The 72,089-nt window shown below is 44.2% G+C and overlaps 1 pseudogene; it reads left to right on the forward strand.

Moving 5' to 3' along the window:
* Positions 1–13,129: 13,129 nt before the first annotated feature.
* LOC112308777 (multidrug and toxin extrusion protein 2-like) lies at positions 13,130–37,958 on the forward strand (annotated as a pseudogene).
* Positions 37,959–72,089: the final 34,131 nt, after the last annotated feature.

A 72,089-nucleotide genomic window follows, 5' to 3' on the forward strand; every position in this document is an offset into this window, starting at 1 on the left:
AGGAGTTGACAAGGTCTGGGACTGGTAGAAACTGGAACACCTGCTTTTCTACCCTGGGAAAACAAAGGGAAAGGACCAGAAGGAACTAGCCCCAGCTCGACACCCTGGCAAGAGGAGTGATTGGGCCTTCCTGAGTGTCCCAATGTTCAGTCCTTTTCAGAGAATTGGCCAACAACTGCTAGATAGACAGAGATAAAAGTTTTCTTCCTATTTCTGCTCCAAACTTGTGATCAGTATGGTGTAGGTGGGAGAGGCACCTACAGAGCACATGGTTCTGTGACCCCTCTGCCCTAGGCCTGCAGCTGGTCACTCAGTTTTTTCTGCTGAACTGTCTGAGGTCCAGAGCACCACAGTGATGGCAGCCTGCTGGGTGGGGCAGGGCAGAAAGGCGGGGCAAAAGCTCTTTGCCATTCCAGATGCAGTAAAACAATAGACTTTGGGGGTGAAACTGACCCAGCCTCATATTCTGGCTTCATCACTTTAGTTGGGCAAGCACTTAATGTCTGATTTGGTTCTCTCATTTGTAAAATGAAGATGAGCATATCTATCTACCTGAAAAGGTTGGTATAAGGTCAAACAAGAAAACGTGTGTAATGCTGCTGGTCCAATTAGCACATAATGGAGAGACACCCCTACCCACACCTGCTGTTACATTAACACAAGCACTTCCACACTCAACACAGACATGTTTCACGGGAGACCTGCAGGAATGGAAACTCCACAAGCCACACTCAAGATTTCTTTCGAGTCTTCTCCTCTTTCTTCTCTTTCTCCTTCTTTTTCAAAAAGATTTGTTATGCAGCAAAGTTTGCTATGTAGGTCACTTAGCTTATTCGGGAAAAGAACCCTGAGAAGTTTTGCAATGCTTACTGATGTGAAATCTGGGCTATTTCGAAATTAGTCTCCTCTAGTCTGTGTCAGCGATTCTCAACCTCTTTCATTTCAAAGCACACAAAAAACTAATCTCTAAAACTCTGTGGTGCACCAAAAAATATATTATATATTTTTTGCCGATCTGACAAAAAAAATCATCTGGTGTAATTCATTCACACCAGATGGCTATTGTTCTGTGGCTGTTTTCATTTTTTTGATTGACAATCTAAGGGAAAAGAGGCCAGTGCCCCTGACTAAATAGTTAGGGAGGGCATATTTTAAAAATTCTTGTGGCACACCAGTTGAAAATCAATGGTCTATACCTTTAAAACATCAGGAGTCAAGAAACAGAATTTAAAGAAGAAAGGAGAACCAAGATGGCGGTGTAGGTAGACACACTGCGCCTCCTCGCACAACCAGAACTGACAGAAAATCGAATGGCAAGGAAGTCCGACACCAAGGAAATAAAAAATAAACATTCATCCAGACCGGTAGGAGGGGCGGAGACAGGCAGCCGGGGCGGAGAGGACTCACGTGGCTGTGGCGGGACCCAGACTGGCGGAGTGTGGGACAAATGGCGCAGGCAGTCTGACCACTAGCAGACCCTGCGGCCGCACGTTTGCACAGATATGCCGAGAGGGCCGGACTCAGAGTGGCGGAGAATGGGGCAGGCAGAGCGGCGGGTAGCACCCCTCAGCCCCACATTCACGCACAGATAAACTGGGATGAACGGCCGGGAGCGAGGCAGACCACTTAACCCAGGGCTCCAGCACGGGGAAATAAAGCCTCAAACCTCTGATTGAAAACGCCCGTGGGGGCTGGGGCAGCAGCAGAAGAGACTCCCAGACTCACAGGAGAGGTCATTGGAGAGACCCACAGGGGCCTAGAATGTGCACAAGCCCACCCACTCGGGAACCAGCACCAGAGGGGCCCAGTTTGATTGTGGGTAGCAGAGTGAAAGTTTGGAGTCCGGTGGAGAGTGGAGCGGGCTCCATTGCTCCCTCTCAGCCCCTCCCTCACGTACAGCGTCACAGCACAGCAACCAGCATTACCCCTCCCTGGTGAACACCTAAGGCTCCGCCCCTTAAAGTAACAGACGCGCCAAGACAAAAAAAAAAAAAAAAATGGCCCAAATGACAGAACACTTCAAAGCTCCAGAAAAAAAATACAACTAAGCGAAGAAGAGATAGCCAACCTATCGGATGCACAGTTCAAAACACTGGTTATCAAGATGCTCACAGAATTGGTTGAATCTGTTCGAAAACCAGATGAAAAAATGAAGCCTATGCTAAGAGAAACAAAGGAAAATGTACAGAGAACCAATAGTGATGCGAAGGAAACTGGGACTCACATCAACGGTGTGGACCAGAAGGAAGAAAGAAACATCCAACCAGAAAAGAATGAAGAAACAAGAACTCAGAAAAATGAGGAGAGGCTTAGAAACCTCCAGGAGGTCTTGAAACGTTCCAACATCCGAATTATAGGGGTGCCAGAAGGAGAAGAGGAAGAACAAAAAATTGAAAACTTATTTGAACAAATAATGAAGGAGAACTTCCCCAGTCTGGCAAAGGAAATAGACTTCCAGGAAGTCCAGGAAACTCAGAGAGTCCCAAAGAAGCTGGACCCAAGGAGGAACACACCAAGGCACATCATCATTACATTATCCAAGATTAAAGAGAAGGAGAGAATCTTAGAAGCAGCAAGAGAAAAGGACACAGTTACCTACAAAGGGGTTCCCATAAGACTGTCAGCTGATTTCTCCAAAGAGACCTTACAGGCAAGAAGGGGCTGGCAAGAAGTATTCCAAGTCATGAAAGGCAAGGCCCTACATCCAAGATTACTGTATCCAGCAAAGATATCATTTAGAATGGAAGGGAAGATAAAGTGCTTCTCAGATAAGGTCAAGTTAAAGAAGTTCATCATCACCAAGCCCTTATTATATGAAATGTTAAAGGGAGTTACCTAAGAAAAAGAAGATCAAAAATATGAACAGTAAAAATGACAGCAAACTCACAGTTATTAACGACACACCTAAAACAAAAACTAGAGCAAACTAGGCAAACAACTAGAACAGGAACAGAACCATAGAGATGGAGATCACATGGAGGGTTGTCAATAGGGGAGTGTGGTGGGGGGGAAGGTACAGAGAATAAGTAGCATAGATGATTGGTGGAAAATAGATAGGGGGAGGTTAAGAATAGTGTAGGAAATGTAGAAGCCAAAGAACTTATAAGTATGACCCATGGACATGAACTATAGGGGGGGAATGTGGGAGGGAGGGTGTGGGCAGGATGGAGTGGAGTGGGGGGGAATGGGACAACTGTAATAGCATAATCAATAAATATATTTAAAAAAATGAAAAAAAGAAAAAAAAAGAAGGAAAGAAAAAGGACCCTAACATCTGTTAAATGTCTACTATGTTCCAGGTGCTTCCATATGTATTAACTCATTTACTTCTTGTATCAATACTTTTTGCAAGGTTTTGATTTTTAAAAAATATTTTTAATTGTGGTAAAATACAAATAACATAAAATTAATCATCTTAAGAATTTTAAAGTTCAGTAATATTTAGTTGTCACATTGTTGTCCAATCTCCAGAACTCTTCATGTTGCAAAACGGAAACTCGATCCTCGTTAAATAACAATTCCCATTCCCTTCCACCATTGACAACCAGCATTCTACTGTCTACATTAAAGGTAGAATGAATGTGATTATCTCTATGAATGTGATTGCCTTAGGGTCCTCATAGACAGATTCATATAATTGGAATCATAAAGTATTTGTCTTTTTTTGTGACTGGCCTATTTCACTGAACATAATGTGGGTTTTTTTTTTTTTTGCTGGTTTTATTTAATTATTTAAGCATGTTTTACTGATTATGCTATTGCAGTTGTCCCATTTTTTCTCCCCTTTATCCCCCTCCACCCTGCATTCCCCTTCCTTCCAGAATTCTATTCTCCCCTTAGGTCATGTCCATGGGTTGTACATATAAGTTCTTTGGCTTCTCCATTTCCTACACTATTCTTAACCTCCTCCTGTCTATTTTGTGCCTACAATTTATACTTCTTATTCCCTGTATCTTTTCCCCTCATTCTCCCACTTCTCCTCCCTGTTGATAACCCTCCAAATGATCTCCATTTCTGTGGTTCTATTCCTGTTCCAGTTGTTTGCTTAGTTTTTGTTTTTGTTTTTAGGTTCACTTGTTGATAGTTGTGAGTTTGTTGTCATTTTACCATTCATAGTTTTGATGTTCTTCTTTTTCTTATATAAGTCCCTTTAACATTTCATATAATAAGGGCTTGGTGATGATGAACTCCTTTAACTTGACCTTATCTGGGAAGCACTTTATCTGCCCTTCCATTCTAAATGATAGCTTTGCTAGATACAGTATTCTTTGATATAGGTCCTTGCCTCTCATGACTTCAAATGTTTCTTTCCAGCCCCTTCTTGCATGTAAGGTTTCTTTTGAGAAATCAGCTGATAGTCTTATGGACACTCCTTTGTAGGCAACTCTTTCCTTTCCTCTTGCTGCTTTTAAGATTCTCTCTTTATCTTTAATCTTGGGTAACTTAATTATGATGTGCCTTGGCGTGTTCCTCTTTGGGTCCAACTTCTTTGGGACTCTCTGAGCTTCCTGGATTTCCTGGAAGTCTATTTCCTTTGCCAGATTGGGGAAGTTTTCCTTCATTATTTGTTCAAATAAGTTTTCAATTTCTTGCTGTTTTTCTCCTTCTGGCACCCCTCTAATTTGGATATGGGAATGTTTCAGGTTGTCCCAGAGGTTTGTAAGACTCTCTTTACTTTTTTGAATTCTTGTTTCTTCATTCTGTTCCAGTTAAATGTTTATTTCTCCCTTTTGTTCCAAATCGTTGATTTGAATCCTGGTTTCCTTCCTGTCTCTGTTGGTTCCATGAATATTTTGCTTTATTTCATTTTGGGCATCTTTCATTTTTCAACCAAGCTCAATCGGATCTGTGAGCATTTTGATTACCAGGGCTTTATATTCTCCATCAGATAGGTTGGCTATCTCCTCATTGCTCAGCTGTCTTTCTGAGGTTTTGCTCTGTTCTTTCATTTTGGCCCTATTTCTTTGTTCCGGGCTCCTGTTAAGTTGTAAGGGAGCAGGGCCTTAGGTATTCACTGGGGCAGGGCAACCCTCCTTGCTGCGCTGTAGTGCTGCTTGTGGGGGAGGGGCCAGAGAAAGAAGAATACAGATGGCCTGCTCGTCTCTAGCCCACTTTTCAATGAATTCTCATGTGAGACTGGGAGTTTCTCCCACTGAGATAACCTCTAGTTCACAGCAAGCTCTGAGTCTCAGTTTCCCCTTAAGTCAGCCCTTCCCATGCAGCCTGCTGCCTCACTGCAGCCTCGCTGTGGGTTCTCTCTGTCCGCTGCCTTACTGGTCTGGTTGTTCTGTTTGACTGTTTCCTTAATTCCGTGGTTGTTGGAGTTCCATGCAGTTTGATTTTCTGGCACTTCTGGTTGTTTATTGATTTTAGATTGGTTGTTATCCTCCTTTTGGTTGTGTGAGGACGTGAAGGGTTTCTACCTATGCCTCCATCTTGGCTGGAACTCTGTACACCTGAAATTAATACAAAATAATATTGAATGTAAACTGTCACTGAAATATAAAAATTTTAAACAAAAACAAAAAATAAAGAAGCAGATGATCAGGCCACACCCAGAAATTTTGAAAAAAATCTTTCCAAGTGATTCTAATGTGCAGTCTGCTTTACTGAGGTGGAATCATCCATAACTACTGTGTGGGTCTCGGACTTCCTCACTAGTACAGTACATGAAGCCTACACTTCCCAGTATGTTCTGTCACTTGGATCTTCCTTCTGTCCCCAGGTACACTGCATTTTTTTCCATGGAGGGCTTACCTCCCACAGTGGATTTACATACTATAGGCCCCCTTCCACTTCCTGCCCAGGACTCCCTTGGTGAGTGCGTCCTTGAATGAAGGTGGAAACACAGTCTGGATGGGCTGATAACACAACTTAGGCTGCCTCACAGTGGGGTAGGGCTGCCCAGACTCGGGTTGTCACAAGCTTTGGGTCTCTGAGTAATGAGGGGTTCCCCACTGCCTTTTCTGGACTGCTTTAAAATGTGGGTTTTGATATTATTCAGGTATGGCAAGGCCAATAGATGAGGAGACAGCTGCTATTGAAAAAGGGCAGCTTCTTGCACAAAGTTCCCAAGAGGAAGGGTCCTCCATGCCACTGGGGGATCACATGGGGAAGCCCCAGGTCAGTCAGGGGGTATGTGGGCCAGAGCCTGAGTGTGCCTTCCAGGGAAGGAACAGGTGAGGCAGGCAGGCAGGTTTCAGATGGATCAGTTTGACTAATTTCAGCTGGCTCTGGGCACAGGGCTGTCCCTAGCTGTCAGGTGGGTGGCTCTGGGGTAGTCTGGGCCAAGGGACGATGGCCTGAGTCAGAGAGCTCAGAGTTGAGGTGTTGGGGTGTGAACACCCCAGATGGCTGGTTTGCATGTGATCCGTGCAATGCTGCTTGTATCTCTAGGAATTTGCTAATCCTGCGAGGGGCTGTCCCTCCAGGGTCAGCAAGGGCTCCAAGATGTCAGAATGTAAAAAATACAGAATAAAAAGACAAGATTAACACTGACTACCTCTCTCTTAAAAAAAAAAAAATTTCCTAGAGACTTACTGGGTTGGCCAAAAAGTCTGTTTAGTTTTTTTTGGTAAAAATAAAAGACACATTTTACATTTTCACCAATAACCTTATTGATTTGGATATTTTGAGCACGTCAGCTATCTCCCACATGGAATAACATTGATTGTTCTGAATTAATGTCTCGATTTGATCACTATCAACTTCAACTGGTCTACCCGACCATGGAGCATAGTCCAGTGAGAAATCTCCAACAGAAAACTTCACAAACTGCTTTTGACACATTCAGTTGGTCACAGTTCCTTCTCCATACACTGCACAAATCTTTCTTTGCATTTCAGTTGCTTTTTTACTTTGAAATAAAAAAGCATAATATGCGAAAAATGTTGCATATTTATTTCATCTTCAATATTAAAATGGGTATACAAAGACACCAATTTTGATTTTTTAAAAAATGCATGCTGATATGACAGCTGTCGCAATATGATCTAACAAGATTGTTTTGAATGAAATTGAAGACAATTAAGTGCTACTAGAGCCATCATGTGGAAAAAACTGAACGAACTTGTTGGCCAATCCCATAGAAACAAACTAAGTAGACAGTATTTATGACAAGTTGGTAGCCATAGTCAGCAAATTAAACTCTCCAGCAAGATGATTGTGGCATCTTGGGGAGATTATTCTGGAAATTGGGATGCAGAGAAGGTAAACATACTTCAGCATGGAAATCTCAAGGCCAGCAGTAGAGGGTCACACTGATGTGGCCCTATGTCCACCTCTGGCCACAGTGCAGGGCAACTGTGAAGGTTTATTGAGGTGTCTTGCTCAGGTGCAAGCCATCCCCAGGAGGATGGGAGAGTGGACTGAATGCTGAGAATGCCCACCATACAGGAGGCTGGTGACACCACTCACCCTTGAGAAGGCCATTTGGATTCTAAGGCTAGAGTCACTTTTTCCTACTCTCACAGCATGCTTTCTCATGTGGAAGTCCAGAAATCAGCAGACCTGGGGGTGCAAAGCTCAGAGGCCAAAGGCAAACTCAGTGGCTTCGGGACGGTGATGTGTAACCAAGTGTACAGAGTGAACAGAATTAACAAGTAACCAGGTTACCAGAGGCCCGGGCTCCCACAGTGCCTGGCAGGACCCTGGGCAACGTTACCTGAGGGCAGAGCCCAAGCGCCAGGCCCTCCCCGCAGTAAAACTGTCCTAGTGCTGCAGGACTTGCAGCTGGGGACAACGTGCTCTTGGGCTGGCTCTGAGCTGGTGGGGAGCCAGAGGCAGCCTCGTGGTTGTGGGGCTGCTGAATTTGCCTAAGCCAGGGGCTTCTGGCCCAGTTCCCTGCTTCCTTACCTCATGGTTACTGAGCCCCACCCAGCACATCAAATGTCTCATGGCACAGTGAGGTTGCCAGATGTGGGGATCCAGCTACCTAGGAAGGCTCCCTCTTTTTCATTGGAAACTTCCAAGATGTGTTGGGAGCCTTGCAATGACTCTCTGTTCCCCCTTTCCCCTCACCACACCTCCTCCTGCCTCAGATAGAGATGGGGTCCAGGTGCTCAGTGGTTGCGAACAAAGAATATTGTAAAGCAAAGCAACTGGGACATTTATTATTGGCCAAGGTGGAGGTGTAAGTAGACATGCTTTGCTTCCTTGCACAACCAAAAGAAGGACAACAACCAATATAAAAACAAAAACCAACCAGAACTGCCATAAAATTGAACTGTATGGAAGTCCGACAACTGAGGAGTTAAAGAAGAAACATTCCTCCAGACCAGTAGTAGGGGCGGAGATGGGAAGCTAGGGTGGAGATGGGAAGCTGGGGCAGAAAGGACCCACAGCAAGGCACCAGATCGGGCGAGGCAGCAGCTGGCAGACCTGCTGATCCCACATTCACGTGTGGATAAGTCAAGAGGAACAACTGGGGAGCAAGACAGACAACACAACCCAGGGTTCCAGCGTGGGAAACTAAAGTCTCAAAACTTTTGGCTGTAAAAATCTGTGGGGGCTGTCGCAGTGGGTGAAACTCCCTGCCTCACAGGAGAGTTTGTTGGAGAGACCCACAGGATCCTAGAACGTACACAAACCCACATACCTGGGAATCAGCACCAGAAGGGCCCAATTTGCTTGTGGGTACAGGGGGAAGTAACTGAAAGTGGGGCAAGAGCCTAGCAAGCAGCTCTGTTTCCTCTCTGACCCCCCCTCCCCACACACAGTGCCACAACACAGTGAAGTGAGTTGCCCCACCCTGGTGAATACCTAAGGCTTTGCTCCTTAAAACATACCAGGTGAGCCAAGACAGAGAAATATGGCCCAAATGAGAGAATGGATTAAAACTCCAAAAAGAGAACTAAGCCACAAGGAGGTAGACAACATATCAGATGCAGAGTTAAAACACTGGTAATCAGGATGCTCACAGAAATGATTGATTACCAATGCAAAATGAAGGAAGAAGTGACGGCTATACAAAGTGAAATAAAGGAAAATGTACAGGGAAGCAGCAGTGAAAGGAAGGAAACTGGGACTCAAATCAACAATTTGGAACAAAAGAAAGAAATAAACATTTAACTGGAACAGAATGAAGAAATAAGAATTCGAAAAAATGAGGAGAGGCTTAGGAACTTCTGGGACAATTTTAAATGTTCCAACATTTAAATCATTGTGGTGCCAGAAGGAGAAGGGGAAGAGCAAGAAATTGAAAACTTATTTGCAAAAATAAAGAAGGAAAACTTCCCCAATCTGGCAAAGGAAATAGACTTCCAGGAAGTCCAGGAAGCTCAGAGAGTCCCAAAGAAGTTGGACCCAAAGAGGAACACACCAAGACACATCAGGATTAAATTATCCAAAATATAAGATAAGGAGACAATTTTTTTTAAATAAAGATTTTATTTTATTCATTTTTAGAGAGAAGGGAAGGGAGGAAGGGAAACATTAATGTATGGTTGCCTCTTGCACACTGCCTACCAGTGACCTGGCTTACAATCCAGGATTCCCAACTGGGAATTGAACTAGTGACCCTTTGGTCATAGGCTTGTGCTCAATCCACTGAGCCACACCAGTCAGGGAGGAGAGAATCTTAAAAGCAGCAAAAGAAAAGGAGACAGCTACCTATAAAAGAGTTCCCATAAGAGTATCAACTGATTTCTCAAAAGAAACCTTACATGCAAGAAGGGGCTGGAAAGAAATATTCAAAGTAATAAAAGGCAAGGACCTACATCCAATATTACTCTATCCAGCAAAGCTATCCTTTAGAATGTGAGGAGAGATAAAGTGCTTCCCAGATAAGGTCAAGTTAAAGGAGTTCATCATCACCAAGCCCTTATTATATGAAATGTTAAAGGGTCTTATCTAAGAAAAAGAAGAACATCAAAACTATGAATGGTAAAATGACAACAAACTCACAACTATCAACAAGTGAACCTAAAAACAAAGACAAAAACGAAAACAAAACCAAACTAAGCAAACAACTAGAATAGGAACAGGACCACAGAAATGGAGATCACATGGAGGGTTATCAGCAGGGAAGGGGTGGGAGGAGAATGGGGAAAAAGGTACAGGGAATAAGAAGCATAATTGGTAGGTACAAAATAGACAGGGGGAGATTAAGAATAGTGTAGGAAATGGAGAAGCCAAAGAACTTAATATGTATGACCCATGGACATGAACTAAGGGGGTGGGGAATGTGCATGGGAGGGGAGTGCAGGGTGGAGGAGGATAAAGGGGAGAAAAGCATGGGACAACTTTAATAGCATAAACAATAAAATATACTAAAAAAAAAGTGGGACACTTATTAAGGAAAGTACACTTCCCAAGACAGGGGAATGGGCCATCCCTGGCCAGGGAATGGCCCTCTTCTATTGAACGACTACTGACTTACAGGGTTTTTACTTAAGCTTCTATACATGCAATTTCCCACAATCGCCCTCGATTGCCCACCCAGAGAGGAAACCACAGTGCTAATTATTCTCAGATGTCACAAGGATTCTCAGAAACCAGAATGCTTACCTACGACAGCTGCAGTGTCTCAGAATTTCCTGTTCTAGCTCCTGCCTCACTACTCTTCCCCAGACTTGGTAGCTTTGGGTCCTTCTTCCCCATGAGGGTCCTGAGCGCCCTCGCCAGTAGGGCCAGAGACTTTATCGCTTGCCCTTGTCCAGGGCTGGGCACTGGGAATGAACTGGACAGGAGACAAGGGAATGGAGCTGGGGCGAAAGTGGAGACTGTGCAGGTGTCTGTGCCGGACAGGGGGACTGCAGAATCTCTGCCATGTGTCCCTTTGGAAACGGAGCTGAGATTCCTCTTCCGTCAAGTCTCGGCCAGCTTGCATTGAGCTCTGGCCAACAGAAGAAGGCAGAAGTGACTTCTGTCATCTTCTAGGCAGGGCCCCAACGTGGACGTAGCTCCCCCCTGAGCTCCTGGGATGGCTCCTCTTCAGGCCAGTTCCACACTCGGAGAAGCCCATGCAGCACAGAGAGGCCCTGTGAAGGAGGGGCAAGTGCACATGTGCGGGTTTCAGCAGAGCGGCAGCCGACAGGTGGTGCCCCTGCTGGCCACCGCAGACCACCGGGTGAGACTTCGGATGCCCTCACCACACACTTCACCAAGGGGGAGCAGCAGGGTCCACACAACAGACAACCCCAGGCTCAAGCCCTGGGAGCAAAGGAAGGTTTTTCAGTTACCCTTTTGGAAGAGGAAGCCAACCCAGCTGAGAACCAGCCAGAGATGACAAGGACATGGAAGAGGCACTGGAGGACGACATAGTGAATACTGGCAACGACCTTGTAACCAGAGTGTTGTGGCTTTTAATCTGGATCCCTCCATTTTTGTGTCCTATACTAGTGATAGTTACAGTGGTAATAAAATGCCTTCCCCTTTTCCTTCCTCGGTGGTAAAGTTACTAAGAGAGCATGGGCTGTGGAATACTCCGGTGGGAGCTTGGCAGGACGAGGGAACAGACATTGCCCAGGTAACCCAGATGCCCAAGCCAGGGGAGCGCTTTGGCATTGGGCGTGAAGGAAGGAGGTTGTGTGTGAACGTGGGGAAGGGCGTGGTGTGAGGCAGCCCTGGAGGGGGCTGGAAAGAGCACCTTCTGCTCGTTTTTTGTCCCGACACTCTCCCTCCATGCAGCTCTGGGGGCTGTGCCAGTGGATCTTCTGGCCACCCCCTCACTGCAGGGGTGGGGTGGGAACCAGCTGGGTGTATGGGAGAAATTGGAGCCTAGCCCTCCCAGGGCAGGGTTCTTCAGGCAGCCCCTCTGCATGGAACCTAAAATCTGCTGCCTGGCTGAGACTCCATTTCTTTGTCTGTGAAATGGGAGACATCTGGGCACCATCCTGCCGAGGTGTAAGACTCCCAGTGTCCCAGCCCACCCCCAGGCCCCACCCCCTCTGCACAGCTCCCACCCTCCCCCTCCTGGGGCTGTGCTGCTGACCCTTGGGGAAAGTAGGCACAAGGCACCCACAAGCATCAGCCTGGGTAACTTCCATGTGTCCAGGGCTCTGTCCTGGCTCCCCCTGTGACCGGGGCCAGCAGGCTGCCCAGGGAGGCAAGGTGGATCCTGCAGGTCTCTGAGGCAGACCCTCCGCCCCTGCCCCTCACACTTACTCATTATCCAGGGCACTGGGCAACTCGGGCTGTGGCCAGCCAAGGCTGCCTGTGGGAGTGCTCAGGTGTGCAGGTGGCTAGCAAGCAGGAGGCTTGGAATGGACAGTCTCCAGGACACAGTTACCCTGGACCAAGGGGGCCGTGGCCATGCCCTCTTCAGGCTGGTCCCCGTGGGCTTTAGGGCTGAGGCATGGAAGCTCTTTGTCCTGTCCGGACCCCTGGTAAGGAGGCAGAGGTGAGGGGTCATGAGGCTGGGCGCCAGCGGCTGTGCAGGCACCATTTGGGGTGTGCAGGGCTGGCTCAGAGTCCTGCCCCAGGAACTTCCCACGTTGACTGTGTTCAGGCTGCACCTGGGGCTGCTGCCCAGAGCAGGTGACAGCAAGATGACTGTCCCTGGACAGCGCTGGGGGGGAGAGGCAGGGGGGGTGGCTGTGGGCCCTGGCCATGCTCAGCAGGGACCGGTGTGTCCTCCTTCAGAATCCCACAGGAAGGTGGGGTTGAAACATCTCATGAGGACAGATGAGATCCATTGTTGCGGGAGCCTACAGATCTCCCCAAAGAGGTGTTTGCAGGGAAGAATGGGCCCTCTGCCCTTTTTATTGCCAAAGAAAAATGGCTTTAGGTACATTTTGCTCTGACCAGAAAAGCTAATAGATACGTGCTCCCTGTAAAGGTTTCAGACAAAACTAAAAGTTATAAAGAAGAAAGAAATTCATCTCCAATCTCACCACCTGGACATACCCATTGCTAAGCTTTTGATGGATTTTATCCCTACTCTTCTCTATTTATACGTGGCCTGGCCAACTGGTTATAGTAACGACCTCAACAGCAGGATTGGATGCCTGGGCTGGGCTCCGGGTCCCAGGTTCGGAGCAGGTGTCCCTTGTGCATTCCTGCACGGTCAGGCAGGGGAACGGCTGCCTGGGGTTAACAGTCTGCTGCCGGCACAGGAAGAGCAGAACTCAGGTCTCCTGATCTCCCAGCCCTGGCTGCTGTGTCAGCCTCCGCCACATTCTTGGGCAACATGCCTGGTGGCTTTGAGTGGCTGTTGCAGATCACCGGTGCGAATGCGGGGCAGCAGGCTGAGGCGTGGTGGAGCAGTGCCCCTGACCCAGGCTGCCCCCTCCAGGTTCTGTTCCAGGTGCTGTCCTTCATGATCTATGTCGTGAGCTCAGCATTCTGCGGGCACCTGGGCAAAGTGGAGCTGGCGTCGGCGACCCTGGCAGTGGCTGTGAGTACAGCCAGGACGTGTAGGGCTGTCCCTTCCGGGCTCCTCCCCCAGGGTTCCAGGGAGAAAATTCAGACTGAGGGCTGACAGCTGCATTCACAGCTGGGACCTGAGGCTGTCACAAGGTGGGACACAGCAGGTGCGGGCAGGACCCCAGCAGAAGGGGGTGTCTGGCTCAGCTGCACATTAGAACTGTTGCTGGGTGGCCTCGCCCCACATGCAGGGTCCCCTCCTTGGGCTCCGCCTGACGACCCCTGTGTTCTCTCCTGTGTGGCTTCAGTTTGTCAATGTTTGCGGAGTTTCTGTAGGATTCAGCTTTTCCTCAGCATGTGACACCTTGATGTCCCAGGTAGGTGAGTCTCCTAGAGCTGGGCAAGGCCAGAGCCAATCCCTCAATTGCTGCAGAAATGGTGGGGGTTGGGGACCCCCTTCCCAAGCCTCTCAGTACTCCCTGAACCCGATGGGGCAGCTACCTTCTTCTGTCCACGCAGCCCCTGAGGATCAGGTGCTGCCAGGAGATTGGACCCTCCCCTTTGAAAGAGTCTGGATAGGCAGACAAGAGAATCCTGGAAGGGAAAGGGCGGAGACAGTACCCTGCCCTGCTCAAATGCTGAGGGTGCATACATGGGACCCCCTGCCCTCGGGGACCCAGAGTTCTTGGCTTACGGTGGACCTGGGAACCTGAGTCGGCCCTGGCTGCCACTTCCTAGCAGGGTGACCTGGCAATGCTCTCGGAGCGCCGCTCGCCTCTGCTGCGAAGTGGGGAAATAACGCTTCCCTCACCAGGCGCTTTGGAGAACTGGGGAGAATGGGTGGACAGAGGTTGGTACTCAGTAAATAGCCCCTGCTGTAATCCTGTGAGCTGGCTGAACCCCTGCAGAGGCTGCCAGACCTCTGCTCCTGAGGGCACTGCTTGGTGCGTAGTGCGTGTGCAGGGGCCATCACCCCGCTTCCGGGGACCGAAGAGGCGCTCAGCGTGGGGCTGCTGTCTTGCAGAGCTTCGGCAGCCCCAACAAGACGCAGGTGGGCGTCTTCCTGCAGAGAGGCGCGCTCCTCCTGCTTCTTCCCCTGCTGGGCGCTCCTCCTCAACACCCAGCACATCCTACCGCTCCTCCGGCAGGACCCGCACGTGTCCAGGTACCACTTGGCTCCTGCTGGGAAGCCAGGGAAGGAGCCCCGAAAGAAGCCCCCCTGCAGGCCCCGCAAGCAGTCGGAAGCGCGGGGAAGTTTCAGCTTAGGTTTGGGGATTCCTCCGCGCAGCGTGGTGCTCCAGCTGTGACCAGCAGGGGGCAGACGAACAGCCTGTTTTAATTCACAGCAAAGAGAAAGATGAGGATTTGCTTGGTATTTGCGTTTGTGTCCCAGCACTAGTTGGAACTTCACCGATGCTTTTTAAGAAATGTCAGGCGCACTACCCCACATTCCAAAAAGGAGAAAGAGAACCGAACCAATTTCTGATGAATTACACGGTTTACTATTAACTTTAGAAAGGTTCCATGTGCACTTCATTTGGTTATTTCTTGATAAGAGAGAACCATTTTTACCCCCTTACAATCCACGTTTTACTCCAAGTTTAAGTTCCCTAAGTTACGAGGCCCCTGCAGTTGGGTCCTTGCTGCCTCCTCCTGCCACCTTCCCTACTACTTACTGAAGCTCCCGGGTCTGGTCCGAGACCTGCCCAGGGCCTGGGGAAGCCCCTCCTCAAACCTGGGTTCCCAAGACGTGCCCCCTGACAAGGGCACAGCGGGTCAGCTTCTGCTCCTCTTGCAGGCTGACCCAGGAATACGTGCTGATCGCCATACCATCACTTCCGGTAAGCGCGCTGTCAGCCAGCCCGGCAGCGGGTGCAGGCACCCTCCCCGGATTCCGGCTTTCTGCCTTTGCACCCTACCCGCTGGCGAGGCTCCTAGCCCTGCAGGACTTCCTCTGTGCAGTGAGGATGCTTGAAGGGGTGGGAGAGAAGTTCCCCTTCCAGCGGGTGCAGACTGGGCTTTTAAAAAGTAACAGAATGTGTTTTTCTGGTTAGAAAACCGTTTATTGGAGAAACTGTAGAAAGCCTGGGGAATAAAAATTCCAAATCACCCATAATCCTACCACCCAGAGAGAACATAGGTTCTCTTTCCAGGTTATTTCTATTCGTGAGTTGTGGTTTCAAGCGCAGATACACACATCGTTTGAAATGAGATCAGTGTGTCTATATTGCATTAATATCTGCTTTTTCCCTTTCAAATATGTCATTAGTCTCTTGATATGATTAAATAGTCTCACACAACAGCCATTTCAAAGGCTACATAGTATCCTATAGTGCCATGATTTATTAATGAAACTTTACATGTTAGATATTCAGGTTGTTTCCAATAGTAGCTATTATAAATAAGCATTCTTATAGAAAAACTTTGTGAACATTTGTGATGATTTCCTTAAGATGCGTTATTGGAATTAGAGTCATTCTGTCAGTGGCTTTTGATACCAATTTGTACCAGTTGTACTTCCACTAGCGACGCCCTCATCCGCAGAGCATTATTAATTTTTTCCAATTAGAAGTAGTTTTAACATGTATTTTATTGCCAATGAAGTTGAACATTTTTTCATGTATTTACCGATCATTTGTTTTTCTTTTGTGAATTGTTTATATAGCCTTTGCTTATTTTAGCGGGTTAATCTTTCTCTAATTATAATAACTTGTTAAATAATAGCTTAACCCTTTGTCATATATGTTGCAAACACTTTTCAGTTTGTCACTTGCCTTTTAATTTTTTGATATATTTGACTTAAAGAATTTTTAACGTATATTAACAGATCCATAAACCTTATTCTTTATATCTGTCTTTGATGAGCTTAAAAACACTTAACCCAAATTAAGATTATCTAAAATTTGCTATATTCTCTTTGGATCCTTTTATGGTTTCCATTTTTATATCTAAGACTTTAATCCATTTAATGAACTCTTTCTAAGACTAATTATTGACTATTCCCTTCTTTCTTTTCTCCATGAGTTTATGGAGTACTAAATAAGCCGTGTGTCTACTTGGGGCAGTTCCTGAGATTTCCGCCTGACCCAGCGGCCTGTACATCTACTCTGGAATCCACCGCCCACTATTAGATTTGTCGAAGCTCGGTGACACCTTACTTACTCCCTGGCAGTTCTGAATCAGGCATGGTCTTGCTGGCTGGAGTTGTCTTGTCTCTGGAACCTCAGCGCCCCTTTATCCTCCACAGCACCAGGGGGCGAAGTTCTGGAGGAGAGACCTCAAAGGGAATAGGTCATGTGACTTCAGATTGTGCTAAAACATGCCTAGGTCGGAACCCTGGCCACACCCACACTGAAAGCCCAGTGCCCTGACCTCTTTGGGGTCCAGCCAGCTCCATGGAAACCATGTTTTGGCTCTTCAGACAGAGATGGTGGTACCTTGTCCAACAGGGCCATTGTGCCAGGGCAGGAAAACACTATAAAGTTATCACTGTGGCAACTCCTTTATCAAATGTAGCAAGTCCCTCCCACAAAATGCAGCTGCAAAATTTAACAATAAAAATACTTACACAATGCTTACCTAACATTTGGAATGGTTAAATATGCCAAATGCTGTTTTGTGAGCACTTTGCACATATGTATATATAAATAATAAGTATACACACATTATTACACTCATTACAGATGAGGAAACAGGCAAGAGAGGTTATGTAATTTGCCTGGAATCACACAGCCCCTCAGAGGTAGAACAAGTATTTAAACTCAAGCAGTATAGTTCTAGCTTTGTTCTCTTAACCTCTGTGCTATGCTAAAAAAGAAGCAGAGGGCTAAAGGGAAGGGGACAAGAAGGCTTTGACAGAGGACAGAAGGGCAGCAGCCAGACACCGGAGTGGTCACAACCTGTGGGTTTGGGCTCTGGCGTGTCCTGTGCACAGGCCCCTGGGCAGCTCTCCAAGCTGATGGAAGGCTGGGGTTGGCAGCGGGAAACCCTGTCAGGCCCTGCCTCCTGCACAGGCCTCTGAAGTGCTTGCTCTCAGAGTCAGTGCTCCCTGCCTGCTTACCTCCCCCTGTGGCCCAGTGGGGCCCTTAGAGCTCTCTCCCATAGGTAGGGCTGAACACGTACGCAGGTGAAGCCTACCTGCTCGGTCTCAGACATACTTTGATGAAGTAATTGCCCCCAAACTCAGATATCTAAGAAATATCTGTTAATGTTCATCTGGTTGTTTTTTGGTAGTCGATGTTTATTTGTGTGTGTATATATTTTATTTTATACAGGTGATTTTTCTTTATAAACTACTGGCAAAATATTTGCAAAATCAGGTACAGGGCCCTGGCTGGGGGGAGGGGTGGCCAGCACACCTGCCCTGTTCCAGTGGGGAGAGGGGCCTGGGGCTGTCTCCCCTCTGCACCACCTGTGAATCCGCAATGCCATGTCCTGGCCCCTGGTACAGGGGCCACTGAGGAACTGCATGTCCCTAGATGTGCCCATGCTTGTCCACACACCCCTGGTCCTGTCCACCCCTTAGCAAGGCCAGTTTTCATTTATTTCAGAGAATCATCTGGCCCCAAGTCCTCAGTGGCATCGTGGGCAACGGCATCAACGGCTTGGCCAACTACATCCTAGTTTTGTGTTGAGCCTGGGGGTCAGGTGAGGCCCGTGGGCTGCGGAGGCCTGGACCGAGAGCGCTGCTCACCAAGTTCTCCACCCCTCACTGGGGGCAGGCCAGTTATCATCCTTTCCTCTCTGGTGGAGGCTACTCGCACCATCCAGAAGTGGGGTGTCCTCAGGAACTTGATAGGGATTCGCCACCAAAAAGAAAGGAGAGGGGCCCACCCCCAATCATGCACCTGCCTTCTAGGAGAGGCTGGGAGGGGGCGCCTGGCAGGATAGGGTGGTAGTGTTGCTGGCAGCATCTGTGGCTCCTGGGTGGGGCCAGCACCGAGACTGGCTGCTGAGTGAGCCTTGCCTTGCGGGCTCTAGCACCGGAGCACCACTCCAGCAGTGCTCTCCCAACTTCCTCAGGGACTCTGCTTATGCCAGCACCATCACTCACATTGTGCAGACGACCTTTCTGTTCCTCTACATCTTGCTGAAAAACCGGCACGTGGCTACGTGGGCAAGTGGGGAGGCTGCCCTGCTTTCCTGTGGGCCAAGCAGGTGGGCATCAGGTGGGTCACCCTGGGCACAGGGCGTTCCTTTGGAAGGCAGAGTGCTCAGCTGGAGCCCCATGGGAGGAGCCCCATCCCAGCCTGCCTCTATTTTCCTCAGGACCCCTTTCCCTTTGCTCCACCCCTCAGAACTCCCACCCCAAAGTCCTGGGGTCCCCCTCATGCCATGTGCCACAGTGCAGAGCCTGATGAAGACATGCCCAGGGACTTTTCCGCTGGCTCCTGGATGCCAGGGTAGCAGTTAGAGTAAGAACACAGGTAAAATCCCAGGTGTCAGCCGTGCGCTGGAGTGCCCAGCGTTCCTGATCTCAGTTAAACTTCACAACACCTAAGGAGTCTGACCAAGATGGAGGCGTAGGTAGGCACACTGTGCCTCCTCCCACAACCAAAAGAAAGACAACAATTTAAAAACAAAACACAACCAGAACTGACAGAAAATTGAACTGTATGGAAGTCTGACTACCAAGGAGATAAAGAAGAAACATTCATCCAGACCGGTAGGAGGGGCGGAGACAGGCAGCCGGGGCAGAGGGGTCTCGCAGCAAGTCGGTGGCTGGCAGACCCAGAGAGGTGATGGATTGTGGAACGGGGCAGGCCAGGCTGCAGTCAGCAGACCCCACAAGGTGGTGGCTGGCGGCCCCTATGGCCCCACATTCGTGCATAGATAAACTGGGAGGAACAGCGGGGGAGCAAAACAGACCTCACAACCCAGGGCTCCAGCTTGGGGAAATAAAGCCTCAAACCACTGATTGAAAACACCCGTGGGGGTTGAGGCGGCAGCAGGAGAAACTCCCAGCCTCACAGGAGAGTTCGTTGTAGAGACCCACAGGGGCCTAGAGCATGCACAAGCCCACCCACTCGGGAATCGGCACCAGAGGGGCCCAACTTGATTGTGGGTACCGAAGGGAGTGATTGCAATCCAGCAAAGAGTGGAGCAAGCACCATTGCTCCCTCTCAGCCCCTCCCCCACATACAGTGTCACAGTGCAGCCACCAGCGTTACCCCGCCCTGGTGAACACCTAAGGCTCCGCTCCTTTATGTAACAGGTGTGCCAAGACAAAAAAAAAAAAAAAGGCCAAATGACAGAACACTTCAAAGCTCCAGAAAAAATACAACTAAGCAACAAAGACATAGCCAACCTATCAGATGCACAGTTTAAAACACTGGAAACCAGGAAGCTCACAAAATTGGATGAATTTGGTCGCAAATTAGATGAAAAAATGAAGGCTATGCTAAGAGAAACAAAAGAAAATGTGCAGGGAACCAATAGTGATGCGAAGGAAACTGGGACTCATATCAACGGTGTGGACCAGAAGGAAGAAAGAAACATCCTACCAGAAAAGAATGAAGAAACAAGAATTCGGCAAAATGAGGAGAGGCTTAGGAACCTCCAGGACATCTTGAAATGTTCCAACATCTGAATTATAGGGGTGCCAGAAGGAGAAGAGGAAGAACAAAAAGTGGAAAACTTATTTGAACAAATAATGAAGGAGAACTTCCCCAGTCTGGCAAAGGAAATAGACTTCCAGGAAGTCCAGGAAGCTCAGAGAGTCCCAAAGAAGCTGGACCCAAGGAGGAACTCACCCAGGCACATCATCATTACATTATCCAAGATTAAGGAGAAGGAGAGAATCTTAGAAGCAGCAAGAGAAAAGGATACAGTTACCTACAAAGGTCTTCCCATAAGACTGTCAGCTGATTTCTCAAAAGAGACCTTACAGGCAAGAAGGGACTGGCAAGAATTATTCCAAGTCATGAAAGGCAAGGGCCCACATCGAAGATTACTGTATCCAACAAAGCTATCATTTAGAATGAAAGGGCAGAGAAACTGCTTCTCAGATAAGGTCAAGTTAAAGGAGTTCATCATCACCAAGCCATTATTATATGAAATGTTAAAGGGACTTATCTAAGAAAAAGAAGATAAAAAATATGAACAGTAAAGAGGACAGCAAACTCACAGTTACTAACAACCACACCTAAAACAAAAACAAAAGCAAACTAGGCAAACAACTAGAACAGGAACAGAACCACAGAAATGGAGATCACATGGAGGGTTATCAACAGGGGAGTGGGAGGGGGAGAGAGGGGGGAAAGGTACAGAGAATAAATAGCATAAATGATAGGTGGAAAATAGACAGGGGGAGGGTAAGAATAGTGTAGGAAATGTAGAAGCCAAAGAACTTATATGTATGACCCATGGACATGAACTATAGGGGGGGAATGTGGGAGGGAGGGGGTGGGCAGGATGGAGTTGAGTGAAGGGGCAGAAATGGGACAACTGTAATAGCATAATCAATAAATATATCAAAAAAAGATAAAAAATATGAACAGTAAAATGATAACAAACTCACAGCTATTAACAATTGAACCTAAAAAAGACAAAAACAAAGCAAACAACTAGAACAGGAACAGAATCACAGAAATGGAGATCACATGGAGGGTTATCAGTGGGGGAGGGGGAGGGGAAGAGGGAGGAAGGGGGGAAAGATACAGAGAATAAGTAGTGTAAGTGTTAGGTAGAAAATAGACAGGGAGAGGTTAAGAATAGTATAGGAAATGTAGAAGCCAAAGATCTTACATTTACTACCCATGGACATGAACTAAAGGGGGGGAATGTGGGTGGGAGGGGGTGTGCAGGGTGGAGGGGGATAAAGGGTGAAAATGGCACGACTGTAACAGCATAATCAATAAAATAGATTTAAAAAAGAAAAAAAAAGAAACATCCAACCAGAAAAGAATGAATAAACAAAAATTCAAAAAAATGAGGAGAGGCTTAGGAACCTCCAGGACATCTTGAGACGTTCCAACATCCGAATTATAGGGTGCCAGAAGGAGAAGAGGAGGAACAAAAAATGGAAAACTTATTTGAACAAATAATGAAGGAGAACTTCCCTAACCTGGCAAATGAAACAGACTTCCAGGAAGTCCAGGAAACTCAGAGAGTCCCAAAGAAGCTGGACCCAAGGAGCAACACACCAAGGCACATCATCATTACATTATCCAAGATTAAGGAGAAGGAGAGAATCTTAGAAGCAGCAAGAGAAAAGGACACAGTTACCTACAAAGTAGTTCCCAGAAGACTGTCAGCTGATTTCTCAAAAGAGACCTTACAGGCAAGAAGGGGCTGGAAAGAAGTATTCTAAGTCATGAAAGGCAAGGACCTACATCCAAGATTGCTCTATCCAGCAAAGCTTTCATTTAGAATGGAAGGGCAGAGAAAGTGCTTCTCAGATAAGGTCAAGCTAAAGGAGTTCATCATCACCAAGCCCTTGTTGTATGAAATGTTAAAGGGATTTATCTAGGAAAAAGAAGATTAAAACTATGAGCAGTAAAAATGACAGCAAACTCATAGTTACTAACAACCACACCTAAAACAAAAACAAAAGCAAACTAAGCAAACAACTAGAACAGGAACAGAACCACAGAAATGGAGATCACATGGAGGGTTATCAACAGGGGAGTGGGAAGGGGAGAGAGCGGGGAAAGGTACAGAGAATAAGTAGCATAAATGGTAGGTAGAAAATAGACAGGGGGAGGGTAAGAATAGTATAGGAAATGTAGAATCCAAAGAACTTATATGTATGACCCATGGACATGAACTATAGGGGGGAATGTGGGAGGGAGGGGGTGGGCAGGATGGAGTGGAGTGAAGGGGGGGAAATGTGACAACTGTAACAGCATAATCAATAAGCATATTTAAAAAGTTTTGAAAAAGAAACAAACCTTCACAACACCTTATTATTCTATTTTATTTACATGGAGGAAATTGATGCTGAGAGAGGTTAAGTAACTGGCCCCAAAGATGGTCCATGGTGGGGGCTGGACTCCATGGCTGTTTCCCCCCAGGCTTCAGGCTCCGAGCTTTCCTGCCTGCTGAGGCCTGTCTCTGTAGCCTGTGGGCTCCTTTTCCAGGCATAGAGGGAGCAGTCCTTCGGCCCCCGGGGAGTCCCTCAGGGCCGGGCCCTCTCCAGTCTGCACTGCCCTCTGCCTCGAGCATCCTTCTGCATTCTTGAGCTTGTGCCGTCCTCCCAAAAACCCTTCTGGGGAGGCAGGCCAAAGATAACAACTCAAATTTTCAGATGAGGAAACAGAGCCCAGAAAGGGCAGAGTCCTTGTCCATGGTCCTGTGGTGTCACAAGCCCAGTGGGAAGCCCGGCTGTACCTGAGGCTCCCGTCCTGAGCTCCTCCATGGTGCTGGCCAAGGGAGCTGGTGCCCTGTCCCCGGGTTCTCCTGCCCCCACCCCCATCCCCCACCTGCACTGGACCAGCTGGCATGCTCTGTGTAAAACACCAAGTGCCCGGACCTGCTGAGCTGAGTCCGGGAGTGGGCAGAGGGTCAGCTCACAGGGGGCGCTGCTGCTCAGTCCTCAGGGCTTCTGCTCCTAGGCTGGTCCATCCAGTGCCTGCATGACCATGACCCTTTTTTCCGCCTGGCCGTCCCCAGCATGCTCATGCTGTGCATGGAGTGGTGGGCCTACGAGATCTGGAGCTTCCTCATGGGTATGTGGACTAGCAGGGCCGGGGGAACATATAACGGCTCCCCCAGCTCAGAAGCCCCCTCCGGGGCCGGCCCAGGCCCACAATAGGTCCGTTACTCGCTCATCTCCCCACCCTTCTGTGAGCTCCCAGAAGGCACTGCCGCAGCGCCCCAGTGGAGGTGGTCGAGTCAGTGGGGGAGGGGAGGTTGAAGGGACTGGCACGCAGCACGAGTGGGCGGGGCAGGTGTGGACACTCTGCGCCCAGTCAACCCGCCTGAGAGTCAGAAGGCCTGCGCTGCAGTCGCCCCAGAGACCTTCTCGTCCAAACGCTGCCCCCATTTACAGATGGGAAACCAAACCCCGAGAACAAGAAAGACTGTCCAGAGTTGCACGGTGGCAGAATGGAGACCTGAACTTGGGTTTCCTGGTCCTGGTCTAGCTCTCTTTGCATGCCATGCCACATCCTTCCAAGAGTTCAGCTTGAGAGACAAACCATACTGGGAAACAGCCTGCAGCAAATTCCATAACTGGGCAGGATTTTCCCGGAAGGCTGAAGGCCAAGCAGGAACACTTTGTTCTGCATCTGCCCTTCAGAATCATTTACCCTTGCCTCCCAAGCAGAGGGGTGTTCTGTCAGCCTAGGGTCCCTCGCTGTCTCCCACAGGCCTGCGCAGTATGCTGGACCTCTCAGCCCAGGCTGTCCTGTATGAGGTGGCCACAGTCATCTACAGGGTGAGGCTCTGGGGCTGCCTTTGCCATGCCCGCCACCCTGGCCCACACCCCCCACTGCCCTGGGAGTGTTGTGGGAGGGGGCAGGCTGCCACTCCTGGGGTCCCTCCCCAACTTTCCACGCGGCCAGCAGGCCCAGGCCCTGCCGACTCATACGCAGGCAACCTGCAGCCTCCACCCTGTGGGTAACACTGAACTCATATGATGCTACAGTTTTTTGGACCTAAGTAATACCATTTAAAAATTGGGGGATTTCACATCATCATCTGGATTTTTGCATTTTCTTGAAAAATGGACATTCTACCTAGCGGTGGGCCCTTGTTCCTGCGCCCCCTTTGGAGAGAGCTGGGTGACAGCATACCCTGGTGGGGGCATTGCTCTTCTCCCACACAGTCCCCAGGCCCTCCTTTCCCCACAGCAGCACAAGCTGTCCTTGTCCCTCACATGCAAATCTGCCAGGCTCCTGGGGGCAGGCAGTGTTTAAGCAAAGGATTCACAAAAGTCTACAGTTACAAAACTCATTTATAAGGTGATTCTTATTTTTGCAGTTGGTTTTCACTGATACTTTTCCTTACAGGGAACTTTTCTGGCATATTTAGGGCCATGTTTAAAAGGGCCCTTTTAAAATTCATTTACTCACGAGGTTTTGGGAGCACAGTGATTTTGGCTGCAAGGCCAGTCTGCCTGTGATGTTTAACGGAGTGGATGGGGGGCCTGCTGGCTCACTTGGGGTATCCCCACCCATCTCCCAACCTCAGATGCCACCCCTGTTTCTGGCAGCCATCAACACCCTCTCCTCTCCTTTCCTGGGCCCATGCTGCCCTCCCACCCAGGGGCCTGGGCCACAGGGGCTCAGGGAAGCCCCATTGCCAGCCAGGGCCTTCTTCTGGTTCAGCCGCCGCCTGTGGAGGGGCAGAGGCTGGCTCCATTAACAGTGCCTCCTTCCCCTGATCCCAGGTTCCAATGGGGTCAGCATCTCAGTCTGTGTCCGAGTAGGGATGTTCCTGCGAGCTTCAGACACTGTGCAGGTGAAAAGATCGGCTGTCTCAGGCCTGCTCTGTATAGGTGGGTGGAGTTGTCTCTTGGGTGGGTGGGAGGCGGGGTTTGGAAAGCTGGAAAGCCAGGGGAGGGTCTGGCCTGTGGGAGTGGACAAGTTGACCTTCCAAACCTGTGATACTTGCCCTTGTGCCCGGAGCAGCGGTGCTGGTGAATGGACGGTGCCTCAGCCCTTAACTCCATGAGCAGCAACTGCCTCCCTTGCCTGACATGCCCCTTCTCTCTGCTGCTGCGGCTTTTTGGCCCTTGCAGGGACAGCTCGCTGCCACCCCCCTTAGTGTGACCCTTTGAAGGCTCCTCTTCCCCAAGCTTTGCCCGCCAGCTGCTCAGGGTCCCCTGCAAGCTTGCCCTCCCAGCATCCCCAGGAGCTTGGGACCTGGGCATCCCACCCTCAGAAGGAACAGGTCTTGTGTCCTCCACCACGGCTCTGCTTCCCGAGGCTGACAGGTCCAGATCAGCTCCTCGGTTGAGAGTAGCAGTTCTCGGGCTTCTGCATGCCCTGCAATCCCCTGGAGGCCGGGGCAAAACCCACAGATTGCCTGGTCTCACCACATGGAGTTTCTGGCTCAGCAGGTTGGGGATGGGGGTCTGAGATTCTGCATTTCTAACATGTTACCAGGTAGTCCTGTTGCTGCTGGTCCAGGAAACCCTACTTTGAGAATCATGGGAGGAAAGGCATTTTAATATTTTTAAAAATCCTCAAAGGAATTTTTAAAAATACCCAAAGGCATTTTTTTCATTGCTTTGAGAGAGAGGGAAAGGGGTAGGGAGAGAGAGAAAGAGATAAACATCGACGTGAGAGAGAAACATCAATTGGTTGCCTTCTCGTCCAAACCCCAAACAGGGTACAGTCATCTGCACCCTGACCAGGGATCGAACCCACAACCTTTTGGTCTATGGGACAATGCTGCAATCAACTGAGCCACACCAGCCAGGACAAGAGAGGCATTTTATATGTAGTCCTTTCTGCAGGATGCAAAAGAATGTCATAGTCCAAATGAATCGCTCTAATGCAGGGGACATTGGGCTTGTGGGTGCGGAGGGTGGGGCTGACTTGTGCTGACTGGAGCAGGAACCCCGCCTCTGGTCCCCCGCCTGCCATGGGTTGTGTTTAGCTGAATGCTCTTCCTTTGTCTCTTTCAGTTGGCATCTCGCTGGTTATCAGTGCCCTGTTGAGCATCCTGAGAAATAAACTGGGGTATATTTTTACCAATGATGAGTAGGTAATCGGTTTTCTTCATTGACTTCTGGGAGATGTCAGAGTGGCTTGCCGCCAGCCCTCAGTCCTCAGAGATTTGTCACATGCCTGGCTTGGCCCTGGCGTTGTCCTCACAGAGAGGAAGCCAGTGTCTGTGCTTGTGTCCCAGGCCAGGGCCTCCACCTCCGGCTTGTCCAGAGACAAGACGCTGATCGAGGGGCAGCACAAAGCTGGGGCTCTTCTGGAGCTTAGGAAGACCCACAGACATGCAGAAACCCAGGGCTAGGGGTGTCGGGCGTGTGAGGGGCAGCAATGTCTAATCCCAACATTTTGGGGAGGTGGTGTACTAAAGGGATATAACTGGGTCCCTAGGAATATAGTCATGTCTTAGTGCTCCCAATGCATGCTCTTTCCTGTTCTTCTGCAGAGAAGCCATCACCCTGGTGAACAAGGTCTTGCCCATTTACATCGTCTTTCAGCTCTTTGAGGGCATCTGTGTGAGTACTGCTGATGCACCTGCCGTTCCTGAGGCCTCGCAGTAAATGCCCAAAGTATTTGCTCATGTCAGCTCTACTTGTATTCACAATAGTGACTCCCCTTACCTTCTGCAATTCCAACAACCCAAAAGACGAGTGCAGATTAGCAGAGCCCTGAAAAATTGCACCAGTGCAAACTCTCAAACCCTCTTCCTTCCTTGTTCCTTATGAGCAGGGCCACAGGCACTGACGGGTGCCCCTGACCAGCAGGAGCTCAACAGCAACCCTGCACCGGGGCCAGCGCACAGGGACATTTCTGAGAGGGGGAGTCAACCCAGAATACAGAGCAACTTGAATTTTCTGTCCCTTTGACCATGAAAGGACAGGTCCCATTTAGTGCAGATTTGAATTATATGAATTTTTACAAGCACGGCATAAGAAAAGGAAACACTGAAGTCTCACTTTGTACGCCAGATTTGAAATCCAGTGTCTTCTCCTTTGCATTGGGGTTGAGCGAGCCCTTCAGGAATGCATCCCTTACATAACATCCAACAGCTCTGTGTAGGATGTGTGGGCTTAATTAGAGACACAGAGCTCCTGCACTCAAAAAATAACCCCCTGAGAGAAATTGTGGGGCATGCTATCCAGTTTGCTCCGTATTCTAGAATTTACCTTGGAATCTAGCTGGGCATTCAGAAGACACACTTGGAACACATGCTCTTCGCCTCAGCAGAACGGCTTCCCCTGGGCCGTGTTCTGCCATCATACCGCAGTTTTTGTCATGGAACACTGAAAGAAACTATCTTGTGGAATCTGTAGTTGCTTTCTTCGGGATGTTGTCAGGATACTATTCATGTTTTTTCTCCTGACCACTGATAACGGTTGGGAACAGCTTTGCGGTTCTCAAGAAATTAAGTGCACCTCCTCTCCGGTGGGCGGCACTTCTCTGCTCTCTCTGCCCAGGGGCTTGGAGACAAACCGACAGCTGCCAAGTGTTAGGGGCCGGAGAGCTCGTGTATCTGCATTCTGTTGTCTTTCTGCCTATCTATGTCGACGTTATTCTTAATTCATGTTTTCCATGGACCTTATTTTTATTTTTTGTACTTTTATTGAGTTATAACTTACATACCATAAAATTCATGCATTTTAAGTGAGTAAATTAGTGATTTTAAATAAACTCAGAGGTGTGCCACCGTTGCTGCAATCCAGCTTCAGAATCTTTCCCTCAACCCCCCGAATTTCTGGGAACCTGTTCTGCAGTCAATCCCTGGCCAGCCCCAGGCAGTCCACTGATGCGCTTTCTGGATGTGTGAGCTTTGCCTTTTCTGAACACTTCATACAAAGGAAATCATACATCTTTTGTGACTGCCCTTTTTCACTTAGGATAATATGCCCTTTTTCACTTAGGATGTTTGAGGTTTATCCATGTGGTACCATTTTCCAGGTACCACATTCCTTTTTATTACCAAGCAACAGTCCATTGTGTGGATGAAACTCATTTTGCTCGTCCATTCATCAGTTGGTGAACATGTGGGTTGTTTCTAGTTTTTTGGCTGTTATGACTAAGGCTGCTGGGAACAGTCTTGTACAAGTCTTTGTGTGGATGTATGTTTTCCTTTCTCTTGGTAGAGTCCTAGGGGTTGAATTGTTGGGTTGCATGATAGGTTTATGTTTAACTTTCTAAGAAACTGCCAAAGAGTTTCCCAAAGTGGCTGTGATGCAGGCGTTTTGGGGGTCCAGGGACCTGAGGGTCCAGGACCTATTGTGGGTTCTTGGCTTCATGCAGGAAAGAATTCAAACTACAGCCAGCACAGAATTTGAAGTGGAAGTTGCCAGGGTCCAGCCTCAGCAGGTCTCAGGGTCCCCAAAGGATGGATGGTGCAGGCGAAGAATGAGGGATCAGACAACAAGTTTGATACCAGAAAACAGCCAGCCCTTGTGGGTCTGACGGAAGACTCAGAGTTTAATTAAGCTTTATTTTATAGGAATTTGTTATATAACATCAAAGGAACAGGTGCATGGCATGATTTCTCAAGCAGAAAACGTCTATACAGAAATACCAAGAAAATGTACAGGAAGTTCTACAGATTTGTTCATACTAAACAAAGGTTACTTTGACCAGGAGGGCTATCAATCAGACAACTACAAGTAACTACATGTACAAAGTTTCAAATGTCTATAGATTATCTGATATCTAACAAAGTTTTCAGAATTTGGCATAGGTCAAAAAGATACGCTAGACTAGTCAGCGGTTATATGTAAACTATTAAAGGGCCTATGTGGTTAGGCTTTCTAATTTAATCATCTATCCTCCTGTCTAGGTTCTTTCTTTATGCACTTTGCAGGGAATGATCTTTGTGTTTGTTCCCTCGTGCTTAAATCATAATAGTTCACCTATTTTCCTTGCTCTTTTACCCATCTAGTTTTGTCAATTATTACTCCTGTCCAAAGTATGGGGGAGTTGTACTAAGGGGGATATCTAGTAAAATTTTTCTCCATTTTTCGGGCAGCTAGCCTGCCCATTGTCTAATATTAATCTTCCAATAAGTAGGAGAAGTTGGCTGTGGAGGGGTTATAAGGGACTTTTGTCCCATGGCCAAGAAATCATTTTGTACAATTGCATTGGAATTCTGCAGTTCAGTGGACCCGAAATACAAGTGCTCAAAAATCCCGCCACCTAGTAATAGCAAAGACATGCATGCAAGAGGAGATATACAGGGAGTCCAGCCACAGCTGCCTCTGCTGTGCAGATGCATCTCATCCGTCCTGACTGTGTCAAGGGTCTGCTGTTGGTCAGCTACCGACAGGAAGTGAGTTTATTAGTGAAGCAGTGAGACAAAAAGTGGGCTACTCCACAGACAGAGAAGCACCCTCCCCCACCTTTAGTAGAATTTGCTTCCTTTATTGAGGTTCATTTAATTAAGGGAGGTGTAGGGTATTCATTAAGGATGAGAAATATTCAGGGTCTTCCTGGAAAAGGGGTGGAGATTTCTCAGAGGGGCTCTGTCGGCCAATCTGTGTCCTTCTATGTAGGCTTTTCATTTCTGATCATGACAGGTGCCAGGTGTGTTGATTAGTGTGCTAACATATTACAATGAGCGTATAATGAGGCTGGGGTGACCGTCAGGTAAAATTAGTCTCCACGTCGGATCAAGCTGGTCTCTGTCAGTATTAAGCCATAAATCCAATGTGGGGGTGATCTTCTACCTTCTTGACAGTTCCTGTAGCCTTGATTGATTGCAGCTGTTTGCGGCATGCCCATCTCAGCTCTACCATTTTACATTCCCCCAGCAGTATGTGAGAATTCTACTTTCGCTGCTTCTTTGCCAATTCTTGGCATTGTTTGTCTTTTAAAGAAGTTAATAGAGTTTATTTTTAAGAGCAGTTTTGGGTTCACAGAAAACTAGGGCAAAACAATTGAGTTCCCATTGCTAAAAAAAACAAAATTCAACTGAGTAAATTTGAAATCTAGTTGGATTTATTACGTGATTCATGAAGGCAGCATCCCGTCCAGCAATGAGAAGGGCTCTCAGAGGGGTTGGACAAAATGGAAGGTTTTTATAGGAAAGGGGTGAGGCAAGGATATAGTATCAAAAGAAAAGCAAGGATTATTTCTGGGCCCCAGACATCTTTCCTTCGGGGGGAGAGAGGGGGTGAGTTGTTATCCTGCGGGTTGGCTCTCCTTTTTATGGGGGGTGGAGAGGGTCCCTGTGACAGATGACCTTTCCGGTATTGATCAGAAAATGCCAGACTGGTCGATTACGATTATGTTTCTGGGAGAGGCTGAGACTGCAATTAGATCAAGTGTGAAATCTAAGTTTGCTCTCATGGCTTTTAGCACGAGTGCTGCTTTTTGCAGCCTGTGGTTTTCTCCTTATGACCATAACCACCTCCCTCCCCTCGATTTTCTCTGCCATCAACAGTTATGTTAGTGTGGCATGTTTGTCAAATTGGTGAAAGAACATTGATGTGTTGTTACTAACTGAAGTCCATAGTTCACGTTAGGGTTCAGCTCGTGGTTGTACATTCTATGGGTTTTGACAAATACATAATGAAATGTACCCACCATTATAGTATAGGAATAACTTCATTACATAGAACTCCTCCGTGTACTACACACTCACTTCTCTCCTCTCCCTGTGGACCCCCACCCCGAACCCATGGCAGTCACTGATATTTTTGCTGTCTCCATGTTTTGCCTTCTGGAGATGTCTCATAGTTGAAATTATACTGTATGTAGCCTTTTCAGATCGGCTACTTTCACTTAGTAACATGCATTTAAAGTTCCTCCTTGCCTATTCATAGCTTGAGAGGTCAATTCTTCTCAGCACTAATATTCCATTGTCTGGATGGACCGCAGTTTATCCACTCATCTATTGAAGGACATCTCGATGGCTTCTAGGTTTTGGCAATCACGAATGAAGCTATAAACATTCTTGTGCAGGTTCTTGTGCAGACATAGTTTTCAACTCTTTCTGCCCATACCTGGGAGCATGATTGTTGAAGAGTGTGGTACTATTATTATGTTTTTAGCTGTGTAAGAAATTGCCCATCTGTTTTTCAAACTGGCCATATTATTTTGTATTCCCATCAGCAGCAAGAGCTCCTGTTGCTCTACCTCCTCGCCAGCATTTGGTGCTATCAGTGTTTGAGACTTTAGCTATTCTAATAGGTGTGAAAGTGGTACCTCGTTGCTGTAATTTGCAGTTCCCTGAGGACATGTGATATAAAGCGTCTTTTCTTATGCGGACATGCTCCCTTTCGATTTCCCATTGAAAAGTGTTTCAAATCCATCCTAATTCTAGCAAAGTGAATAAAATCACATCCACACATAAACAAAATAACTAGTACAAAAAGTAATTTCAGAAAAAGGTTTGCAATCAGAATAAATAAAGATTCCTCAAGTAAAATACTTGACATAAAAATAATTTGATTTTTTAAAAAATGGATAAAAGCTCAGAGAGAAGGGCAGAGAAGCAGCAAGAGGAAAAGAAAACCAAATCTTTACCTAGTCTCACGTTGAACCCAAACCAGCCTGGACAACTGACACACCCATTCCCAGCTCACAGAACTGCGGGGTGGAGCACAAAGGGGCGGCCAGCCACTGACGCCCACTCCCTTGCTCAGTCAGTGGGCGAGCCCAGGCCTAAGGACAGGCTCAGAAAGGGCCCAAAGTCATCACTCAGTTGATCTCAAAGCCACATTTCTGTTCCCAGCTGAAGAGGTCTATGCATGCTGCTCCTCTAGACCCTTAGGGAGAAAGGCTTGTCTGCCAAACCCTTTGGGAACTTTGGGCAGAGGCTGCCTAGCAGGGTGCCCTGCCCCTGAAGGAGTCTTCCCGGAACCACGGCGAGCCTGGGGAGCACAGTCAGTGTGGACCACCAAGTGTTCCACGAGGCTAAGGAGCCCATCCCGACTGAAAGGATGCATGTCGGGCTGGGGCTGGTGTCTCGGGAAAAGAGCAGGAGAGGCAGATGCTGCCCGGAGACCCAAACGCGCCTTGGACCTCAGGAAGAAGAAGAATGGCAGAAAGCTCCTAGATGGCACACACTAAGTTTGCTACCATGGATTCTAAAGGCACATTTTAAAAACCAAAACAACTACTCAAAACGAAAAGTGACGTAGAGGTTTTCAGAAGGTTCTCAGACTGTGAAACAAAGAGCTCAGTGTCTGATCGGCGCTGATCCGCGGAGCCTGGCGGCCGGCGCTCCTCCGGGGCAGCCGCGCAGGAGTGTTCCTTTGTGGGAGTGATGTGTGCTGGGCCCTGCTAGGCCATCCCCCCACACTTCTTTAGATTCCAGAAACCCACCCTCACCCTTCTCAAATTGTGGAAGTTTTTACATGCTGATAGTCTGGGACAAGTCCAAAGTGCCTGAAGACAAGTTAAATCTTCTTTTTTCAACAACCCGTAAGCCTCCAGCCGTAGAGAAACAAACACCTAAAAGAAGACATGCCCCACGTGGCTCACTTCACGTGAACAAAAGGAGGTGCTTCTACCGCACTCTCAGCAGACAGCGCTGGGCTCTGAACTTTGCTGGCCACCGCTCACCGCTCACGGATGGCCAGGAAAATCCACAGGGCCTTTCCCCCCAGCACAGCTTGGAATTTCCGAGAAAACCCAGATGATTTCAAAGGCAGCTGGTATCTCCAATTCCACCAAAGCTGTGATACTATGAGCCAACCCCCTATCAAATTACATTTAAACAAAATGCAGGTATAAACACAGCTATTTCCCACCCCATTCCTCCTTTGCATCGTCAGTGTGTTCCCTCTGGCGTCCAGAGAGACCACACCTTGGCCTGTCCTTCCTCACTGTCATTACCATGGATTTTCTCCTTCCCCTCAAGGACACACAAGCTGCTTGGGAAGCCAGCGGTCTGGTGGGCCTCTCAGCACGCCCCGCCTGTAAGAACTAGTCACCAAGGACAGGCTTCACATGGCAGTCAAATTCGCAGGAAAAGCCTGCCGACTTCCCTCCCAGAAGCTGCTTTCCCAGCACTCCCATCACCACAGGACTCTCTCCACCTCCACAGCCTGGACCGCTGCTTTCGAGCACACTCAGAACAAAGCCGAGACTGAGGGACCAGGGTGGGAGGTTCCGAGGGCCCGCTGGCTCGGAGCTCTGCGCCCAGATCAGGCAACAGGGCTGGCCCTGCCCCAGTGAGACCATCTTACAAAAGCAGGTGACTGGCCAGCAGGCCCGTGTTTGCCGATGGAGTTAATTCAGAAACTAGAGGAGCTCCCAGGGCAAAAGCGGTGCAGCGGGGGCAGCCACTCAGGCAGGTCAGCACGACTCACCTTGACAAGCACAGCGGCCACGAAGCCCAGGAAAGCGAGGAGCAGGAGGCTGAGTTTTCCTTTGCTGAACCGTTTCAAGAGGAAAAACTTGGCCCAATTCACCTTTGACTGGCTGTTGGGAGGATATCTCAGTTTGTTAGCACTTTCTCTCTTTAAACTCTTTAATAAACAGGGACGATGATGAGAAAAAGTATCGAAACTGTTTTCCGTGATAAGCTCCCATCCCGCTTGAACCTGAAATATAGGGAATAGACAAAGGAGGCTCCGCTGTAGGTGACACCAGCTACTTCTCTGTGTAAATGCTCCCTGCTGCCTGCCCCGCCCCCTGTTTATCTTCTGGGCCAGCACACGTGGCTCTTTTCAGGGACCCCTCCCAGCGCGCCCCAGCAAGGCGAGCCTCCTTGTGAAGAGTGCTCTGTAGAGCAGGGCTGGCACACGTAGCTCTCCAGGGCCGGGGCCTTCACTGAGGCCAGGGGCAGTGCTATGCGCTCTCTGCTCTCCCTCTCACACTCCCAGGGGATCAGGAATTATCACCACGCCCAAGTCCAGAGAGGGAAAGGGAGCTTCGCAGGGTCAGGGGACCTGCCCAAGGTGAAAAATGCAAAGTAGAACCTGAACCCAGACTGGCTGCACTTAAGTGCTGTGTGTGTTCTGTCCCCGCCGTTCCGCACAGCTGTAGTTTTCCACAGCCCTGCAAACCCACCTGCTTCCTCTAAGCTCCCAGAAAGGAGCCAAGTCCAGCAGGACAGGGTCACGCAGCTGGGTGATAACAAGTGAGTGTGAACCCCTGCCCTCCCGAGGAGCCGCGCTCTGTGCAGTTTTCACTTCTCGGACCTATGCCATGTGCAGGGCAGACCCCAGGGCGGGGCGCAGTGGCACCGGCACTGGCACCAGCACCAGGGGGTCAGGAGACGGTTCACGGGCTGGGTTGCCGGCCCACCACTGAGATGACAGCTGGAGTGGCAGGGAAATTTGGCAATATATATCAAGAGATAGACATTTTGAAAAGAATTTGAAAGGCATACACCAGAGATTATCTTTAGATACAAAAATCTAAATTTTTTTTGGGGGGGGGGCTCTAGTTCTACCTATTCCAAGTTTTCTTAATAAGCCCACCTTCCTTTTGCACTTAGGGGAAACAGGTTGGTTTCGTCACACAGAAGCGGTCAATGGTTCCCAGAGTCGATCACCTCCTCAAAGACAGCCTGCGCCCAGGTCACCAAGTCTGCGCTCCGTGGGCGTCTGCGCCCTTACAGGGAGCAGCGTCTGGCCGCTGCTGTGGGTGGGAGCCGGATCCTGTGCACATGGAGGAACCAGACGCACAGAGGCTAATGGCCTTTAAGAATGGGGGCAGTGAAACGTCGGTGGCTGCAGCCCAAATCCTGCTAACCGGCCCTTTTTTCATTCACTACCTCTGTCCACATCCAAACACACCCGGTCCGCCAGCAAACTGTGCTGCTTGACCCCTAAAACCTCCACTCCCTTTCCACCAGCTCCCCTGCCACCATCCTAGTCCAAGTCACCACCAGTGCCAGTCTCTACCTTGTAATGTCCCCCGACCAAGCCCCTCCCCACCTGCCCCTCATGTCAGCCACTGTGCTGGGCGCTGGCAATATGTTTAGGTCCCAGACAGGGACCTGTGGCAATCCGGAAAGCAGCCCGGGGATTCCCGGGACAAGCCTGCCTTAAGCGGGAAGAGGTGGTTAACGGGCAGAGCCGGCCACTGCGTTCCCACGGCGCAGTTTGTTTACGCCGTCACGGAGAGAGCATCGCAGGCGCTTGTAAGACTGGCTTTCATTGTTTGCTTTCTGCTATGAGAGTTTTTACACATTTGTTAATTTGTAACATCTAATAGATAATAGAGAAGCTTGCTACCTAGATTCCAAAGCAAACAATAAAAAGGTGAGGTCAGTCATCCCAGGTGAAAAAGAGGCGGGTAGGTCACAGCCCAGAGGGAGCAGCAGGCTGTGTCCACAGAGCTCAGCTGAGAGCGAGCCCCTTTCAGCCCAGCCTCTCTGGAACACGGGAGGCTCTCCTCAAAGCGGAACCAACTCAGGCAGCGTCTGCCCCGGGTCAGAGGGCTGGGGAGCAGCCCAGGGAGCACCACTTAACCACCCCGGGTAGACACCCAGGGACCTGAAAATCCTTGGCCTGCAGTCTGCTCTGGCATTCTGAGCCTCTCACGTGCCACCGCCCTTCAACCAAAGTCAGAGGGACGTTATTATTTAATGTGAGACCTGCCTGTTGGCCCCCCTAAATCCCCTGAATCTGGGAGAAGGACAATAGACAAGTAAAACAACGAATAGAGCAAAATAATGGCAGACTAGTAAGTGCTACTGATAGGGGACTCAAGTGTTGGAAAATTTTAGCTTAAGGTAAAAATTTGTAAGTCTAGCAAGTAATGTGTATGTTAAAGCTTTTGTTTCTGAAACTACAGATAAGGCCCCTCTTGGCTCCTGGGAAAACAGCTGACCTCCTGGGGCACTGCTAAAGAGTACCGCCTGGGGACAACTGGAGGCATCCGGGCCTTTGTGTTCCAGGGAGAGAGAGATGACCACCGTCGGACCTAACAGTTAACTGCCCAGGACAGGACTGTTGCAGCTTCTTTCACCTAATCCTCCCTGAATCTCAAAGCCTTCACCACACCTTGTTTATTCCCTGGTGTAAAAACGTTGGCCTGGAAAGAGAAGACAAGATGGCCTATTAGGGTATGAACCTACCATCTTCTCAGATCTCCAGCCATCTGAATAGAGCGCCCATAAAGATTCAATCACTGTCATTGTTTATTGGGTTTGGTAGTGACAGGCAGCCTGAACGCCGGTGTCTTTTCTGGTTTCACTACCAAGGATGGGAGGTGGGTGACAGGGCAGAGACTGGTAGAGCAGCAGAGGGCCTGGCAGGGCAGCTGGGCGGGGACTCCCTGCCCGGTGGTCAGGAGGGGACCATGGAGCAGAGCTGCCCCAGCAGCAGCTGTCCGTGAGCCTGTGGAGGGCCTGCTGTGGGCAGGAGAGGACACTTACCCACACTTCTAAAGGGCAGAGAGCTGAGCATGAAGTGCATGATCACGTGGGGGGACATGGGAGAGGGTAAATGAAGAATAATTGATGATGGAAGGAGACTTAATTTGAGGTGAACACACAATACAATATACAGATGATGTCTTATAGAATTATACCCCTAAAAGCTATATGATTTTATTATCCAATGTCTCTCTAATACATTCAATAAAGAGAAAGAATTAAAAAAAATTGCAAACAAACAAAAAATAAAGTAACCACATAGGATGGTCTGAAATTAAAACTTCACTGAAAGCAAACCATGGTGGTGCCTGGATGGTGTGGCTCAGTGGATTGAGCGCCAGCCTGCAAACTGAAGGGTAGCCAATTTGATTCCCAGTCAGGGCACGTGCCTGGGTTGCAGGCCATGTCCCCAGTAGGGGGTGCTTGAGAGGCAACTGATGTTTCTCTCCCTCTCTTTCTCCCTCCCTTCCCCTCTATCTAAAAATAAAATAAATAAAATCTTTAAAAACAAAAAAGTAAATCATGCTGGGTAGTCATGTCCTCAGCTGGTATCTTCCTTCACAATAATCAGTCTTTACTGTAACTCAGCCTGTCTGTTGTCTTGTTGCATCTGTGATAACATACTCTTGAAATGTGAGAGTAATCTGCTCTTTTCCCAGACACCTCAGGCCACAATCTCCCACCAGAGCAGAGACCATGGAACCTCTTGTTGCTCTCCTGTTGCCCAAATGTCATCTCTCTGTGCTGTCACAGACTTCCCCGCTTTGCTTCCACCCACCTCCCTACTCTGCCACCAATGAGCTTCATCTAACCCTTCTTACGCTCCTCCTTTGACTGTAATGTATAAAATAAAGTGCAAAACTGCCCTTCTTTGCAGCATCTTATCAGTCGAGACTGCTTCCTGGCAATTATTATCAGTTTGGCTCAAATAAACTCATAGAAGTTCTCTACACATTTGGACATTTCTTAAGTTGACAACTGTATAAATATGTACCTCCCAGATGAAGCACTGTTACATAAATGTACATAACTGTTGGGAACCGTCCTGCTTGGTTTCAGAAACTAACCCCTAGTGGCTAAGGCTGAGTAAAAAGACCTTGGGACCAGAAGCCACTAAGGAGACAAAGCTTATCTTCCTTGTAGGGGCACTGCCTCTGCCCCCTTTCACCTCACCTTGCCTGGCTCAGGGCAGATGACTGGTTAGCCAATGACGGGTAAGATTCCTCAAAGGAGGGACAACCTAAGGCAGGCATAGTCATGAAAGGGCCATCAGGGAAGGACTTGGGTGGCTATAGAAAAAGGGGGTGATGGACCCTCGCCCCTCGGCTTCGACATAGCCTGAGTCCTCATCCTGTCTTCAAGGAGTCTCCTAATCTCTTGGCTGATTTACTTCCCTTCCCTGCCTTAAGCCTGAAACAATGCTGGAGGTGGGTGCGGCCCTGTGCTGGAAAGGGCGGGTTCCCTAGAGTGATCAGGCTTAAGAAAGAATGCATAAAATCCTATGAAACCTACTTGCTAATACCCTCAATTTAAATGATAAGGGTCCAAGCATGAAATGAGTTTGTTCCCCAAAGTTGTATGGCCCTGTAGCTGTCTGACCCTGACTCTAAATAAGCCCTCATAGTTCTAAAGATGCTCAGCATTACTAGCCATCAGAGAGATGCAAATTAAAACCACAGTGAGGTACCATCTCACACCAGTCAGAGTGGCCAACATAAACAAATCAATAAACAAATGTTGGAGAGGATGTGGAGAAAAGGGAACCCTAGTACATTGTTGGTGGGAATGCAGACTGGTGCGGCCACTGTGGAAAACAGTATGGAATTTCCTCAGAAAACTAAAAATGGAACTGCCCTTTGACCCAGCAATTCTGCTGCTGGGATTATACCCTAAGAACCCTGAAACATCAGTCCAAAAGAACCTATGCACCCCAATGTTCATAGCAGCACAACTTACAATAGCCAAGTACTGGAAGCAACCTAAGTGCCCATCAGCAAATGAGTGGATCAAAAAACCATGGTACATTTACACAATGGAATTCTACGCAGCAGAGAGAAAGAAGGAGCTTATACCCTTTGCAGTGGCATGGATGGAACTGGAGAGCATTATGCTAAGTGAAATAAGCCAGGTGATGAGGGACAAATACCATATGATCTCACCTTTAACTGGAACATAATCAACAAAAGAAAAAAGCAAACAAAATATAACCAGAGACATTGAAATTAAGAACATTGTAACAATACCCACAGGGGAGTGGGGAGGGAATAGTGGGGAGGGGGGTCTATAGGAGATACTATAAAGGACACAAGGACAAAATCAAGGGGGAGGGTAGAGGTGGGGGAGGGAGGTGGGACTGGCTGGAGTGGGGTGGAGGGATGGGGAGAAAATGCAGACAATTGTAACTGAATAAAAATAAATAAATAAATTTAAAAAACCCAAAAAACCCCCCTCATAGTTCTGTGAGTGTTATCTATTGTTTGATCATTTCTGCCTGACAATGACTGATGAACTTTACTTATTTGCCCTGTATTCCTATACAAATTAAACCCAGTAAGAGCCTGTCCAGGCAAGGAACAGGTGGGCCCTCTCTTTCACTGAGAGAGTGGCGGTGCCATTCGTTTTGCTCCACAGGATTTCTGTAGCCCATTTGAATTTGTCTTGTCTCATCCATAATGCCACAGACAGTGTGGGCTGGTGTCCGCATCGCATACCCATTAATATCTGTAATTTAGACACATAGTCTGTATATTATACATTCAAATTTAAAGGATCTGTTTTATTCTCAGAAAATGTACTCTCCAATGTAGGTATGATACCACCAGGAAAATGTAATATAGCATGCCTATCTATAGGAAGTTAGTGCATTTGCAAAGCTTTCAAATTATATTCTTCAAACTTGTTAAATAATCTTGTTTGAGATGTAGAGAAAATTTGACAGAACTGAATTCAAAACCTGGCTCTGCCAAAACAGGCTTCCCAAACCTTTTTTGGACACAGATTAACAATGGCAAGTTCTGGTTTTGATGTATGTAAGGAGATACTGATACTCATTTAAAATTGAAACATAGGCAGGCATAGAAAATTATCTATGTTTCCCTTTCTAAAAGTAAAACAAACACTCTAAATATTCTCATTCCATTTTTAAAACAGTAAGTAATGTTTACCATGATACGGAGAAGTAAACAATACTGCAGATGCAGTTGTCATGGTACAAAGGTAAGTCAATCATCTGTCTGACCTGGGCAGTCGGGACTTTTTCTTCACTCCTTTTTCATTCTCTGAATATCTTTCTCCTTGCATAGATACCAAGATATATCCCAACACCAATTTAGAAGATGAGTCTACTAGGTCAATTGTAGAAAAATAAAAACTAAGAGAAACATAGTTAGTACTGAAATGTTTTCTTAGGCTCCGCCGAGGAAGAAATGCCAATCAGCCACAAAATTAGGCAGTACAGAGCTTTATTGGGGTTTGCGCACCTGGGCGAGTTTCCCTGGTCTGCAGAGCAGGGCCCAGGAAGTCGCGCCCAAGCAGGGAATATGGCGGGGTTTTATGCACCAAATTCTGGTTGGCTGTCTTCGTCCGGGGCTAGGGATTGGTCTCCTTGAACAAAGCGGCAATCCATCATTGGTGGTTCCCTGGTTTGACGTCAGCTGTCTCTTCCGGGTTGCAGTTTGGCTGCCATTTTGTCCTACCCCACCCATCCTGACAAGTACTATATGCTAATTTTATAAATTACCACTTAATCCTCCCAACAATCCTAAAGTAGATACACTTACCATAATCTTTTTAAGACAAGAAACTTGAGATGAATGGAATTTAAATGAATAATTGTTCCAAGGCCACACAGCTAGAATTGGAACCCAAAAGGTCTGGCTCCTCTATTGCACTCTTAATGTCTACATTCTATGGCCCTTTGCTGCCAGCATTCATGATATCAACTCACATAAACCAAACTGGGACAAGGCTGCACAGAGAATGTTGGCCACCACAGCACCATGGCAGACCCTTGCAGCTGTAGGATGGGGTGATGGTCAGTGGGTCACCATCATCGGAACCAGAGAAGCGTTTGCCTTCTCCTGGTTTCTTAGAGTACATGTGTAAAGAAGTACCCACAGAAGGAGAAAGCTTTCCTCAAGGCAATTCAGAAAAAGCAGGGAGTCTGAGATAGCCCTTGTCAAGGATGACAAGTGATTCTACTATAACCAACCAAGTCACTCATTGAAACTTCCTTTCCACCAGTTTACTATTCTGGTTCCTCTCTCATATTATAACTGTTTATTTTCATCTCAATACCCTTTTCCCACTGGGGCTGATTTTTTAAATTTTTGCTTCTAGCTCATCATACCAGATATAAATGTATAAACACAGTCCTCAAAGCATATAATCACAACACCTAATCACTATGTAGTACTTTAAAACAAAGAAGTCATTTTTAGAACATTAATTTAATATGACTATGCAATTTATTATAAAAGATGGCTCTATTCTCCGCTATGAAAGCCTAACTGGATTGCACTAGGATGCCTCCAAAAGCTTGCACCCCGTGCCCCGCCCCAATTACTTGGGATGAATAAAGTGCTGAAACACACGGAAATACCATAGAACATTGTCTGCCATTCTATTCGGCACAATTGTTTTCTGTCATTATAATGTAGCTCTTGCAGAAATGGTTGAGGCTTAACCTGCTGTTTACAGCCCTCCTAGCTTTCTTTTGTAACACTTCCAACACCTGCCAGGAAGGAGAGTGGCTGGTAAAGTGTCTGGATTACTTTAAACTGGCTCCATTCATTCTTTATGAGCACTGAGCCCAATCTTTTGCTGATAGCTGCAAGTGACTATCCACTCTGAGAGGTACTGCACTCCGCAAAGTTAAAAGGGGGAAATGTTACTTTGTATCCACTCTAGAGTCCTGACATCTCTAGTGCAATCTGTCCTCATGAATGCTTTTCCTTGAAAAATACTGAATGGTTAAGGGATGGAGAGAGACCAGAGCATGAGCCAAAAGCCAAAGATAGCCAAAGCTGTCAAGTATATGTCAAGATGTTTCAGATCAGAGCAAGGACTCATCAAAACCAAGCTCATTTCCTTCCTGTCCTGACAGGAGAACTGGTTCATTGCAGAGCGGAGGAGATTTAGCCCTGCAGTGTTTTCACAGGTTTGGCTGGAAGTCTCCCTCTCACTTTACACATCTATACATTTTCCCCTTTGTTTTTAGCTGCACTCATTTGCATGAGCCTGCCCATCTGGCTGTTGTGTTTCACAGGGTTAGGGAGAGAGCTACATCCCAGTTGGGTTGATCCTAGTGCAGTCAATGTAACAGCTGTCTGGCTAGGGAGGTCTGACCCACTGGTGAGAGGAATACTGCTGCTGACGTATAGCCAACCTTAGAGTCAAAAGAAGATACACGTCAGTTTGAGTATCAAAAACAGCTCTCACTGCCCAAAGGGGACAGAGCAGACTATATAAACAGGAAGCGGCACTACTGTGTCATCCTTTCCGTGTGGGCTGAGGAGCCTAATTAAGACAGTAGACACCCACCAGGCTGGAAAGAGGTCCGTGGGCAGGAAAGTACATTTAGCTGCCACGTGAGTCCTTGTCCTTACTCTAAGTGTTCAAGACAAAGTACTAAACTCACTCTCCACAGATTCCTGCACATGGATTTTCATCTTCCTTTTTGAGCCACAAGACCATGCAGGGCTGCTTGCACCCAGGGGGTATTGCTGCTCTGGAGAAGGCAGAACACCCCTGCCCCAAGCCCTCACTGTCTTTGTAATTAGGGTGATGTCCCAGATGATTTAGGGACATAGTTTCTCCAGATGACTTACTTTCCAGGATGCTTGCAGGATTCTAATCTCCCTCGACACCCACATTTCTTACTGTTTCCTCTCTGTGGGCACAAGTCCAGGTTTCCCCCTAACAGAGAAAGGCACGGCAGTGCCAGCAATTCCTACAGCAGGGTACACGAAGTGCAAAGGGAAGGCTCATTGGAGGAGGGGCTGAGTTGTTGACCACTTGTTGTTAAGGTGAAAAATGTGATGCTGGCAGCTAGGCAGTTGAATCTGGTGCTTTGAAAAGCAGGGATAGTAGTGCTGGCTTTTTTGCAGCTCAAATAGGTCCAGTTTTTTTGTTTGTTTTTTGTTTTGCCCGTTAAAGCAGAGGCCTGCAGGTGCAGATGTGCAGGCACACTCACCAGCACAGGCACAGACACACATATCAGCACCTCCCCAAAACCCAATGTGGCCCTGGCTGGTGTGGCTCGGTGGATTGAGTGCCAGACTGCAAACCAAAGGGTCGCCGGTTTGATTCCCAGTCAGGAATGGCAATCAGACACGCCTGGGTTGCCATCCAGGTCCCCAGTAGGGGGTGCTCAAGAGGCAACCACACACTGATGTCTCTCTCACTTCCTCCCCCTCTCTCTAAAGATGGATAACTAAAATCTTTAAAAAAACCCAAAACCAATGTGCCTTGTTTCTGTATAATTGAAAGAGAGTTATAAAATAGACACCAGTGAATTATTCATTCCCAATACCTTTGAGCCCAATTTAGAAGTGGAGTTGAAATACTGTAAACTAATCTTTCATATTTAATTATTTTTTTCATCTTGCCTTGTAGAATAATTTTCCAAATCTGTTTTTCTTTTCATGACTTAAGATCATTTAAAGAGGAAAAACAGTTTAGGTCTTACTTAAAGTTTTTAAAATTGATTTTAGTCAGAGAAGAAGGGATGGAGAGAGAAGTATTGATTTGTTGTTCCACTTATTTATGAATTCTTTGGTTATTCTTGTATGTGTCCTGACTGGGGCTAGAACCCGCAAACTTGGTGCCCAGGATGATGTTCTAACCAACTGAGCGACCAGGCCAGGGCCTCCTCGAAGTTTTGAATGGCTTATAAAATTGGCAGATCCCTCAATTCCAAAAGATATTTTTCAGGGAAAAAATGCTAGCATTGCCATGGCTTTAAAGGTGAGGTATGTCTTTGGTGCCAGAAGGCCACGTTCAGGTGAGTGAGGGTCCTTTCACTGCATTTGCCAGAGTCTCTGCTCTACCAGATTCCCGATCTCCATGTTCATCGGCCTATCGCTGTTACATTTCAGTCCATCTGGCATTGCCTCCATGTTCACTGTTCATAACTGCTGAGCACTGGCTGCTTAACCCTGATGCCCATGAGCCATCAATAAGCAGCACTCCTTTCAGACACCAAGTACTTCAATCTCCTAAGCTGTTTCAGTCTTTTTCCCTCTGCAAGAAATGTCAGCACGGACGACAGCAGCTGCTTATTGTGGTCACGGCCACCACAACAGATTTCTATTGGCCATTGATAATATATGAATGATATATGAATATGTGAATAGCATTGATATTCATATATCAGTGATATAGCATTGATATACATGCATGTCACTGGTATTAGATTTCTAACCTACATAATTGTAACATCTGTCTTGTTTTAACACACTGCTGAAATGAAAAACAATGACAAAAGCAATTTTTAGGAATACTTCTAGAAATTTCTCAGTTATAATTAGTGAGTAGGTTCTAATTTTCACAAGTCATTGCATTATCACTGGTTACTCTTAACATGAAGCCAACAGTATTTGTTTGTTAGCAGTATTATGCTCTACTAGATTTTTATATAATTCAGGCCAGGCCTCATTTAGCTAATTAGAAGAGTATTTATTTAAAAATGATCAAAATTCTACATATTTATTCAAATAAGTGATGATTCTCTAGCAAGGAAAAGGAGAGAAAAGTAAAGCCAGGGTACTGACTTCCAGTAACTCAGTGTGTGGGGAGAGGTTCTCACAGAGCAGAGATGGTGGTGGTTGAGTCAGCAGGAAGCAGTTTGTAGAAGGCTTACTAAGAACATGTCTCTGGGAGAGACTCTCCAGTTTTGTCAGCAATTGCTGAGTTAATGTAGAAACAGATAAATAATATTTCTCTTTGGTCTTTCAAAACTAATAGGCTTCTTTTTTGATGTGCAAAACTTACCGAGCCTGCTGTTTCCTTAAGTTATTCTCCTGACCCTCTCCTTCCATGTAGCACTAAACATGTACAATCAGAGGCTTGTGCTCTGTGTTTTCTCTCCTCATCACCTTCTTTTATTAACTTCCTATAACCAGGGGACCTCTTATTCCATTGTCCTCTCAAAGTGTCTTAAGTGACCAGGATATATGTCCTCCTGCCAATAAAATATGCAAAACATAACTTCTAGTAATAGGCAAAAGCAAGCTTTAATTTTAATTCATTATTTAATTATGTTTTATTGAATTTATTGGGTGGAATTGGTTAATAACATTATATAAGTTTCAAATGTACCATTCAAGAATACATCATCTTTTTATTGTATTGTGTGTTCATCATCCAAAGTTTTCTCACCATTTATAGCCCTTTACACTTGTCCATGATGCCCCACTTCCTTTTTCCTGTGATAATCTCCCTATACTGTTGTCTGTGCCTGTGAAGTATTTCTTTATTTTTTATTGTTTTTTCTTAATCCCTTCACCTACTTTTCCCAGCCACACAATGCCCGCCCGCTCTGAAATTTGCCAGTCTGTCCTCTGTATATATGAATCTATTTCTCTATTGTTGCTGGTTTAATTTGTTCAGTAGGTTTCACATATAAATAAAATCATGTGGTATAGGGAACCAGTCTGCATGGCAGTGGTGAATGTAGCCCAGCCCTGGTTCAGAAAGCTGGCAGGAGAGGGGCAGCACAGGAGCCAGGCCCACAGATCGGCTTTCCCGTGGGGAACCAGGCCTGCATTATACCTAGGCTGCTTTGGGGCTTGCTTTTGCTAAAACTTCCTCACCCTGAATTGAGGCAGCAGATGTTTACCGCATATTTTTAAAGTAACTTCCTAAAGTCTGTGTTAAACCTCCCAAGGACAGAGTGTAACCAGTTCTACCACTTTTCCCCTTGCATTTGCAACATCCTTTTCTTTGAAGTAATCAGCAACATTCTTTCCTTTGTTATCTGTAAGAGGTAATCACCTAAAGCAAACCTGTGCATAGTAAATGAGGACCATCCTCGATGTAATGTGCTCAGAAAAGCAATAAAAGCTGGTCCAAGCAAGGGTCAGGTGCTGTCCCACTCAGAGTGGCCATGCCCTCCCTTTTTCTCCACAGGAATTCTGCAGTCCCTGTGAATTTGTTCATTGCATCCACAACACACAGACCATGCTGGTTGGCGTCCACATCAATGTGGTGGTACTGGTCTTTCTCTGATGGGATTATTTCATATAGCATAACACTCTTCAGGTCCATTCATGGTATAGTAAAAGTACGTTCCCTATTTATTTATTTATTTATCGTATGGCTAAGCAGTATTTTTCTACTGTGTAAATGTACCACAGCTTTATTATCCACTCATCTAGTGAGGGCACTTGGGCTGCTTCCAAGTCTTTGCTGTTGTAAATAACACTGCCATGAGTCAAGGAGTGCATGTGCTCCTTTGAATCAGTGTTTCAAGTTCCTTCAGATAAATTCCCAGCAGTGGAACTGCCAGGTCATAAGGCAGTTCCATTTTAAGTTTTTTGAGGAAACCCCACACTGCTTTCTGCAGTGACTGCACCAATCTGCATTCCCACCAACACTGCATGAGCATTTCCTTTCCTCCACATCCTTATCAGTACTTGTTGTTTGTTGATTTATTGATGACAATCATTTTGACAGGTGTGAGGTGAGATCTCTTAGTGGATTTAATTTGTATTTTCTGATAATTAGTGATATTGAACATCTTTTCAGATATTTATTGGTCATTTGTGTATCCTCTTCAGAGAAGTGTCTATTCAGGTCCTTTGCTCATTTTTTAAATTGGTTGTTTTTTGGTGTTGAGTTTTAGTAGTTCTTATAAATTTTGGATAGTAACCCCTTAGCATGTAGAACATTGGTAAATATGTTCTCTCATTCAGTGAGTTATCTTTTCATTTTGTTAAGTTTACTTTGCTGTACAGAAGCTTACAGTTAGATACACTCTCATTGTTTAATGTTTATCCATTTTAATTTTTATATTTATATCTGTTGCCCAAGGATATATATCAGAAAATATATTGCTACAAGAAATGTCTCAGATTTTACTGCTTATGTTTATTTCTAGGATTTTTATGGTGTTAAAACTTTCATTTAAGTATTTAATCCACTTTGAGTTTAATCTTGTATAGGGTATAAGAATGTGGCCTAATTCTATTATTTTGCATGTATTTGTTCAATTTTCCCAACACAATTTATTGAATAGACTATCTGTATCCTACTGTATGTTCTTGCTTTGTTGTCAAATTTCCTTCTGGGTTCTCTATTCTGTTCCATTGATCTATATATCTGTTTTATGCTTTAGAATTCATTATGTTACTGTAATGAAACTTTATTGTCACAAATCTTTTCAAAATGCAAAACCAAATAATGCACTTTACCCCATAAATGGATTGCAAATGGATAACATTGAACCTATGACTGTGATATTTTGAGGACTGTTGAAGTCACACATGTGCTATAAAAAAATCTAGACATCACCCCAAGGAGAAGAAAGAGGCGTGCCTGCCCTACCAGAGGTGACCATCGTGAGTGGACTGGTGGCTGTCTCAGGCTCCGCTGTACTCATTCTGTTTGTCTGTCTCTCTCACAGGAAGAATAATTTTCACATATGTGTGTCTGCCTGAGGAAATCACATGTATGTGGTCTACCAGCTAGGACCACAGATGAGCACCATTGGTGCACGTGTCTCCCCTGAGAAGACTCCTGAAGTCTTTATTTGTTGGCATGTAGAGACCCCTCCATCTGCCTTAGAGCTGCTCAGCTCCCCTCATCCATGTGGACCAGGGTTGGTGGATTGCATCCAATCTCCATGGACATTAGTGTCTTTCCCAGTTCCAGGCCATTTCCCCAGTGCTCTGGTGAGTAGCAAGGAAAATACATCTTCAAAAATTGTGTGGGAAGTGCTGTGGGGGGACCTCTGAGCATGAGCATTACCGGGGACAGGTGTGCACCTGTGGAACTAGGATGGGTCCTGCACACTGTTCTCCCAGAGGAGGGGCCTTTCCTCCTTCTCTCCAGGGGATCAGCTGGGGCCTCTGCTTCCTCACCGTGTCTCCAAGGCTGGTCACCACCAGACCAGAGGCCTGCCAGCCTGAGGGTGACAGTGCTCTGTCCCCAGTGTTGTGAGTGCACATGTTCCCATCAGAGTGGTTGGGCACCTGTGCAGTCATGTGCACTGCCTAACTCTGGAAGTGCTTGTGCACACTCTGTCCTTTCAGAAAACAGGGACTTATTTGAGAGATGTTGCTGCACCACAGGCATGTGGCACTTCCCTCTTGCCTGTGTTGTGAGGAATGCTGTCCAGCTTGTGGTTGTCCTTCCACATCTGCGTTTTCTCACTTTGTTTGGGTACAGGATGAACCAGCCATTGCCTGACTGGCTTCTGGCCCTCAGGTCAAACTTATCACTGTGTTCTCTAACCCAAGATTGTCCATACACTTACCAAAGTGGATCCTTTTTTATGTCTGATCTCTAATCCCTCAGGAATTTTCCTCTTAAATAACAAAAATATTTGAGCAAACAGAAAAATGCACCTATTCTAACATTCCACTTACAGGAAATGTGCAGAACAGGTTAAAAAAACAACAGACAGAAGGCACATGAGGGGATGCCGGGGCAGGGCAGTGGGGAGTGAGTGCTTTTGGTGCAGGGTTTCCTCTTGGGGAAATGGAACATCCTGCAGCTGGTCAGTGGTGAGGCTTGCACAGTGTCGAGAAGATACATCGTGCTCAAAAGTAGCACAATTTACAATGTTAACACTAGTATTTATTTGATATTTAAAGTCAATCTTGCCGTGGAGGACGGGAATATATAATTGAAGAATAGAAAGGGAGAAGGTCAAACAGAGGTGGAAAAACAACTTCTGGTGGGAGTAGGAGAGCCGGTGGAATAATTCCAGGCTCTAGAAGTGGCCCAGGTGCACTTTGCAGAGTCAGCTCCTCCCCAGTAGCAGGAACTAGGCCAGGTTCCAGGGAAGATTCTTCAGGTAGGCGGGGCGGGGCCTCCATCTGATCAGCAGAGGCTGCCCAGCCTGGCCTTGGTTCCACAGCTACAGCTAGAGCAGCTGCTGGATCTGGAGTCATCCCTGGTGATGGGCAACCCTCCTGGCTTGGAGCGTCATGCTGGTCTGACCCTGCATCCAGCTCCTCCAGATTACAGACAGGAGCTGAATCAGGAGCCTGCTTTGCCTCCTGGGCTCCTACTAAAGTTTTGAGAGGAGAAAAATCATCAATGTGCCCAAATTTCTTTTTGCCCCCAACAGACACAGCACAACCAGAGCCTTCCAGAGAAACCACAGCCCCCAACCCACTCCAGGATGTCCTCCCCTCAGACAGTAGAGCAGATGGGTGTTCTGAGTGTGGTCTCACGCCTGGGCCGCCTCTGTGGGTGCTCCCTGTGTCTCTGGCACCAACCCCTTCCCATAAGCTTACTTGTACCTCCACCCACCACCCCACACCCACCTCTTCCACATTCTCACCCTTGGGCTCGGCCTCCTTGGTCTCCACATCATTGGACCCAGTTGCAGGAATGTGGCCACCAAGCTCCAAGATGGGTTCTGAAATCTTGAGTGGCTTGTGGAGCCTAGGTGGCTTCGGAGGAGGTGTCCTTTCCTGGCCAACCAAGGGCACAGGTTCCACAGACCCCTGTGTGACCACTGTCTCAACTGGGCTGAGATGGCCCTCTTGCACGTGGCCCACTGGCCCCTCACTGGTGGTCTTAGGGCAGGGTTTTTCATCAATAAGCTGCTCCTCCTTGGCTGGGGCTAGAGTTGGAAAAAGAGAAAAGATCACCCACATGCCTGCATTTTCCTCTGCCTCCCACAGACAGAACACAGCCAGAGCCTTCCAGAAAAGCGGCAGCCCAGGACCCAGCCCAGGACATCCTCCCTGTGAACAGCTCAGCAGATGGGTGGTGTGATTCTGGCCTTCATTCCAGGGCAGCCCCTGTGGGTTCTGCCTGTGTGTCTGACACCAACCCCTCCCTGTAAGCTTACCTGTACCTCCACCCACCACCCCATACCCACCTCTTCCACATTCTCACCCTTGGGCTCAGCCTCCTTGGTCTTCATGTCATTGGACCCAATTGCAGTAATGTGGCCACCAAGCTCCAAGATGGGTTCTGAAATCTTGAGTGGCCTGTGGAGTCTGGGCGGCTTTGGAGGAGGAGTCCTTTTTCGCCCATCCATGGGCCCTGGATCCCCAGACCCCTGCATGGCTACCATCACATCGGGCCTGCTGTGGCCCTCACTAGTGGGGTGCACCTGCCCCTCAGTGCAGGAGATGGGGCCTGGATCTTCCTCAACCACCTGTTTCTCTTCCTGGACCTGCCTTGAGCTCTGCAATGAAAATGACTGGTAGCTGGTCCCGAGGCCTTAAGCTCTGGTGGGTCCTACTTGCTGCTATTTCTGCCCACTGTACCTTGTGCTCCATGATCAGGCCAGCCCTGTGTCTGCACAGACCTCCACCCAGGGGCAATGAGGTTCACATCCTGGGCTGGGGATGAACCTCAGGCAGAGGACAACACCCATACTCCACGAGCACCCAGGCAGCCTTCACCTGGGTTTGAACATGACCAGCCCACCAGGCTTCTCACCATCCTCAGCCTGCTCCTGCTTGGGGAACCCCCTTACACACACACATGCACACAGGTAGGTGACATAGTGTTGCTTAGATGGGATTGGAGTGGTAGCCTGGTCCGAGCAAATTACCATGGGCTCCCTGTGGTTACCTGTCTGTTTCGCCACAGGCATGAAAATTGGACCCAGCGGCGGCCACGGTGGAATATACCATCACCACCTCGTCTCTTTAGGCCTTGGCCTCGGGATATGGGCAGACAACAAGCAAACATCCTGCTGGATGAAATACCTCTACCTAAGTGAGCTGGGGAGAGGCAGTTTGAGAATGTGGCTGCCTGGTTACCAGGGTTCCAAGTTCTGCTCGGCTCTGTTATCAGGAAGTGAGGTCACTGCTTGGGTCCCCTACCCCCAGCATCTCCTCAGACAGGAGCAGTGACCCCTGCCTGAACCCTCCCCCCAACCTGCCCTGCTTCCTCCCACAGTGGAGGGCTGACTCTGGCCCGTGTCTCAGGGCCACCTCTAGAGCTTCTTGTTGAACTAGTACTTTCTTTCCTACCAGAATTTGTTTGTTCCACATCTATGACACTTTAATTTTTTAAATTTATTTTCTTTACAGTGTGATTTATTATGTTATAATCAAAAGTTATTGTTTTATTTTAAATTGTGCCACTCCTGAGCATGAGGTACTGTCAGATGCTGTGCAAGTGTCACCACTGTGCAGTTGCAGGGTGTTCCGTCTCCCCAAAAGGAAACTTGTCCCACAGGACTTAGTGCCCATTCCTCCCCACCCTTCCAGCCCCTGATGTGCTGTCTGTCTCTGCTCTGATATCTACTCTGGACAATTTGATGAAAAGGATCTTACGATAGGTGCCTTTTGTTTCTGGTCACATATATTTGTTATTATCTGAAATACCGTTTCTGTTATTTAGAGGGACTTTCCAGATGGAATAGGGAGCAGTTGAAAGAAAAGAAGCCCTTTTGTAAGTGTGTGCATGATCTCGGGGTAGAGGTGGCTGTGCTAAATGTGACACAGGGCTGCAGGCCAGTCAAGTCTCTTCCAAAAAATTGAAGAGGGTGGAAGACTCCCAAGCCCAGCATTATCCTAACTCTAAAACCAGATAGAGACAAAGGAAAAAGTACAGGCCAATGATTTTGATAAACATAGATGCTAAAATCCTTAAAAAAATATTAGCAAAGTGCTCAAGTCTTACATTACAAAATTATACACCTTGACCACGTGGAATCTATTCTGGACATGCAAGTTTGGCACAATATCCACCCATCAAAAAACGTGATACACCATATAAACAAAATGAAGCATAAAAGTCAAGTGATCCTTTCAATAGATGCAGAAAAAGCAGTTGATAAAATCCAGTACCCGTTTATGATAAAAACTCTCAGCAAAGAGGGAATACAGGGAATATACTTCAACATACTAGAAGCCATATAAGACAAACCCACAGTCAATATCATACTCAATGGGCGGAAACTAAAACCGTTTTCCTTCAGAAGACACACAAGTCAGGGGTGTCCGATTTTACCTCTCTTACTGCACATAATACTAGAAGTGCTCACCACAGTAATCAGAGAAGAAGAAATAAAAGGCATCCAAAGTGGAACGGAAGCAGTAAAAGTGTCATTATTTGCACACTACATGACACTGTGTCTAGAGAACCCTAAAGATTCCACCTAGAAACTACTCAAACTGACACACGGATTAGATGGAGTGGCATGATATAAAATGAATATCCAGAAATCAGTTGAAGTTTTGACACCAACTAGAACTATCTGAAAGGGAAATTAAGAAAATAGTGCCACTGACAACTGTTTAAGCAATAATAAACTAAAATGCCTAGAAGTAAATTGATCCAAGGAGGGGGAGCATTTTGCTAAGTCTATTGAGATCAGGCTCCCAGGTGTACCACTGTTTGGCTCAAATAAAGTTTTGTAGAAATTCCAAAAAAAAATTAACCAAGGAGGTAAAAGACCTGTACTTAGAAAATTATAAGACACTGAGGAAAGAAATTGAAGATACAAATAGATAGAAATATATCCTGTGGTCATGAACAGGCAGAAACATTTGTTAAAATATCCGTACCATCCAATGCGATCTACAGATTCAAAGCATTGCTTTTAGCATCTTAAACTCAGAAACACTCCTGATGGTGGGCTTCAGACCACAGGAGAGCAGGACCCAATGAGCTCCACATGCGGAACACCCAAAGGGACATCTTGGCTAGCACCAGACACTTCAGGGCTGAATTCAGCTTGTGAGGTCCACCCCAGTGCAGCAGCTCATCATACACTGTGGTTGGGGCCAGTCCTCAGAGTCGGCTAGTCCTCAGAATCAGCCAGCCTAAGGGTCAGTCCCACCCATGGATGGGCCAACAGCAATGAAGACTCAACTACAGCAGGAAGCTCACGTAACCCACACAAGGGACGTTCCTGCAGCACCTAGCAGTGAGCCCCGCAGGGCACCTAATACATAAGGCCACCATACCAAGACTGGGAGACTCAGCAGATTTACCTAATACACCGAAACAAATACAAAGGATCAGCCAAGATAAGGAGACAGAGACAAAGAAATATGCCCCAAAGTAAAAACAGGAGAAATTCCCAGAACAATTACTAAGTGAAATGGAGACAAGCAGTCGAATAGATACAGATCTCAACATAAAGGTTATAAGGGTCATCAAGAAACTTAGGGGAAGAATGGATGAACTCAATGAAAACATGAACAAAGAGATAGTACACATATAAAAAAGGACATAGAAACCATGAAAAGAAAGTCAGGAATGAACGATACAATGTCTGAAATGAATATATAGAAAGAATTGGCCACAGATTAAATGAAGCAGAAACAGGAATCAGTGATTTGGAAAAGCAAAGTAGCAGAAAACCCCCAATCAGAGCAGCAAACAGAAAAACAATTTTAAGAAATGAGGGTAGTTTGAGGGACCTCAGGGACAACATCAAGCATAAGAACATCTATATCATAGAGGTCCCAGAAGGAGAAGAGGGAGAGCAAGGGATAGAGGCCCCATACAAAGACATAATGACTGAACACTTTCCTAACCTGACAAAGAAAATAAGCATCCAAGTCCAGGCAGCACAGAGTTCCAAACAAGATAAACCCAAACACACCCACACCAAGACACACCATAATTCAAATGGCCAAGTTTAAAAACAAAGAGAAAATTCTTAAAAGTGGCAAGAGGACAGGAGTTAATTACCTACAAGGGAGCTTTCCTAAGACTGTCAGCTGATTTCTAAACAGAAACATTTCAGGCCAGAACAGATCCGCAAGGAATATTCAAAGTGTTGAAAAATAAGGACCTGCAATCAACACTACCCAAGGAGCCTATCCTTTAAAATTGAAGGAGATGTAAAGAGCCTCACGGACAAGAAATAGTTAAATGAGATAGGTACCACCAAGCCAATATTACAAAAAAAAAATGTTAAAAGAACACTTGTAAAGACAATGAAAAAAATGAAAAAGAGGAACACAATGATAAAGCAAAATGGCAATAAATATGTACCTATCAATAATGACTTTAAATGTTAATGGGTTAGCCCTGGCTGGTGTAGCTCAGAGGATTAAATGCTGGACTGTGAACTGGAGAGTCCCTGGTACAATTCCCTGTCAGGGCACATGCCTGGGTTGTAGGGCAGGTCCTCAGTTGGGGCGCTAGAGAGGGAACCACACAGTGATGTTTCTCTCCCTCTCTTTCTTGCTTCCTTCTCTCTGTCTGGAAAAGGATAAATAAAATCTTTAAAAAATAATAAATGTAAATGGATTAAATGCCCCAATCAAAGACATAGGGTAAGTGAATGGATAACAAAACAAGACCCATATGGTATGCTGTCTACAGGAGACTCACCTCAGAACGAAAGACACAGACTGAGAATAAGGGTTTGAGAAAGACATTTCAAGCAATGGATGAAAACACAAAAAAAGTGGGGCAACAATTCTTATATCAAAATGATACTTTAAAAACAAGGGATGTAATAAAAGACAAATAAGGACATTGCATAATGAGAAAGAGATGCATTCAACAACAGGATGTAAGTTCTGCCCACATTTACGCACCCAACACAGGAGCACCTAAAAATATAAAGCAAAGATTGTTGGACATGAAGAGAGCAATACAGTCATAGGAGGGGATATTAATAACCCCACTGACATCAGTGGATAAGTCTAGGCATAAAATCAATAAGAAACAGCTGCCTTCAGTGAACACACTGGACCATTGGGTTGAATGGATATTTTCAGAGCTTTCACCCCAAAGCAGTAGAATATTCATTCTTTCCAAGTGCTCATGGAATATTTTTCAGGATTGACCACATGTGAGGGCAGGAAATAAGTCTCAATAAATTTCAGAAGTGTGAAATTATATCAAGCATCTTCCGACAAGAATGGTATAAAACTAATAATCAAGAAAAAATGCTGAAAAACACACAAACACATGGAGGCTAATCAGCATGGTACTAAACAATGAATGGGTTAACAATGAGATCAAGGAAGAAATCAAAAGATACCTTGAGACAAATGAAAATAAAAATGAAACAATCTACAATTGATGGGACAAAGAGAAAAGCAGTCTTCAGACTGAAATTTATGGAAACATACACCTGCCTCAAAAAACAAGAAACACCTCCAATAAACAATCGAAACTTACACCTAAAGAAATATAAAAAGCAATACAAATAAAGCCCTAAGTTAGCAGAAGAAAGAAAATAATAAAGATCAGAGAAGAAATAAATGAAATAGAGTCTAAAATACAATACAAAATTTCAATAAAACCAATGACTGGTTCCTTAAAAGCATAAACAAGATCGGTATATCTTAAATCAGACTCATCAACAACAAAAGTAATAGTGAGTAGCCATGAAATAAAACAAGAAATGAAAGAGGAGAAGTAATAACTGACACGAAAGAAATACAAGGGATTGTAAGAATATGTAACATAATTATACATCAACAAGTTGAACAATCTGGAAGAAGCGGATAAATTCCTTTGCAATCTCCCCAAAATCAATCAAGAACAGACTGACAACAAATAATGAATCCAAGTTGTAACCAAAAAAACTTATAACACACAAAATCCTGGGCCAGATGCCTTCCCGGGTGAACGTTACCAAACGTTCAAATAAGAACTAACATTTATCCTCAAACTATTCCAAAAAATTCAAGAGGAAGGAAAACTCCCAAGCTCATTTTATGAGGCTAGCATCATCCTCATTCCAAACCCAGATGAAGGCACTACAAAGAAAGAAAATTATAGGCCAGTATCTCTGATAAACCTAGATGCTCAAATCCTCAATACAATATTAAGAAAACAGATCCAGCAATACATTAAAAAGAAAGCACACCTGCTCTGCATTCATCAGGACTGTAGGAATTTTGGCTTGGCCTCTTCTTGGCTATGGGAACTTTGTGAGCTATTAAACTCTCTGAGGTTTGGATTCCAAATCTTTAAAGGAAGTCATATCCCTACCTCATAGAAGTGAATGAGATAGCATATGTAAATTGCCTGGGACAATGCCAGGTGCATAGGAGGTGCTCGATAAATGGTAACTAGTATGGATGGTGGAGAAAAAGCATAAAATCTTCATACAGGGGAAGCAGTCATCTAAAGGGTGTGAAAAATTGACATAAGTGAAGCCACTTTAATGTGGAGCCAGAGCAGCCTGCCCACAGACACTGTTTGCATGTCCTGCTCCTTGAAACTTTGGAATGTTTGAACTGGGAAAAATAACTTTGGAATGATTCAAACCAAATTTGAATTACAAACAACTCATTGCAAAACTCAGAAGAAAGAAGACATCCTGACCACAACGACTGATGATTATGACGATTCAGTCTCTTTCTGAAGGTCAAATCAGTAACCAAACACATATATCTTATTAGCACCAATAAAAACTTCTTTCTCCATTCATGTCATTATTCCCTTCCTCTTTTCATAAAAATCTCCTTGCCCTCAGCCTGTGATGAGAACATTATTTGGGTTTCTGCCTGAATCTGTTTTCAGATTCACAATTCATTTTGATCCCAAATAAACTTTTATGGTTTCCAAAAAAAGTCTTACACTGTGAACAAGTAAGAATTATTTAGGGGATGAACAGTCGGTACAATATCTGAAAACCAATAAACATGATACACCACATACACAAAATGAAGGATAAAAATCACATGATTGTATAAATAGATGCAGAAGAAGCTTTTGATAAAATCCAGCATTCATTCTCAGCAAAGTGGGAATAAAAGGTACATACCTTAAGGTAATAAAGGCAATGTATGACAAGTCCACCGCCAACATATACTCATTAAGTGATATCCAAATGTATTTCAATTAAGATTGAAAAGATGACAGGCATGTCCACTTTCACCACTTTTTAAAAACTATTATTTTATTTTATTGTTGTTCACGTACAGTTGTCTGCATATACCCCCCACCCCTGCCTGTCCACCCCAGCCGTCCCAACCTCTCTCCTTTCATTCCAACCCCCTTGGTTTTGTCCATGTGTCCTGTATAGTTGTTCCTGAAAGTCATTCTACTCTTTCCCCCCATTATCCCTTCTCTCCTCCCCTCTCGTTACTATCAGATTGTTCTTAATTTCAATGTCTGTGGTTATAATTTCTTGTTTGTATTGCAGATTAGGTTCCACTTAGGTGAGATCATATGGTATTATCTTTCATTGCCTGGCTTATTTCACTTAGCATAATGCTCTCCAGTTCATCCATGCTGTTGCAAAGGGTAGAAGCTCCTTCTTTCTTTCCCCTGCATAGTAATCCATTGTGTGAATGTATCAGAGTTTTTTGATCCATTCATTTACTGATGGGCACTTAGTCAAATGCTTCCAGCACTTGACTATTGTAAATTGTGCTGCATTGAACGTTGGGGTGCATAGGTTTTTATAGATTGGTACTTCAATGTTCTTAGATGTAATCCCAGCAGTGGAATTGTTGGGTCAAAAGGCAGTTCCATTTTTAGTTTTCTAAGGAAATTCCATACTGTTTTCCACAATGGTTCCACCAGTCTGCATTCCCACCAACATTGCACTAGCGTTCCCTTTTCTCCACACCCTCTCCAACACTTGTTGTTTCTGGACTTGTTTATGATGGCCATTCTGACCAGTGTGAGATGGTATCTCATTGTGGTTTTATTTGCATCTCTCTGATGGCTAGCGATACTGAGCATCTTTCCAAATGACTCTGGGTCCTCTGTATGTCTGCCTTGGAGAATTGTCTGTTCAGGTCTTTTGCCCATTTTTTAATTGCTTTGTATGTCTTCCTGGAGTGGAGTAGTGTGAGTTCTTTATATATTTTGGAGATCAAACCCTTGTCTGAGGTATCTTTGGCAAATATGTTTTCCCATATAGTTGGTTCTCTTTTCATTTAAATGCTGTTTTCTTTAGCCATGTGAAGCTTTTTATTTTGATGAGATCTCATTTGTTTATTCTTTCCTTTATGTCCCTTGCTCTACAGGACATATAATGTGGTGATCAAAACCTAGATTCCTCATCCTTGGTTACAGACCATAAAACTTGGTTATAGAGATGCTGTGGAATGCCACATGCTCCATAACCAGGGCCTGGTTACAGAGATGCTGTGGAACACCACATGCTCCATAACCAGGGCCTGGTTACAGAGACGCTGTGGAACACCACATACTCCATAACCAAGGCTGGCTCCATAACCAAAGGAATCATAACCACATAACAAACCCTTATTGGCTGAGGTAAAGTTACCATAGACGTAGCCTCAGTCTCACCCCAGGTTACCATAGAAGTAACCTAAGGCTCACCCCTTTGGGTATACAGAAGTAAGTTACTATAGAGGTAACCTTAGTACCAAGAACACATAATATACCTACCATAGTGATTGCTATGTTACAGCCTATAATGGAATCATGTGTGTAAAAAAGAAAAAACACTTTATGTAACAAAGTTATATAACAAAAGACTATATATTAGAAGCTTGGACAATAAAGATTGCCTTTGGCTGTTTGCCTCTGGCCATTCACCTTCCCTCGAGAGTGGTGTCTTATTTGCAGCTCTTCAATATAAGTGAAAAAATTGCTACGTGGAATATCTGAGATTTTCCTGCCTATGTTTTCCCCTAGGACTTTTATGGTGTCATGACTTATATTTAAGTCTTTTATCCACCTTGAATTTATTTTTGTGTATCGTGTAAGTTGGGGATTGAGTTTCATTTTGTTTCATGTAGCTCTCCAGGTTTCCTAACACTATTTGTTGAAGAGGCTGTTTTTACTCCATTTCATGCTTCTGCCCACTGTGTCAAATATTAATTGACCTTACAGACTTGGGTTTATTTCTGGGCTCTCTATTCTGTTCCATTGCCTATGTGTCTGTTCTTATTCCAGTACCAGGCTGTTTTGATTACAGTGGCCTTGTAATACAGTTTGATAGCAGGTATTGTGATCTCTCCTGCTTTCTTCTTTCTCAGAATTGCTGCAGGTATTCAGGCTCATTTATGGCTCCATATAAATTTTTGAAATATTTGTTCTGTATCTGTGAAATATGTCATTGGTGTTTTAATAGGGATTTTGTTGAATCTATAAATTGCTTTGGGTAGTATGGACATTTTGATGATGTTAATTCTTCCAATCCATGAACATGGTACATACTTCCATTTGTTTTGTGTCTTCCTTAATTTCTTTCCTCAGTGTTGTGTAGTTTTCTGAGTACAGGTCTTTTACTCCTTGCTTAGGTTGATTCCTAGGTACTTTGTTTTTCTTGTTGCTATGTGAAGTGGGATTTTTTTTTCATGATTTCTCTTTCTGATATTTTTGTTGGTGTACAAAAATGCCTTTGATTTCTGAATATTGACTTTGTATCCTGCTGTTTTGCCAAATTCACTTATTAGTTCAAGTAGTTTTTTGGTGGAGTCTATAGGATTTTCTATGTATGCTATCATGTCATCTGCAAACAATGACAGTTTTTCTTCCTCTTTTCCAATTTGGATGCCTTTTATTTCTTTTTCTTGTCTGATTGCTGTGGCTAAGAGTTCCAATACTATGTTGAATAAAAGTGGTGAAAGTAGACAACCTTGTCCTGTTCCTGGTCTTAGTGGGAAAGCTTTTAGTTTTTGTCCCTTGAGTCTGATGTTGGGTGTAGGTCTCTCATATATAGCCTTTATTATGTTGAGGAATGCTCCCTCTATTCCCACTTTGCTGAGAGTTTTTATCATAAATGGGTGCTGTACCTTATCAAATGCTTTTTCTGCATGTATGGATATGATCATGTGATTTTTGTCTTTGCTGTTGTTTATGTGATGTATTACGTTTATTGATTTGCAAATATTGTACCATCCTTGCATCCCTGGCATGAATCCCACCTGGTCATGGTGTATGATCTTTATAATGTATTGCTGGATGCAGTTTGCCAATATTTTGTTGAGTATTTTAGCATCTATATTCATCAGTGATATTGGCTTGAAGTTTTCTTTCTTTGTTATGCCTTTATCTGGTATTGGGATTAGGATGTTGCTGGCTTCACAGAAAGAGTTTGGGAGTATTCTGTCTTCTTGGAGTTTTTGTAATAGTCTGTGAAGAATAGGTGTTAGCTCTTCCTTAAATGCTTTGTAGAATTCTCCTGTAAAACTGCCTGGTCCAGGGCTTTTGTGTGTCAGGAGTTTTTTGATTATGCTTCAATTTTGTTAGCTGTTATTGGTCTGTTCAGGCTTTCTGCATCTTCTTCATTTGGTTTTGTAACGTTGTATTTTTCTAGAAATTTGTCCATTTCACCTAGGTCTTCAAGTTTCTTGGCATGTAGTTCTTCGTAGTAATATCTTACAATCCTTTGTTGGGTCCCCTCCCTTTTTTTCTTGATGAATCTGCTTAAAGTCTTTTTGACTTTGTTTATGTTTTCAAAGAAACAGCTGCTGGATTCATTGATCCTTAGAATTGTGCTTTTAGTCTCTATGTTGTTTAATTCTGCTGTGATCTTGGTTATTTCCTTCCTTCTACTTGCTCTGGGCTGTCTTTGTTGTTGTTCCTCCAGTAGGTGTAGGATTAGGTTTTTTATTTGAATGTTTCTATCTTTTTTAGGTAGGCCTGCATCGCTATGAACTTCTCTCTCAGGACTGCCTTCGCTGTGGCCCATAAGTTTTGGATTGTTGTGAGTTTATTTTCATTTGTTTCCATAAACTTTTTGATTTCTTCCTTGATCTCATCATTAACCCATTCATTGTTTAATAGCATGCTATTCAACCTCTATGAGTTTGAGTGTTTTTGAGTTTTTTCCTTGAGGTTGGTTTCTAGTTTCAGTCCCTTGTGGTCAGAGAAAATGCTTGATATGATTTCAATTTTCTTGAACTTGTTGAGGCTTGTTTTGTGTCCTATTATGTGGTCTGTCTTTGAAAATGTTCCATGTGCATTTGAAAAGAATGTATAGTTTTTTTCTTTGGGATGAAAGGCTCTCTTTGTATCTGTTATGTCCATTTAATCTAGGACACTGTTTAATGCTGCAATATATGTGTTGATATTTTGTTTGGAAGATCTATCTTTTTTTGACAGTGGGGTGTTTAAATCCCCTACTATAGTAGTGTTGCTGTCAATATCTTTCTTGACGTCCTCCAAGATTTTCCTTATGTATTTGGGTGCTCCTATGTTGGGTGCATATATGTTTATAATGCTTATGCCTTCTTGATGGATTCTTTCCTTGAGTATTATGAAGGGAACTTCTGGGTCTCTTTTTATGGTCCTTGTTTTGTTCTGTTTTGTCTGATATGAGTATTGCTACCCCGGGGGTTTTTTTGCTGTCCATTTGTTTGGAATATTTTTTCCCTGAACCCTTCACTTTCAGTCTGTGTAGGTCTTTTGTCTTGAGGTGGGTCTCTTGTAGGCAGCATATGTGTGGGCCATGTTTTCTCATCCATTCAGCTATTCTATGTCTTTTGATTGGTGGATTTAATCCATTTACATTTAAGGGTATTATTCATAGGTACTTATTCATTTCTATTTTACTTCCTTCATACCTGTGATCCCCTCTCCCTCTTTCTTCTTCTTTTTTTCCCTTTTCTTACAGCAGACCCTTTAGCATCTCTTGCAGTGCTGGTTTGGTGGAGGTGTATTCTTTCAGCCCTCTTTTGTCGGGATACTCCTTATTTGGCCTTCCATTTTAATTGAGAGCCTTGCTGTAAACAATAGTCTTGGTTTCAGGCCTTTGCTTTTCATTACTTGGAATATTTCTTGCCATTCCCTTCTGGCTTGGAGTGTTTCCATTGAGAAGTCAGCTGCTAGTCTTATTTGGGTTCCCTTGTATGTTACTTCCTGTTTCTCCTTTGCTGCCTTTAAAATTTTCTCTTTGTCTTGGAATTTTGCCATTTTAATTATGATGTGTCTTGGAGTGGGCCTTTTTGGGTTCTTCTTGATTGGGACTTTGTGTTTCCTGGATTTGTGTGACTTTTTCTCTCATCCAATTAGGGAAGTTTTCAATCATTACTTTTTCAAACAGGTTTTCTATCCCTTGCTTCTCTTCTCCTTCTGGTATTCCTGTTATACGGATATTATTACGTTTCATGTTGTCCTGCATTTCCCTTCATACCTCTTCATTCTTTCTGAGTCTTCTTTCCCTTTTTTGCTCTTTCTGTGAGTTTCTTTCTACCTTGTTTACTGTCTTGCTGATCTGATCCTCTGCTTCATCAAGCCTGCTTTTGATTCCTTCTAATCTATTCTTCAATTCAGAAATTGTATTCTTCATTTCCTCTCGGCCCTTGTTAATAGTTTCTATTTCCTTTTTCGTGTTGATATAGTTTTCAGTGAGTTCATTGTAGTCCCTGTAGTTTTTGGTAATTCTCTGTGAGCTCATTGAGCTTCCTGATAACCATTGCTTTGAACTCAATATCTGATAGTTGATTGGCTTCTCTGTCTTTTAGCATTCTTTATGAGGCTTTCTCCTTTTCTTTCATTTGGGATTTGTTTCTTTGTCTTCCCATTATTTGTGGGTCTCTTCTTGTTTGTTTCTGCTTCTTAAATTGATCTGTTCTGTCTCCCTGGGTTTGTGGTGTGAACTTCTATGGTAGGCGTCCTGTGAGATTCATGGTGCAATCTCTTTCATCTCCTGAACTTGCTGCTCTTGGGCTGTCGTTTATGTTGCTTTTCTGGATGCATTTGGGTTTTGATTGTTGTTAGGTGTTTCTTTGGTGGGTCCTTTCCTCCAGTTGGTTAACTGAGGGTCACTCCACTTACCACGTCTTGTATGCTGTTGTGTAGATGCAGCAGGTTGTTTCAAAGCTGGTTCTTCTGTCTGTATGAGGTTTCGAGGCTTCTCTCTCACTATTGTTTAGTTGTTTGTTGTGGGTAATTTCTCCCCTGTTTAGTTGTAATTCCAGATTGATCCTGGGTAGAGGTTAGTGTGGCTTCCACTCCGTCTTCCACCATTTTCCTTTATTATCTCTTGGTGGTTCCTTTGTTGGTTGATTCTGTCTTTTAGCAGGTATACAGGTATTCATGGCTTCCACCTACTCTTTTATGTGATCAGTAGTAGGGGAGGGCAAAATGGCTTAAGACAGTGGGTGTGTATTCTATGGTATTTAAAGAACCAACACGTAGAGAAGAGATAGGAGATCCTTTGGATAAGTAATGTGTTAATGTTAATCATGATATGTCACCCAACTAGCCACTTTTTAGAAAGGGTGGAAAAATGATTAGACTCTTATCAGAGGGGGAAGAATTGTGAGTTGAATCCAGAAAACGGTGGGCTTCTGGGAGGTCAGATCATGAGATACAGCTAGAGTGAAGGATAGAAAATAGGTGTGGCATGCAAGTAATAACTTGCCACAACTTAACTACCACAGTAATAAAGTTCTGGAAGATAGTGAAATGGGCTAAGATCCAGATGGGGTGCTATGTAGTATATACAATTTTATGGAACAACAATTATTTATAATAATACTGGAACAACAATCATATGACAACATCTATATGATCTAAATAACAAGAATAGGAAGTACACGACCTAGAGTAGTGTGCTATTGCAACACAGTGAAGTGAAAGAAGGAAAATTTAAAATACACTATGAAAGAGAGAACACGAAAAACCAGTCGAATAGTGCAATTAACCAAACAAATAAAATGAAGAAAAATAAATGGAAAGAAGAGAAATAAAAAATACTATAAAAGAAGTAAAAATAATGAAAAACAATAATAATACAAATAAACACTAACATGCAAGTTCTCTGGAACAGCAAAGTGAAATTTGTGTCACACTTTCACCATTCTTATTCAACATGGTCCTGGAAGTCCCACCCAGAGAAATCAGGTAAGAAGGAGATATAAAAAGCATTCAAATGGGAAAGGAAGAAGTAAGCTCTGTTTCTTTACAGACAGCATGATACTGAATACAGAGAATCCTAAAGATTACACCAAAAAACTTCTACAACTGATCAATGAATTCAGTAAAGGAGAAGAATACAAAGTAAATATTCAGAAGTCAACTACATTTTTACACATCAGTAATGAACTCTCAGAAAGGGATCCTCAAATAAATCCCATTTACAATTTTACCCAACTAAAAATAAAACTTTAAGTAATAAATTTAATTAAGGATGCAAAAGACCTGTACTCACAAAATGATGACACTGAAAAAGAATTTGAGAAAGATTCAAAGAAGTGAAAGCATATACCATGTTCATGTTTAGGAAGAATTAACATAATTAAAATGTCCATACTGCCCAAGCAATATGTAGCTTCAACATAATTCCTATCAAGATACCAATGGCATATGTCACAGAACTAAAACAAATATTCCAAAAATTTATAAAGAATCTCAAATGCCCTCAGTAAGTACAGTAACCATAAGAAAGAGAAATAAATTTGGAGGAATCTAAGTAACTGACATCAAAGTATACTACAAGACCAAACTAATGAAAACAGCACAGTACTGTCATAAAAACTGTTAAAAAGATCAGTAAAACAATAGAGAACCCAGAAATAAACCCATGTTATTATGGTCAATTAATATCAATGAATATTTCAAAGCACAAGAACGTGCAATGGGGAAAAATAATGCATTCAATAAATGGTTTCAGAAAATTGGGCAGATATGTACAATAAATGAAACTAGGCCACTTTCTTACAACCATATGAAAGAATAAACTCAAAATGGATTAAAGACTTAAATGTAACACTCAATACAATAACAATAATCTAAGAAGAAAACATAAGCAGTAATATCTGAGATATTTCTTATAGTAGTATTTTTTCTTTTTAAAAAATGATTTCATATATTTAGTTTTAGGGAGATGAGGAGGGAGAAAGAGAAGGAAGAAACATCAATGTGGTAAAGAAACATGGATTGGTTGCCTCTTGCACACCCCTAATCAGGTCCTGGCCCACAACTCAGGCATGTGCTGTGACCTGGAATTGAACCTGTGACCTTTCAGTGTGCAGGAAGATGCCTAATGCACTGAGTCCCACTAGCCAGGGCGTAGTACTATTTTTTTCTGTTATATATCCTTGGGCAATGGAAACAAAATTTTAAAAAATTAAAAATTAAAAAAATTTTAAAAATTTAAAAATTAAAAAAATTAAATGCCATTTTGATGTGGATCCCAGCCCATAGGATCTGTGTGTTGTGGCTGAGATGAGACAAATTCATATAGACTACGGAGTCCTGTGTAGGAAAAGGGATGACATGGCCACTCTCTTAAGAGGAGAGCGCTTTGACCCTTGCCTTGACAGGCTTTTATTGCTTTTCTGGGCACATTACATTGAGGATGATCCTCATTTACTATGCACAGGTTCGCTTTAGGCAGTTACAGAAAACAAAGGAGAGGATGTTGCTAATTCCATAAAAAGGGAAGGATATTTGCAAATGTAAAGGGAAAAGTGGTTAAACTGGTTACACTGGTCCTTGGAAGGTTTAGCATAGATTTTAGGAAGTCACTTTAAAGATACGCAGTAAACATTTGCTGCCTCAATTCAGGGTAGGGGAGTTTTAGCAAAAGCAAGCCTCATAGCGGCCTAGGTACAAGGCAGGCCTGATTCCCCACGAGAGAACCTATCCTCTCTCGTGGTTCTGTGGGTCCTGTGGGCAATCTCGTGGGCGTGGGCCCTGTGTGCTAGACCTTGGTTTTCACTGGCCTTTCAGAGTGGAAGCTGGGCCCACGTCACACAGAATGGTCTCCTATACCATTTACCTTAAGAACTAAAAAGGTTTTGCTCAGTAAAGAAAACCATCAACAAAATTAAAAGATAATCCACTGAATGGCAGCACATATTTGCCAATGATCTACCTGATAAGGGGTTACTATCAAAAATTTATAAAGAACTCATACAACTTGAACCCCCAAAATCAAACACTCCAACTTTTAAAGAATGGACATAGGGTCTGAAGAGACATTTCACCAACGAGGACATTAGACATTTGAAAAGAGACTGAGTATCACTAATCATAAGAGAAATGCAAGTTAAACCACAATGAGATATCACCTCACACCTGTCAGGATGCCTATCATGAAGAAATCAACAAACAAGTGCTGGTAGGATGTGGAGAAAAAGGAATCCTCCTCACCTACAGTTTGTGGGAATGCAGACTGGTGCAGTCACTGTGGAAAACAGTAAGGAGTTTTCTCAAAATATGAATAATGGAACTTCTTCATGACCCAGTGATTCCACTTCTGGGGGCATAACTGAAAAAACCCAAAACACTGATTCGAAAGATTGTATGCACTTCCAAGTTCCTTGCAGTGCTATTTCCAATAGCCAGGATTTGGAGGCAGCCCAAGTTTTATCAGCAGATGAGTGGGTAGAATAACAATGGGACATTTACACAATGAAATACTACTCTGCCATTAAAAAGAAGAAAAGCTTACCTTTTGCAACAGCATGAATGGACCTGGAGAGTATTATGCTAAGTGAAATAAAGCAGTCAAGAGAAAAATAAATGCCATATAATTTCACTTGTATGTGGAATGTAATAACAAAGTAAACAACCAATACAGAAACTGACTATAAACACTGAGAAGGGAATAACAGCTGTCAGAAGACAGGATGGTTGGGGGCTGCGTGAAAAAGATGAAACAAACAAACAAAAACCCTAATACACATGGACAACATTATGGTGATTACCCAAGGGAGGGCGGCTGGGGAAGGTAGAAGGGGGTAAATGGGAAAAGGGAGTAAAGGGAAGATAAACAGTGATAGAAGGGGACTTGACTTGGGGTGGTGAATACAATACAATACACAGGATGTATTATAAAATTGTACACATGAAGCATTTATAATTTTATTAACCAATCCATTTACTCCTCCGCCAACTTTAATCTATCTTTTATTTTGTTGATACACTTTTATTGTGTACATTCATTTTTTTTTCTTTTTTTATGGTTGGTTTTCTCTCCATTTCATCATGCTGATTTCTTCAAATACGTGGAGATTCTTTTGTTGTGTTGCTATATTTAGAAGTAAAGGTCTATATTGAACAATATTGGTAATTTGAGCCTAATTCCCAAACTCATATGAAATTCCCTGGGGCTGCACCTGTCACAGGTAGCCTGGCCTCCAGTCTTGCAGTTGCAAGTATATAACACGTGATCCGACGCTAGTCTTCTGGTGTCAGATTAGCTGGTTGGGCAGTAAAGCAGCTCTTGGTCTCTGTGGGGGCTTTAGCTCTGGACCTAACTTTTCTCTGCTCCCACACATCCTCAGAAAGTGATCAGGTCAGGAATTCCTCTTTCATGTGAAAAGCTGTGATGGATATTTCACATCTAGATCCACTGAGGATTAATGCAAATTTTAGATGCATCATCTTAATTCCTGAAACTGATGAGGCTACATGCCCTCTTTCCTCTCCCATTCCCTGCTTTCACGAACCCTGATGAATCCTGTTTTTCTTCTGACAAGACTCACTATTTTACCTTTTCTTATTTATTTCACACTTTTATTTCTTTGTGTTGGAGGATTCTCAGTCCCATAGGATTCTGATGACGTCTAAGAAGCCATCAAAGGTTTCAGACATCCCTCAGTGGGTTCTGATCAGCCCACGGCGTCCTTCATGGCTGTTCCACATTATGCATTTGCTCTGTAATTTTATTTGTTATTGTAATTGTTCCTAATAGGACTTTAGGGTTCACAGCTAGTAGTCCAAATCAGAAATGCTAGCACTTTATTGTCGCCTCACTTGTGAGTTCACTAGAAGAACCAATTACAGGGACTGAGGGAACATGAAAAGGTAAGGACTTTGAGTTAGGTATCGACCCCAATGTTGTTCTGCAATCTGCTGTGTCACCATGAACAGGTCATTCAAACTCTGCCAAACTCAGTTCCCCTTTAACTACACTGGGGATGTTACTATTTTACAGGTAGAATTTATGAGAGAAGTTTATAAAAGAAATGTATAAATTAACAAACATAGCCTCTGATAAAACAGAGTACTAATTTCACACACCTTTAAAACATTGGTGTTTATTAATTTTATTTTTGCAATTGGTATGTGAACAATGCTAACGTTTTAAAGTTTAGCATATCAATAGCTGTTATCAAATTTATTCTGAAAGCTAGAAAACATAGGCTTACTAGTCAATAACATGTGAAAAGAATGCTTACTTTTCAGCCTCTTCTAATTGATTTTAGTATTTTGGACACAATTTTTTAAGTTGTATGTTTAAATCTACAAAACATTTTATTAATGTTTCCTTTCCTTTTTTCTCTGGAAGGTAACTACTTTGATATGAAATGAATAAAAACTACATTTCTTCCACATATTTTATGCATACATTTTTATATTTCTTTTTTATTTTTTTAAAAGATTTTATTTATTTTTAAAGAGAGGGGAAGGGAGGGGGAGAGAAGCATCAATGTGTGGTTGCTTCTCACTTGCCCCTTACTGGGATCCTGGCTCAAAACCCAGGCATGTGCCCTGACTGGGAATTGAACCCACGACCCTTTGATTCACAGTCTGTTGCTCAATCCACTGAGCCACACCAGCCAGGGCCATTTTTTATATTTCTACATTTAAAAAATAATTGGCAAATCAAAAAAATGTATTATATGATATGAATAAGAATGTCACTTTATTTGACTTAATAATAGTAATAAGCAATCTCAATAATTGATTGAAAATACAGTCCAGATTTTTGCACTTACTTGAAAGGCTATCTTTAATATTTACTACATTTTCATGTACTGGGCACTTGTACATTCTTTCCATTGCCATGATCTCTATGCCTGTCCTTGCAGCCATGAGCAATTACTTAATTTATTATAGTTATATAAAATAATTAATATCCATACATAAGTAGTTTTTAGCATTCATGTTTTTTGCTCTTTCACCTCTTTCTACTTGTTATCTATTTCTTTCATTACCTTTAAATTGTTTTCAGTTGATTCTCTTGAGTTTTCTAAAGAGTTATCTGTATATTGATACTATTGTATTTATTCCTGCAATATACAAAACCCTCTTTTTTGTTATTTCTTCCATAATAGTCATGAGATAGATTTAATGTTTTTTAGATTCTGGTTTGAATCACTATTGATTTATCATCAAGTACTAAGTAGGATCTTTTTACTTTAATTTTATTTGTTTATTTTTATACAGAGGGGAAGAGAGGGAGAAAGAGAGAGAAATATCAGTGTGTGGTTGCCTCTCTTGTGCCCCCTACTGGGGACCTGGCCGGCAACTGTGGAATGTGCCCTGACTGGGAATTGAACCTGCAACCATTTGGTTCACTGGCCTGCACTCAATCCACTGAGCCACACTAGCCAGGGTAAGTAGGATCTTCTAAAGGATATTTTTTATTTTTTTAAGATCTTTCCAATTATGCTCTGATGCATTTTATAACATTTGGGTTTCTCTTTTTGTTTTTTTTTTGAAATTTAAATTTAAATGAGGGAATTTGTTCAGCCTTTGTAGAGATTAGCATTATTTCTCTTATGAAGGATAGATAGATGAATTATATTAACTTCTTAACTAAAATTTGTTTAAAAGTTTAGTAAAATATCTTTTGGTCATGGTTCACCATAATTTTAGTTATTGCTAATTTTATTTCTATATATCTTACATAATATGTATATAAACTTTAGAAATCAGGATAATTTTTATTTGCAATATGTCAAATATGCACTATTTTGCCTAGATCTAACTTTACAACTTTTACTAATTTGAGGAAATGTTCATCTATTATGATAGAGTATAATAAGAATTTCATAGACATTATGGGTCTCTTAAAAGTTTTAGAGACTTAACTGCTAAAGTTGTTGAATTTTACAACTACTATTTAATAATATTTTATTAGTTGTTATCTTAGTAAATATTCCAAGGAGCTTTTGTAGGCTAGATAGAGATGTTTATTTGCTTGGAGTATATCTTAACATTTTGAAATTAGATTCTTGATTTTTAAAATATATCCTGCATGTATGTGTGTCTATATCTGTATCTATGTATAATTTCTGCCCCAAATGTAATCTCATGGAATAATGAAGCATATCATGTGCATTCATATATATTTATGTATTGCTGGGGAATGTGTTCTATTAATTATAAACACATTAGCCAGTATTTACTGTCCCTGTCAGTCAAGGACACAACTCTTAATAACCATATGTTTTTCTGTCACTGAATGTATCTTAATTCATCTACCTACTATTAAACTATTTATAGCCTTCATTTCTAGTTTTCAAAGGATTTGTTTAAAGTGCCTTTGTATCCCTAAAGTAATTTTTTTTCTTAGCAATAATCATGTGAATAACTTCTGAGTTAACAACACATTCCTAATCTGGAATATTTTGGAATATTTAGGATAGTTTTTCTTAACAGCAAAAAATTAAAATTAATGAAACTGTTGAACTTCTTGGCCATAACCAATGATCAATCTTAATATGTATTATGGGAATCTCTATGTTGGTACCTTATTAATGGGCATCATGTCTTTTTTCACTGGATTTTATTGCTAGAGCTGTATAATCTTATGTAATGTTTATTATTATTGCATTATAGACAAAATAATCTTGTATTGCTTAAAATTAGTCTTTTTACACATTTATATTAATTTGTTAAATTAAAGGGCATATTGATTTTAATGGACTATAAGGGCTATGTAGATAACTTTAAAAAAATATTTATTTCCAGTTCCATCTATGCTGTCGCCTTAAAGGGTAGGAGTTCCTTCTTTCTTGCTGGTGCTTAGTATTCCATTATGTAAATGTACCATAGTTTTTTGATCCATAACTAAGTGAAATAAGCCAGGCAGTGAAAGACAAATACCATATGATCTCACCTTTAAGTGGAACCTAATCAACAAAACAAACAAGCAAGCAAAATATAACCAGAGACATTCAAATTAAGAACAATTTGACAAGAGCCAGAGGGGAGGTGGGAGGTGATAATGGGGTGAAAGGGGGGAAGGGTTTTCAGGAACAACTATAAAGGTCACATGGACAAAACCTAGGGGGCCGTGGAATCAGGGGAGGGAAGTGGGGATGGCTGGGGTGGAGGGTAAATGCAGACAACTGTACTTGAAAAACAATAAAACAATTAAAAATATTTATTTTCTTTTATTTAACTACCTTTGTTATTTTATTTTTATTTATTTATTTTTATTGCCTTTATAAATCTTTTTAAAGGCAAGGCACAGGGCACATGTGCATCACCCTGGTTTGATTATTTTCAATGAAGGTCCTCAGCTCTTGGGACATAAATCTCCATTTAGGTCATTTGTTTTCCTTGGTTCATTGTTTTAAATATGCTGAGTTTTTAAGATGAATCTTAGAAAAATATTAAAATATCTATGAGGGCCTGTCTTACCTGTGCAAGCTCTCTTGAGATGCTTCTTTATAGAGGGCAAATGAATAACCAACATTACTAGGATACTGCCCAGCAATTAAAATTACTTATTTGTATAAAGTACGTCTAGAATGCCACTTGTAAAACCATACTGGATTAATTAGACATATCTCCTCTGATTTTAGAACTTGTTCTGCAAAGAATCATTGTCAGTTGCTGATGGGCAGTAGAGATTCAAGGGCAAGGTTAAAACAGTGTACCCCCTAATCAACAAGATGATTTTTCTTTCTTTTTCTCTGCTTCTCTTTTCTCTCAGACCATCCAATTGCAGGCTCTGGAAACTTAGTGAAAGGTTAAGCCCTAGAGGGGATGAGAAATAAAGAGCAGTAAAAATATATATTACTATGTCTATTTTAAACATTGGATCCATCATAAAAACTTTATCAATAAGGACTATTCCATGGCCCATATGATTGTACTGATGAATTCTATCAAACTTGTAAGAAATAGTACCAATTTCACAAATGCTCCTACAAAAATATAAAGGGATGAAGTATTTTTCAAACTGTTTTTATGAAATCAATGCAACCTTGACACCAAAATCTGGCAAAGATATTACAAAGCAAAAAATTAGAGACTGACATTCCTCATGTACATTGATACAAAAACAGCAAACAATGTATTAGCTAGCAAATGGAACTGAGAAACATAAAAATTTAAGACATAATGACCAAGTAGATTTACCCTAGGAATGCAAGGTTGGTTTAACATAAAAAATCAACAGAATAGATGCATCAAAATGATGTAATAAAGTTAAGAAAATGGCATGATTGTTTTCAAATATAGAAGGGAACTTCTTCAGAAAACAGTCAACATGCATTGAATAGTGAAATCCTGAACTTTTATCCCTTACAGGAACAAGGCTAGGACACCTATTGTTATCATTTCTCATTTCTAGTCAACAATTATATTGGAGATTCTAGCCAGTATAATTATAGCAAGGAAATTAAATAAAAGTATAAGATTCAAGAAACAAACAATAAAATTGCCTTCAATCTCAAAGAACAGCATTGTCTATATACAAATCACCACCAAGCCAATGACATTCTCAATCCCATTACCGTGCTCCTCTCTCTCTCTCTCTCTCTCTCTCCCTCTCCCTTGCTCTAGCTCTCTTTCTCTATCCCCATATATATATAAAAGAGATATATATATAATATACATATAATATATTATATATATCTTTTCAACTGACTATTCCCAAACCCCTGGCCGTTAGTCCTATTTACACTAAAATGCTTGCAAATGAAATGGCTCTTAATTGGAAGGGCACTTAACTAAAATTATAGATCCATGATTTACTGGTAGATTTATGAAGCTGACTCAGACAACTTTACTTTCCCAAAGTGATGCTTGTGCTTTGGGATTATTTGTTTCATCATATCTAACCAGATATATGAAGTATTACTCTCTATTGAATTCCTAAAAGTGGTTTGCTAGACTCT

Source organism: Desmodus rotundus, chromosome 9, assembly GCF_022682495.2.
Source record: "Desmodus rotundus isolate HL8 chromosome 9, HLdesRot8A.1, whole genome shotgun sequence".
Taxonomy (NCBI): domain Eukaryota; kingdom Metazoa; phylum Chordata; class Mammalia; order Chiroptera; family Phyllostomidae; genus Desmodus; species Desmodus rotundus.